Source organism: Sardina pilchardus, chromosome 1 (assembly GCF_963854185.1).
Source record: "Sardina pilchardus chromosome 1, fSarPil1.1, whole genome shotgun sequence".
In the NCBI taxonomy this organism is placed as follows: Eukaryota; Metazoa; Chordata; class Actinopteri; order Clupeiformes; family Clupeidae; genus Sardina; species Sardina pilchardus.
This window is the reverse complement of record NC_084994.1, coordinates 26,265,504-26,337,592: the sequence shown is the minus strand read 5'-3', so window position 1 is coordinate 26,337,592 and position 72,089 is coordinate 26,265,504. Positions and strand designations below refer to the sequence as shown.

At 40.8% G+C, this 72,089-nt stretch overlaps 1 protein-coding gene and 1 pseudogene across 1 annotated transcript; both read right to left on the bottom strand.

Moving 5' to 3' along the window:
* Window positions 1–3,569: 3,569 nt before the first annotated feature.
* On the bottom strand, window positions 3,570–8,016 carry LOC134077632 (uncharacterized protein K02A2.6-like; annotated as a pseudogene).
* Window positions 8,017–42,297: 34,281 nt separating this feature from the next.
* LOC134077621 (beta-1,4-galactosyltransferase 1-like) lies at window positions 42,298–61,598 on the bottom strand. Its single transcript, XM_062533326.1, has 6 exons — window positions 61,325–61,598; window positions 58,748–58,983; window positions 49,360–49,547; window positions 45,468–45,590; window positions 42,907–43,011; window positions 42,298–42,427 (listed from the first exon to the last, which is right to left on the bottom strand). The coding sequence occupies exons 1-6, from the start codon at window positions 61,596–61,598 to the stop codon at window positions 42,298–42,300; spliced, it is 1,056 nt and encodes a 351-aa protein (XP_062389310.1).
* Window positions 61,599–72,089: the final 10,491 nt, after the last annotated feature.

Genomic DNA, 72,089 nt, shown 5'->3' with positions numbered 1-72,089 from the left:
AGTAGGCTGGCGAGTTTGGTCGTTCGGTTATGACTAATAAAACATTCCATGCCATCGTGAATTATTATAGCTCGTCTTGATGCAGCGCATTATTCCACCTTGAAACGCTACGCATAGTCTGTCTGTCAGGTTAACTGTACGTGTAGGCTAACCAGCAAACTGTTGCGTGGGCCTACAACGTGTAGGGAGAGCAGGGTCAATTGAAACACTTTTCAGTTTAACGTCTTTTTCAAAACAGGTGAAAGGGATACAAACTAGATGTACCGCAAAGCGATACACAATATGACCGCCGCTCAGTCCTGCACATTCTCTCCGCAAATATCAATCACGCTTGTGTTTCCATCGCCTACTCCATCCCTACTGCAACTTTTATGTATGTAAATGAGTGTGTGCATGTGTGCGCTTGCTTTTGTGTATGAGTGCTTCTCTGTCTAGTGTGAGTGTGTGTCTGCTTGTGTGTGTGTTTAATGTGTCTCTGAGTATATGTTCACTGTGTTCTCTGCCGTCACTGTCACTCCAATATCAGATAACACACACACACACACACACACACACACACACTCACATGCGAGCGTGTGCACACACACACACACACAAACACACATACACAGGCACACACTCACACACGCACACACACACACACTCGCACACACACACACACACACACACACACACACACACACACACACACACACACACACACACACACACACACACACACACACACACACACACACACACAGGCACACCCAGAGAGAGAGAAAGAGAGAACACACACAGAATACACACAGATAACACAGACATAGAGAGAGAGAGAGAGAGAGAGAGAGAGAGAGAGAAAGAAAGAGAACACACACAGAACATGCACATACACACATATACACACATGCAAACACACAGATGGGCACACAGAAACGCACCCACACACACAGGCTATAGTACATCACACACACACTCACTTCTCAGCTCCGGTGGTCTCACAAAATGTACTCAAAGATGTGTGTGTGCATGTGTGTGTGTGTGTGTGTGTGTGTGTGTGTGTGTAGGTGTGTGTGTGTGTGTGTAAGGGTGTATGTGTGCAGGCGTGTTTGTGCATGTGTTTGTATAATGTTTTATGTACATGTGTGTATGTAGTGGTGCGTGTGTGTGTAGGTATGCGTGTGTGTGTGTGTATTTATGTGTGTGTGTGTGCGTGTGTGTGTGTGTGTGTGTGTGTGTTCCTGCATGTTTGTTGCACCCAGAGCAACCATTCTCTTTTAAAACATATTTGGAAACTAGTTGATTAAAGGTTTCTAATGGTGTCACTTATATGTTTCTAGGACAAAAACTAGCAGAGATTGAGATGTTTGGAACAGTTTTTGAAATCCCCAGGGGGGGATTTAGACTCCAGATAATACCACCATCTACTGGCCGATGGGTATACAGTCCTGAATGTACACATAAATCCATTTATTTTATAGCCCCCCATGGATGAAATTCCACAAAACTTGGCATACTCCCAGAGGGTGTCAGGTTAATCATACACATGAAATTTGGTGCAGTTCATAACATCTCATCTGAAGATAGGGGCAATTAAAGCAATATTACATTGCATTTTCAATTTTTACGATGGGGGGGCAAATCACAAATGACTGGTTATAAGCTAAGTTGATGCAAGCTCTAGAGAACAACATACCATAAACATTTTGTCATCCTCGGTGCCACGGTTCAGGTAGTTATGTAGGAAAAACTGTCATTTTTGGGCTTCGGGCGGGGGCAGTGCGGGGGTGGAGTGACCCCCGGGGACGAAACGAAAATTTTCCATAGAACTCTACTGGGGCTACATGCCCACCAAGTTTCATGCGCTCCGGTGTTACGGTGTCCCGGGAATCGTTGACGAAAAATGACGGGAAAAAAGAAAAAAAAAAAAAAAAAACTTTGACAACAACTATATGACCGCTTCGCTAGCTACGCTAGCGGCGGTCATAATAATGTTGTCATATGATCAACAACTCACATGTGTCCTCTCTTAGTTACCAGTGTAATTTCATATACACCTTGAGTGATCGCGTTGTTTTTTAACTTTGAACGTAAGTTGTCATTTGTTTCAATTGACCCGCCCAGTCGGGTCAATTGAAACACATGTGCGGGACGAATGAAACAGCATATTGTAAACAGAAACCATTCACTTTACTCTAGTTTTTATGAAACATACCTAACAACATACTTCTGTACTTGTCATGGCTAAAATTTCACTTGATTCTTCAAAATATAAGTAGGTCAAAAAATGTATTTTTCCATGTGCGTCAATGTCGAGATACACGTTTCGATTAAACTCACATTTCTTCATTTTATACCATGCTGATGACTACATTTCCATCTAATTTACTTATTTCCCGTTGTAAGCCTTGTTGAGGGATTCACAATTGATCTTCCTCTTTTATTTTGAAACACTTTTTTTTTTTTTTGCATTGATAGTTCGGGACGATTGAAACAACTGTTTCAATCGTCCCGACAGTGCTAACTAACACTTAAACATATTTTGCTTCTAAACCTCAAAATGCTGACATTTAACACTTTCAGACATGTTTAAGTAATGATTAATCTCTCGTATGGTCATGTGATCATTGCATGAAACAATAAACACGAGTTGTGATCACAAAAAAATTACCGCACATCAGTTTTTACTTGCCGGTGTCAAAAACAGGTTTGCGGGGATAACGTTGGAATTCGATGACGTCATGGCACGAGATTTCCTGTGGTCGGCAAGTCTTGTGTGTTGAACAAACTGACGACATATGACATTTCAGATGTGCATGGTTTTCGAGGAAATCGCTGTGTTACTTTCGTCCCGTGTTTCAATTGACCCGGCTCTCCCCTAATTAAATTATAGCATCGCATCGAGGGGAGTGAATCCGTTAAATATGCCGTTTTAATGAGTCATATTTCTCATTCAAAATAACAGCGCAAAGCGAGCAACAGAGAGAAAATAGAAACCGTATGCCAACAACAAAAGTTCTCTCAAAACATCGCGCTGCTCGCGTTGCTTGCTGTCACAATTGACAGCAATGAAATTAAACGAATTGTATCGTTAATGTTTGCTCGCATCGCGGTTAGGACATAGTTTCTATTTTTTTATGACCATCTATCTGCTGACTGCTTGGAGCAGCGCAGCAAAAGCAAAGGCTACGGTCAATATCCTTAGAGCAAGTTGTCACGACAAATACAGCGAGTATTTGGCAAATAGCCTGTATATTATTAATGCTGTTAACACATCATTATTGTAATAAAGTGACTCGTAGTCAACTTCGCAGATTCCACTTTATTGAACACTTGCTGCATCACTCATATACACTGGCAGCATACCTGCTATCTATTTATACTTGACCCCGAGGACCCCTGGTGGGCCTATCTAAATGCCTGAATTAAAACAGTGCAACATCACATTACTACATTCCCTCCCCCCAAAGTCCAAAGTCCCAACAATGTTTGTTGAATTTTTCTACTTCTTTTTTTTTCAAAACAAAACATGAACAAAGACTGAACTACGAGGTAGGGGTAGACTGCCCTCCTCGAGGCACCCACGGGGATTATTGTGCCCCTGGAAGGACGTAGTCCTTGAGATAAGTGGGTGCCTGCCTAAGTCTGACTGGGAAACGTGGTTCCTCCTCAAGAGAAGGTTCAGGCGGCCCTGGGCCACCTGTCTCCAGTGCCAGCGGCTCTGGCTCCGGCTCTGGATCGGACAGTTCGGGAGGAGCCAGGTTTTCTGGTACGCTTTCCTCTTGAAAGGTGGCTTCCACTCTGTCCTGATCGTAACGAGGACGGATCTGGTCCTGATGTCGCCTGGCCACTTTTCCATCTTGTGTTTTCACCCTCCATGAAACTGGCCCTGTCCTCTTGATGAGCGTTGCAGGAATCCACTTCTGACCCGAATATCCTCTCACATAAACTTGGTCTGATTCTGTGAATGCTCTGTCTCGGGCATGCTTGTCATGATATTCTTTCTGCATGGCCTGTTTCTGTCCCACTTTGTCTCCAAGTGCAGGGCAAACTAAATCAAGAACACTCCTGAGTCTCCTATTCATGAGGAGCTCAGCTGGTGTGGCCCCAGTTGTGGTCTGAGGGGTTGATCGATACTTAAACAGCAACCTTGACACTTTTGTCTCCAGACTCCCCTCCCCCATCTTCCTGATTCCTTCCTTGAACACCCGCACTGCACGCTCTGCGCAGCCATTTGAAGATGGATGATAAGGTGCTGTGGTGACATGCTTTATGCCATTCTTGGTAAGGAATAACCCTAGGCCCATTGTCGCTGACCAGGACCGCTGGTATTCCATGAGTGGCGAATATGCTTCGCAACTTTTCTATGGTAGCGGTGGATGTTATAGCCTGCATTGGATGAGCTTCAATCCACTTTGAGTAAGCATCAATGACAATCAGGAAAATTTTTCCTGAAACTGGCCCACAAAAATCCACATGCAGTCTCATCCATGGTTGTGCGGGCCACTCCCACGGATGTAAGGGCGCTGCAGCTGGAGAGGCTTGGTTGATTTGACAAACGTGACATTTACGCACTGCTGCTTCCAGCTCAGCGTCCATGTTCGGCCACCACACATAGCTCCGAGCTAGCATTTTGATCCTTGAGGCTCCTGGATGGGCCTCATGTAGTTCTTCTATCATGGTCTCTCTTCCTTGAGGGGGTATTATCACCCTGCTACCCCACAGTATACACCCATCCTCCATGCTCAGTTCATGCTGCCGTCTTACGTAGGGCTGGAGCTCAGGATCTGTGCAGGTGACGGGCCAAGAACCTTGCCTCAGCCACTGCTGTATTCTTGACAGTATGCGGTCTCTCCGGGTCCAGTCGCGGATCTGCTTGACTTGCACTGGTGTGCCATTCATGTGTTCCATAAGCATCACCACCTCCTCCTCCTGGGGCGTGGCCTTGGGACGGCTCGGCAGAGGAAGTCTGCTCAAGGCATCGGCATTCCCATGTCTGGAGCCCTCCTTATACTCCAAGGTGTATTCATAGGCCGCGAGCATCAATGCCCACCTTTGCATTCTGGCAGCCGCCTGCTGTGGGATGCCCTTAAGCTCTCCAAAGAGACCCAGGAGTGGTTTGTGGTCTGTGACTATGGTACAATGTTTTCCATATAGGTACTGGTGGAATTTTTTTAGGCCAAATATTATAGCCAGAGCCTCCTTTTCCAGCTGAGAGTAACCACGTTCTGCCGATGACAAGGACCGTGACATGTATCCTATGGGTCTATCTGCGCCGTCTTGGAGCCGGTGGGATAACACTGCTCCCACGCCATATGGGGATGCATCACAGGCCAGGTAGAGGGGTTTTTTGTCATCAAAATGCATTAACAGTTGTTCAGACTGGAGGCACTTTTTCGCTGCGTCAAAGGCACCCTCATGACGTTTCTCCCATTTCCATGGCACTCCTTTTCTGAGGAGTTCATGCAGGGGCTCCAGCACAGTGGCTACATTCGGCAAGAAGCGATGATAATAGTTCAGCATCCCCAGGAATGACTTCAGCTGTGTCTGGTTTGTTGGTGCAGCTGCATTTGCAATGGCCTCCACTTTGTCTGCCACTGGTTGAATCCCTGCATGATTTATTCGGTAGCCCAGATACACCACCTCTGGCGCCATGAAAACGCATTTTTCTCGCTTAAGGCGGAGTCCTGCTGCATTCAGTCTGGACAGTACCGTCCCTAAATTCTGTAGATGGCTGGCATCGTCCTTCCCCGTCACAAGTATGTCGTCTACTCGCACCACCACCTGAGGAAGCCCCTGTAGTAAATTGTCCATGGTGCGCTGAAAAATGCCTGGGGCTGAGGACACCCCATAGGGCAGCCTGGTGTACTGATACAGTCCACGATGTGTGTTTATTGTTGTGAATGTCTTGGAATTTTCCTCCAGTGGTAGCTGCTGGTAAGCCTGAGACATGTCCAGTTTAGTGAACTTGTGCCCTCCTCCCAGCACTGCCAGCAAGTCTTCCGTCTTTGGAATTGGGTAGTTATCCAGCTTTGACACTGGATTCACTGTAACTTTGTAGTCACCGCATATCCTTATGCTTTTGTCTGGTTTGACTATGGGGACTATTGGGGCTGCCCACTCAGCAAAACTAACAGGCTCTAAGATCCCTTCTCTCTGTAGCCTGCTCAGCTCAGTTTCAACTTTTTCTTTGAGCGCATATGGCAAGGGCCTAGCCTTAAAGTAGGGGTGGGAATTGGCAAAAGAATGACAATTCGATACTATTGCGATATTTGGGCCAAAATTCAATATTATTGCGATTCTAAACATATTGCGATACAACAAGTATTGCGATTCGATTCTGCGATATATTGCTATTCATGTCTCTCATATTATTCAAAGGCATTACAAAAAATAAGGAAAATAACACTGTTCAACTCACTTTGTCATGGCGTGGTGCATATCAAGGTCCTTACTATTTGCTTTTTGTTGAAAACGAAATACACCCACACTTTCAAAGTGATGGAGGGTCGTCTATGACAGGTTGTGATTGTGAAGCCATTTTTATTTGAAATTGCCGTTGAATGCACAATAAAACGCCACAACAAGCGCCACCTTGTGAGTGTAATATCTTGAAATTCCCCTTGGGGACTCAAATAAAGGTAAAATAGATAATTAAATTCTATAATTAAGTATTGCGATACTTGAGCTACTAGTATCGATATAATTGCATTCACAAAATATCGCGATACTGAACAGAATCGATTTTTTCCCCCACCACTACCTTAAAGTAACGAGGCTTGGCCTCTGGGTCTACATAGATTTTAGCGGTAGCCCCCACTAGTGTGCCTAATTCACCTTTAAACACATCCTGGTGTTGTGACAGCAGAGTCTCTAACTCTTGCTGCTGTCCTTCTTGGAGTTTGAATATGGCTGTCCAGTCTAGTCTCACTGCCTTGAGCCAATCTCTACCCAATAGATTTGGGCCCTCCCCTCTAACCACTAATAAAGGTAGCTGCTTCGTCTGTCCTTTGTAAATGACATTTGCATGCATCTTTCCTAGCACATCCACCCTATCTTTCGTGTAGTTGTACAGTTTTATTTTTGCAGGATGGAGTCTTCCACACCCTATCTGCCTGTATGTTCTCTCATTCACTATCGTCAAGCCTGCCCCCGTGTCAAGTTCAAATGTGACGTCATGCCCATTCACGGAAAGTTGTTCTCTGTATGGCTCGACTTTGTTCTCTCTCAAATTGTGAAGCATGTGTGTGTATTCCGGCTGTTCATCTTCGTTTTCTAACATGTGTGCTGCCCCTCGTGTGCTAAATCTGTTCTGTTTGGGCTGTCTTGCACTGCGGCATTTTCTAGCCAAATGTCCTTTCTTGCGGCAATTATGGCACACTGCCTCTGCAAAACGGCAGTCCGCCGCTGCGTGCGTTCCTCCGCATCTAAAACACATCACATGCATCTTCTGGTCCGAGACCGGTGGCTGCACTTGGTGCACCGCCTCCTCTTGGCCCACTGTTTTCTGCTGCAACTGTGCAATACTTTCATGGCGGTTTCCATGGCTGTCGCTAATTCCAGTGCCCTCTCCCATGTCAGTTTGTCATCTGGTTCTGAAAGCAACCGGCGTTGGATGCGGTCGTCATTTATACCACACACCAGTCTATCTCTTAGCATGTCATTCAAAGATGTCCCGAAAGCACAGTGCTCAGAAAGTCTCCTAAGTTCCGCTACAAACGCAGCGACTGACAGGCCGTGATCTCTAACTTTTGAATGGAACTTAAATCTCTCCACGATAATGCTGCGTTTCGGTGCATAATGGTCAGTCAACAGTTTCAGTAAATCTGTCAGGGATTTATCTCCCGGCTTACCAGGTTGACACAAGTCTCTCAGTGTGGCGTAAGTTTTCCCTCCACATGCACTCAGGAAGATGGCCCGCTTTTGTCCGGCGTCGGTGATTTCATTTGCAGCAAAGTAAAATGCCAGCCGTTCCTCATACTGTTGCCAGTCATCAGCCTCCGGGTCATACTCTCCGAGTTTTCCGTATGTTGCCATTATAACTCTTAAACTGTAGTCATCCTCGTCGCCAATGTAATAAAGTGACTCGTAGTCAACTTCGCAGATTCCACTTTATTGAACACTTGCTGCATCACTCATATACACTGGCAGCATACCTGCTATCTATTTATACTTGACCCCGAGGACCCCTGGTGGGCCTATCTAAATGCCTGAATTAAAACAGTGCAACATCACATTACTTCAATTATCATCTAGCCATGATACATTTCAATAGCATTCAAACATTTCTGTCACATATGCTTTGAACTATTTAAAGTCCTGTTTTACCATTTTGAATGGATCCAGCTCACTCGCGATTCAGAAGATGGGTGCATTTCATTGAACTCCGTCAACTCTCAGTTTTATTTTAAGTTCTTACCAGGGATAGGCCTACTATTGCTATTGCTCTTGGTGCAATACATGCAGGCTTAAATGGTGCATATTAAGTTAGCCTATTCACTTTAGTTTTTGAGACCGACATAACGTTAGCCTACACTAAGACATGACGTCCGATGGCGCACTCCGCTCCTGATGCACATGAAAGTACCGAAATTTAGCACCGTTCAATTTCACGTGAAGCAATACCCGGTAATACCGACGTGATTCAGTCGGTACCGGTAAAAGTACAGGGGTCAGTACCCAACCCTAACGATGATGTCGTCCAGATAGCATTGAACACCTTTTTGATCTGCCAGGATCTGGGACATCATCCGTTGGAAGGCACTAGGTGCTGAAGCCAATCCGTATGGAACTCTTGTAAAACGAAAAAGTCCATCATGCGTTATAAACGCTGTAAGATCTCTGCTGCTTGGATGTAACTGAACTTGATGATAGGCATTTTGCAAATCAATTGTGGAGAACATAGTTGCACCACGGAGCTCAGTAAAGACTTCTTCGATGTGTGGCAAAGGGTGACTGTCTATCACCACCGCTCTATTTGGCTCACGTAAATCCACACAAAGACGAATGCCGCCAGTCTTTTTCTTTACGACCACCAGAGGAGACACCCAGGCAGATGAATCAACTCTCTCTATGATGTCGTCTGCTTCAAGTCTCTTCAACTCCTCTGAAACAGCATCACGAACAGCAAATGGCAGTCTGCGAAGTTTCTGCTGGACTGGGGGCACATCTGAACGCATTTTAACTTTGTGGGTAAATCCAGCAGCAACGCCTACGGCCTCAGTGCTGTTGACAGCTGTGTGACCCGCTGCTGGCGAAGAAGGTGGTTCAATGTGTCCATCTTGAATTTGAAGGCGCAGAGCTGTGAACAGATCCATTCCAAGCAAAGATGTCCCATCACGGACAATGTAGAAGTCTGTTTGTGTGCTATGGTTACAGTATGTAACAGTAAGGTGAAGGCATCCTAGAACAGGGATAGGTTTCTTCATGTAGGTCACTAGGCGTACTGTAGGCTTTTTAAGGGGCATGTGCTGGAACGTCTGGCAATAAACATGCTCTGGAAGAATGGAGACTGCTGAACCAGTGTCTACAAGCAGATCTGTGGTAAGTAACTCTCCATCTTTTACATGAAGAGACACGGTACATAAGACGTTTTGTCTGTGACACATTCGAAATAGGAGTAATATTTAACACTGTAAAATCTGGCAAAGTAACTTCTTGCACATTGCATGTGGGAGCTGAACTGCGACAAACTTTAGCAAAGTGTCCTGTTTTCCCACATTGTTTGCATTTTGCATTTTTAGCAGCACATGTTGGGTTGTTGGCTAAATGTGAATTGGATCCACAACGGTAACAAGTCTTGTTTTGGGCTGTGTTAGTAGCAGAGTAGCTTGGTTTCGTTGTCGTTCTACCACCTCTCGGTTGAACAAGTTTGACTGAAGCTTCAGCCACCGGAGCCATCGCTTTCGCTTCGGCCACTGCAGTTTCAATTTGGGACGCAATTGTAATTGCTTTCAGCAGTGTGAGATCTGTTTCCAAAAGTAGGCGTTCTCTAATGCGATTAGAGGTCGTTTTCTCAATAATCTGATCCCTAATCATGTCATCAGCGAGTGCGCCAAAATCACAGTTCACAAGCAAGTCCCGTAATGCAGCAACATATTGAATAGTAGATTCGCCTTGCCTCTGCGCACGCTGACGAAATTTACTCCTCTCTGCAACCACGTTCACTTTCGGAACAAAAAATGCTTGTAACGCATCACATGCAGACTTGTACCGACTTGTACCGACATGTACCGACATCAGGAAGTGTAAGAAAAATCCGCTGACCTTCTGTGCCCAAACAATGAAGCAGTAACGCGCGCTTTCGTTTGTCTGGCATCTCGTTAGCAGTGAGCGCCAGCAGGTAATTTTCAAACATTTGTATCCAAGACTTATAGAACATTGTCGGCTCACCAGGAGTTTCCAGGAAAGCTGGGGGTTGTGAAATTCCAAGAAAAGCCATTCCTCGTCGCCAATATGTTGTATATGTAGTATATGTAGTAGAATCAAAGCAGTCGCAGGCAGAGATTATCAGTAACTTTCTTTACTCAACTTCTTCACGCATGGATAGTGAAATACTCTCAAAAATGAATATTGACCTACTTTATCTGATCGTTCCTGTGTACCTTTATTTTGACATTTTTCGCCGCCATCTTGCCCGCTATTAGCCCTTTTCACGTGATGTCAGACGAAGCGTTGCTGGGTATCCTCCGGCATGTCCAGCCGCCAAATACTACAGAAGAAGAAGAAGAAGTATTCATGGGTTTCATCAGGTCCCTTTCCACAGGTGTATACAATCAAACACCTTGATTATCAATGCAGACTGCATGGTGCTTGATTGTATACACCTGTGGAAAGGGACCTGATGAAACCCATGAATACTTCTTCTTCTTCTTCTGTAGTATTTGGCGGCTGGACATGCCGGAGGATACCCAGCAACGCTTCATCTGACATCACCGTGAAAAGGGCTGATTGTCGCGTACTGTCGCTTACTGTCGCTTACTGTCGCTAGCTCCACGGAACTCGCATGGATCTCTTTTCTCTCCTTCGTACATACGCATGGTATTGTTTAACATAGGTAGCATAGCGCCACTAACTGGGCAGGAGGAGTATTGCACTATACCACAATAACCTGTCTGTGAATGTCTTCGTACTATGTTGGGAGGTGTGGGAGGAGAGTGGTGGTGGGGGGTATGGGGTTTAGGTAAGCAAAATTGTTTGTGTGTGTTTATATGTAACATGTTATTTCATGTTATTGATGATATTTTTGGCAATAAAAAAATTGAATGAGAAAAAAAAAAAGATTTCTCACAGTACTAACCTGTAAGTGTCAGATAGACCCAATATCCATGCCATGCCCCTTTTGGGTCATTTGTTCTAAACCTGAATTTGTATTGTTCCCCAGTGTCACTGTCTCTCAGATCCTTGATTCGTAGGGTGCAGTTGTTCACTTCATCTCCAAGATATTCCAGACGCCCCTGATATCTGGAGTCCAGACTCAAGTCATCTGTGTCTTTTGTCCCAGTTGTCCATTTGATGAGCCAGAATGCCTGTGTGACTTGTTTACCACTTGGATACGAGTAAGTGCAGGGAATGTCCACAAATGACCCCTTTAAACCACAGATGCTGGTAGAGGAATACATCACGCTGTAGGGGCCCTCAACAAGTACACCTAGACAGTAGACACATGTTAGAGAGAGATTAAAGCATCACTGCTGCAGGACATTTCACAACTTAAGATCCACCTTAGAATTCAGATTTGGCAGCAGTTAGATCACATTAGTCAAGCGGCAGGTGTCCTATTGTTCTCTAAGGCTCGGCAGTGGACCGGTGACAATGCTGGTGTAACACTAGCGTTAAACAAGCTGGGCATTGAACTTGGTTCAACTTTCAACGCTCGCTCGCTCGCAACGCCCGACTCATCAATGTCAGTTTTTGAATGTTGAGGTATTTTGACCAATCAGATTCGTCTAAGAATGCAACGGTGACCGCTAACGTAACTTAGAAACGAGATAGAATGTTTTGCATTGTTATCAATAATAAAAATGATTACATTTTAAATTATCAAAAATAACTTATTATTATTATGGTCTGAACGTTGTATTACGCTTGCCGCTGCCGCTTGCCGCTTGCTGATGTGTTCCCCGCCTTACTGGCTGCAATAGGGTGAAGTGCATTGTGGGAAATGTGTACTACACATTATACTGTAGCTGCTCATAACCTCATACATTACCACTGCGTATACAATAAGTCACACAGGGCCAGATGCTGCTTCAGCACTTTATGAAGAGAGTTCACTGTCTGATTCACATTGATAACAAGAGAAGAGAAGACCCTCAAACCTCAGCTCTAAGATACAAGAGTGTAAACATAGTGCAGGATTACCTGATAAAAGGCAACAGACTGTAGTGAAAATCACGGGGCCTTTTGCGCTTGACATGGCACCATCAACCTCTGAAAAAGACAAACTTTAATGGTAAATGATTTCATATGAATGGAGGCAGGAACTGAAATCAAGTACCTACTTTTGTATTCAACAGGCAGAATAACTACTTGCAAGTTTACCATGAACTAGATGTACCACATAGCACACACACTCTTATACACAAAAGCAAACTCACACATGCACGCACTCTTTTATATACATATGAGCTTCAAGAGTAGGAGACATATACATATAAATTGCACAGGAGATACAGGAAAGTTGACAAGCATAATTTTATGGAGAAAATGCGCAGAACTGAGCGGTGATCATATTGTGTACCGCTATGCGGTGCAACTAGTTGTATATAAAGGGGAGGACAATACTAACACACTGTGTTGGATCCCTCTTGCTATCTTTACACTCTTAGTGGAGAACAGATTAAGAACAGGAGAGTCTAGAGAATCTGTCACTGTCTTATCTTTCAAAACTAGAATGAGGAAAGAATATACTGTACTAGTTTCATTTTGTACATGTACATGTGCTTTTATATAACATTCAACTAAAGAAGTAAAACATTGCACTTACTTGTGTTTGCTGAGAATTGGAGAGAGAGAGAGAGCCATTCCATCTATACGGGAACTTCTTAAGCTAGTGGTAAATGTGTATAAATATGTGTGTGTGTGTGTGTGTGTGTGTGTGTGTGTGTGTGGGGGGGGGGGGGGTAGCCCATGTAGGAGGAGCTGTTAGAACTGATGTGGAGACTGTGCTGTGACTGTACATCTTATTCTTAGCAGTTAACCTGGATGACAAGTGTATTTCTTCAATGATTCCAATTCCAAAATTGTATTCAGCCCATGCTTCCCTTTCTGTTGTATCTGTGATCAGTGTGAACTGAGACCTTTCTACTGATGAGCAGCTGCATGTGTTACTCCACTCACTCACTCACTCTCCAGACTCCCCACTGTACTTACTGTACATCTTGTATATTATTATGACCACTGTGCAGCAAAGCATTTAATCAAAGGTTTTTTTATTCAGGTTATACAGGTTTAGTAAGAGCTTTTGTTTTTCTTTCGGATTTTTGATTTATTGTTTTCTTCATTGATTTTGAGTCAATAATTCCCGGGACACTGGTGCATGGAACTTGGAGGGCATTTAGCCCCACAGGGATGTCACGGAGCCAAATGGTTTTTATTTGGATCGCACATTCAGACTCACGCAAGCACACACTCACACTCACGTACAGTACACACACACAAACACACACAGTCACACACACACACACACACACACACACACACACACACACACACACACACACTCACACACAAGCACGTACACGATCACACACACGTGCAGGCGTGCACATACACATACACTTATTTTTTTCTTTCCTTCCTGTACATCTTATCTTACTAGTTAGACCATTCAACTAGGTGAACAAGTGTATTTTATTTAAAATGATAACATTCCATTTCCAGAAATAGTATTTATCTATTTATTTATTAACATTATGAAGAAGACCATCATGGTGCCAGGCTACAGTACTCTGCTGAACGTGTCCTGAACGTGACTCTGTGGTTGTGTCTGTTCGCTGGTTGTGGTTGGATGGTGATAGGCTAATATGGTTACTTTCTGTTCTCTGCCTGGAAACTGTTAGAATGTGTGATGGCGGCTGGTGAACTGTTCTTCATCTCCTGCAGCTTCTGATCCTCTCACTTTGGAGTCCTCCCCACTCAACCACAAATATAACTCTCAATAAAAATAAATACATATATATTATTCTTATTTACTTTTTTGCCTCTCTCCCCTCTTTCTTTCTCTCTTTCTCAATCTATTTCTCTCTTGATCCCACCTGCATGATCAACAATGCAATATAAAGAATTTTAGATGCATTAGCAATGTCAGATACATTGTTGTCTGTGTTAAAAGTTATTTTTCTTAAAAAAAAAAAGTAGTAAAAAGAGTATAAAAAGTATAAAAAAAATAACACTCAGGCAAGCTGACCTTAGAAGACTACAACGCTTTATTCACAATGCTGGTTACAAACAGACAAGCATCCTAGCAAGCATGAGGGCAACAGGTCTATCTTAGACAAATAACCACTATTTATTGAACTTAAACTGGACAAACATTATATTATTGATGGATTACATGAATAGCCCCAGTTTAAGAACCACTGTGGTAGATCACAGATTCAACTCCTGTTCTGTGGAGAGTGAACATCTCAGTCAGTAGCAGTAGGCATTTCACTCTGAACTGTTTTCCGTGCTGATCTATCAAAGGATCTTACTGTGACAAATGGATTACTAGCTAATGCATGTCTTATAAAGTCAGAGGTTGACCATGAGTTTTGCTGAAACATGAAAGATAACTATTGTGAACATCGCGATCAACTCAACGCATATTGACTCTCAGATTAGAACAAACCATCTCAACATTTCTGCATTAAGTTTGGTAACACTTTACTTGACGGGTTCATTCATAACACATTCATAACAGCTGTCATGAACTGCACATGAAGCATTCATGACTGATTCATGAAACATGACTCAACATTCATACCAACACTTTCATGAATGTGGAAGACAAAACGACGAAAACTTGTCAAAATAAAAGTCAAACAATCGCAAAGAAGCATTGGCGTATTTATTCCAACCCATGTCACATGTAAGTCAATGGGCTAGTCCAGTGCCAGAGAAACAGAATGTGGTCAACAATTATTTTTTGTTTCTTAAAAATGTATTTGTTTTATAATGTAACCTTTGCTAATTTATCATCTTTTCCTACTAGGAAATGTCAAACCGTTCCAGGTTACACAAATAGGCCTATGCTCAGCAGAACTTAACTCAGTGATAACGAATAGGCTACTTCACAACTTGTATAGTAAAGTGACATTTGATTTCATAAGATATTCATGAAATATTTACAAAGGCTGGAATAAATAGGGCAATGCTTCTTTGCGATTGTTGGACTTTTATTTTGACAAATTTTTGTCGTTTTGTCTTCCACATTCATGAAAGTGTTGGTATGAATGTTGAGTCATGTTTCATGAATCAGTTGTTATGAATGTGTTATGAATTAACCTGTCAAGTAAAGTGTTACCGTAAGTTTTCCTTTAGTGAGGTGGAAAGAGAAAGAGTGAGTGAAACAGTTTGTGCATACAGTATCATCACTGAAAATCCTCCTTTTAAATTCTATTTATTTATTTTAAAACAAGCATGAAACCACAGGCAATACAACAGCACAGTATAAAATACCATTTAGAACTACTGTACTGATAAAAATGCTAAACACAATAGAAAAAATCTGCACACATACAGAGATGTCTAAAGTGGTGTCTAAACTGTAAAAACCTTTAAAATGTACAAAGCATATGGCAAAATTCTCATTTAACATGAATCTCTGAAACACAGTCTTACAGAACAAACAAGTTCATAACTAGAAGTAACTACACATAGCCTGTTTCATTAAGATATGATATGAAAACTTACACAAAATATAAAATCAGTAAGCTTGAACTAATTTAAATAGTCTATCTTAAAGGGATTATCCGGAGTAAAATGCACTTTAGATCCATTCACGGATGATTGGGAGTACATACGTTGAGTTGACATCATTACCTTTCCGGAAATGTTGCTGCTGCAGCTGGGGAACGCTTTAGCAACACTTCAACAACATTTCCGGAAAGGTACTGACTCGATTAAATTCATTCTGGACTCTCTATACGACCACATAAAGACCTGGGGATACTTCGGTTTGGTTTTAGAGACCCTCTACTCACTATCACGTAAGTGTAATGTTGTTTGGAACAGTAGAAGAGGTATAAAAATAGCGTTTTGTAGCGGCGAAAGGACATGCCCGGTTCACTTCCAGGCTAACGAGTTTTTGGTTAAAAATGGTAAAATCGAACTTTCTCAAAACACATCCGAATGACATGATTTGATGGCAACTCAACGTATGTACTCCCAATCATCCGTATATTGATCTAAAGTGCATTTTACTCCGGATAATCCCTTTAAGTTGCTATTCTTTACAAAAATATTTATGCAATCACTTCAAACATTCATGCACTTGTACACTGTATCTCAAAAGTTTATTTTTTCAATATAAGACTCATACAGACTTACAAATGGAAAACGTATTACTGCATTATGCTGTAAATTTGTATCAAAATGTCTCTTAGGTAAATATATATATAAATATAAAATGTTGTGACGTTTAACATGATGAGGTATCACACCTCACATACATTTCAAATACTGGACTGACCAGGCTCACTGTCACACCACCTCAGTCAAATCATGTCAAGTCACTCGTACTGAATATTTCAGAAGCTGAATCAAAGCGCTTTCCAGTAGTCAAGATCGAAAACGAAAGACATGAAGGTATTAAACAGCTCATAAATTAAACTCTAAAAGTCACTGCAAACCTCAGTCAGTTGGTGCTTTGATCGGGGCGTCGGTCTCTCATGATTTGGACTTCTTGTTGACGGTGCTGTAGGTTGCAGACTCATCCACAGGCCTGTGAACAGTAGGTGAGCATCTCAGTCAACTCTAACTCTTCACTCAAACATTTATCATTCTGATTAATATATAGAGAATCTCATAGTGAAGAAATGCAACTGTTGTAGATGGGCCAATGGGCGATGGGACATGGGCCAATGTCTGTCTTTTAAGAGTGAGAACCAGAACATGGGCCTTGCTGAACCAAGAAGAAGATTGATGAGTATCCAACTAAAGCCATTCATAGATCATCCTCTTTATTCTACATTTCAGAGAATTTAAAACTGAGACAGGCTATGGTTTGTATTATTGTAAAAGACAGAGAAGCTGCTTATGTCTGAATCAAACTGATTACGGTATTAAGAATGATGCCGTATCTATTCTTTCATACTGCCTGCCAGGATTCGTGCAAATTAGATCTCAGTGAAACATTCTCATAACACACAGTAACAAATTGGCACAGTTTTTCACTGATCACCAATGTTTGTCTCTGCCATGTAAAGGATCCCTGCAATATCAGTAAACACTCACTGGGTGGCAGCACTGGGTCCCGGCAGAGTCAGTAAGGAGTACTGGGTCTCCTCCTGTGACGTGTCAGACAGAGGTGGCTCAGGGATGTTGGACTCTGGTTTGGATTTCCTGAATTGGACACTGGCGTACTGGACATTCTCCTCCTGGCTGGGCACCTCCCGCTGTTTGTTGGGCTTGAACTGGACGCTAGCGTACTGGACATCATCTTCATTGTCTTTGTGATCTGCAGGGACTCCCTGTCCACATCCAGAGGCCAAGGGGAACAACATAGAATAGTTACTTTAACACAGGGGTGCCCACATTTTTGGGGGCCTATGAACCAAACATTGGACACATGGCCTAATGCAGTTTATTTATAATCCTATGTAAAGATACTTTATTAGGAGTAATTATATTATGGTGCTATTTAGATGGGACACATTTGAATAAGTAGAGTTTACCTGCGTGTTGCTGTGTGTGCTCCTTGAGGTTATTGTTGATTGAGTCTCCTGTCTCCTATATTCCAAACACATAAACAAAGTTTAAACTTGTATTGTGTGCAGCTACAGAATATACAGTATATATGTATATATACATAGATATTCGATATATGTTTCAGTAAATTAAGTCTCTGATAATTCACAACAAACTGATAGAAAAGTGTTCTAACTTGCCTCCAGCACACGATAACCACCAGCAGGAGAGCTACAGCTGAGATGCCCCCCAAAACACCAAACAGGACTCCTCTGGATGAGCCAGGATCTAAAGAGAAAGATTTGGTAAAGTATTGTAATGCTGACAAATTGTACATGTGAGAAGTATACCTTTTCAAAATAAATCAATAGAGAAATGCAGAGAAGAGCGAAAGGTTTCACACTGTTGCTAAAATCACCAGCACTATACAGAGACAAATATGGAAGGGAAAGCAAGAAATTAGGAACATGATAATCGGATCAACAACCTTTTCAGTTCTCTTTTACCTTATATGTGTTAGTCTAAATTACTGTGTGATGTCTTGAATGACTTGATGTTTTCAGAAATCGCTACGCGGCAGTCATAATTAAGTGTGATATTTACTTAAACATATAACATACCCAAAACATCATAGAAATAATGACCATTCTGCAATTTAATATCTGATTTAAAGCTACACTTACAGGTTACATTTATGTGTACTGCTGAAGAATTGCATTTCCCAATCTCATTCTCAGCCACACAGTAGTAGAGTCCACTCTGCTGAGAGATGATGTTGACAAGGCTGTGATTCTGACTCCATCCAACTTGTGAAGAGTGATCTTCGAGCATCTTGTACCAGGTGTAGGTGTGCACTGGTGGGTTGGCATCACTGCTGCAGGTCAGAGTCACTGAACTGCCCTCATCTATGTCACTAGAGGGACTCCCTGATACTGAGGTGTTCCTTGGAGCATCTATATATAAACACAGAAATCGGCATTGATCACAGCAGGGAAGTTTTGATCAGTGTTGATTTGTGTTAGCACCATGAGATATTTGACAAAATGTAATTTAAATTTTACAAAACAATTGTAAGACCAGCTTTTTACATTCTTTGAAGCAGATAAGGCCGAATGCCTTTTGTTGTTTCTTTACATCTGTGTGAGCTTTTGATTGGCCACTATTGTCTTAGCTGGCCATGGCCAAGCACCCTAGCCTGACTCTCGCCAGACCCTTGTAGTTCCGCCATGCTCCACCAGGCCTTGTGTGAAGCACAAGGATCTGGCGAGAGTCAGGTTACAAGCACCACACTGAGGGCCAGATGTACTAACGTTTTGCGCCCATTTCAGGCGTATAGCGTGCGCGTAAAAACATGGGGGGGATATGTATTAACAGGCCGCAATGAGAGAAACGCGCAGACTGCCTGCCGTGGGAGCTGAGAATGGCTATTTGCGCTTTTCCGTGTCATGCATATTAATTCCTGGGCGGATCAGCTGAAAATGGGTGTAACGCACAAATACAGGGGAGGAGAGGTGCTAATAGCGATTGATTAAGTATTCCGCCATATGTATGAAAACGTCTATTTTGCGTTGAAAAACTTCCGCCTGCTAAAAGCAGGTGTAATCCAAATTGCGGTTGACTGCTTCTTTAAGAAAAACGTTTAGAGACAGCTGAATCAGTATTCAGAGCATCAGTTTTCTTCATTGTACTATGTCAAAAGCAATCTTAACTTTCGTTTGCCTCTGTAATATCGTATTGTCTCTTTCACGACATAGCCCTTCTCAATCTGTTAGACTAAGTATTAAGTAGCCCTGCATAGTCTACGTGTAGTAAATAGTTAAAGTATTTTTTTTTAAGTGGATTAGTAGAACTACTAGGCCTACTCTGTCTGTCGCTGCTCGTTGACATCTCTTTGTATCATGTATGATCGCTAATCTTTGATTCTTTTTAATGTTGCAATATTCAACTGCGCATGTGGTTCAGCTCTGAACAGCGCAATTGGCGTTGTACAGGGGGTGGGAACGGGCGCTGTGGCGCAACAGGCTCAAGCTCATACCACATGTGGGTCTGAGTGCCCATGGAGACCCAGGTTCAAGTCCAGCATGTGGTCATTTTCCATCTCTCTCCCACTTACTTCCTGTCTCACCCTTCACTGTACAAATAAAGGCAAAAAAGCCCAAAAAATATACTTAAAAAAGTAAAAAAAATGTTTCTCACCTCGGCCTCTTCTATTCGCTCCGTCTTCTTTTCTCTGCTCTTGGCCTCTTCTCTCTCTCTCTTTCTTTATGGTTTGTTATTTTCTTTATTTGATACATTGTTTCATCTAGTGTAATTGGCATTGTAACTTGGCAACTTGTTGAAGCTTAGGTTCGAGTTGTCTGTTTGAGGTTAAGTTTACTTTCTTCTTCGTTCCTTTGTTGAAGGATAATTACTGATATTACTTTACATTTACATTCAAAGGCTGAATGCTTATTAAATGGTTAATTTACCCACCAGCTGCATATCTCTAAATCTAATGTGGTATGCCATACTCTGCTAGCCTGACAACGTCATACTCAATTCTTGTCAAGTTCCCTGCAGAAAAAGGATGCAGGCGGGGCTAAACTTCGGTCTGGCATCCAGGCTAATACTCTGCCATAGGTAACAAACTAGTTGTTTGGTAATTTATTAGAGGTAGAAGTTATTAATCTTATGGAGTCAGATAAATCATGGTTTTTATTGTAATTAATTAACTCCACATGTCTATTGATTCATTGTTCTTCACGCATTTAATGGGATAAAGCCCAACGTGTTTCAGTGGCACATTTGGGATATTTTTTCCCCCTTTACACAATTACCAAATATGTAAGGGATATTATAACACCGGTCATTATTGGGAAAATAAAACCGGTCTTACTTCGATCTGAAGGAACTTGTAATCTGAATGTCCGAACATTGAGAAGGCCTATTCAAGTGAATGGAGCATTCTGCAGCATTATGAAGAGCCGTGTAATAAATGGTTATAACACATGGGTAACACATAGGCAGGTTTAAATGTCGATATGTTGTCTTAGAATAAGGCTGTGTATTTCAAGTTTACACTTACAGGTTACATTTATCTGCACCTCTGGAGATCTGTCTTTCCCAATCCCATTCCCAGCCTCACAGTAATAGAGTCTTCTCTCTTTAGAGCTGATGGTTGCAATGCTATAGGTCTGACTTGATCCTACTTGTACAAATCCATTTCCAGTCTTCCTGTACCAGGTGTAGGTGTGTGCTAGTGGGTTGGCATCACTGCTGCAGGTCAGAGTCACTGAATTGCCCTCCACTGGTTCACCAGAAGGATGGACTGATGCCAATATGTCTCTTGGAGCATCTGAAAGAAACATTTCTGTCATGTATTTCCACATTCGATGCAGTTGTAACAGGTATGGGGAGATAAGGTTTAAAATGTTTATACTTTATGTCGAAACGAGTCTGTGTATTTCAGGTTCAGCACTGCTCTGACCAATGTCATTCCCAGCCTCACAGTGAAAGTCCACTCTCTTTAGAGCTGATGGTTGCAATGCTGTAAGTCTGTCTTGATTCTACTAATCAATTGCCAGCGTTCTTGTACCAGGTGTAGATGTGCACTGGTGTGTTGGCATCACTGCTGCAGGTAAGAGTCACTGAACTACCCTCCAGATGGATCTACTTATGGCAAAATGTTTCTTGGTGCAGCATTTAAATTTACTTCAGCAAATAATTTATTTTAATATTTCAATACACACGCAGAGGAGCTATAGACCAGTAGCTCTTACTCTCATTATCATGAAATATTTTGAAAATTGTTTATGAAAAGTGAGTGAGCAATCAAGTGATTATTTATTTATTTATTATTTTATTTTCTTACTATTTCTTACTGTCTTTTACATGCAGTGTATGAGTGGACCTGTGTGTTTGATTATGGCAGAGCACATCAAATTCCATTGTATTTTATGTACAATAACAATACAAGCTATTCTATTGAAACCCAACCAACCCAACATTCAGTTCTTGGAGAATCTGATAGAAACATTTAATTTGTTTCTTTTGTTTTTATTTCACATTCCATGGATGTGTTTTTAGTGTCTTCACAGATGCCATACAGTGTAGGTATATAAAATCATAATAAAGAATGACATGAATCACACTTACATGTGACATTGAGAGTCATTTCAGGTGAACTGTGGTTCTCATGTTCCTGAACAGTACAGGAGTATTTGCCTGCATCTTCAGGGCTGACTGAGTCTATAACCAGCCTGTTGTCTGCTGTGTATTTATGAGGCTGGGAATTCTTGTACCAGATGTAGGTGGGGTTGTTACTCAGACTGCAGGTGGTGCGGCAGGTCATTATCACTGTGTCTCCCTCCTTCACTGATTCTGGACTCACTGTTACATGAAGGTCTTTGTGCAAAAGGACTCAAGTCATTATTGTCATATAGGGGAATTACGTTTTTATTTTACTGCAACAAACTAAATTATTTTATATTTAAAAAATATTTTCCACAGTGCTAACCTGTAAGTGTCATAGAGACCCCAACTCCATGCCATTTCCCTTCTGGGTCATTAGTTATAAACCTGAATTTGTATTTTTCCTCAGCGTCACTGTCTCTCAGATCCTTGATTCGTAGGGTACAGTTGTTCACTTCATCACCAAGATATTCCACATGACCTTGATATCTGGAATCCAGACTCAAGTCATCTGTTTCATTTGTACCAGTCACCCATTTGATGAACCAGTATGCCTCTCTGACTTGATTACCACTTGGATATGAGTAAGTGCAGGGAATGTCCACAAATGACCCCTTTAAACCACAGATGTTGGTAGAGGAATATGTCACACTGTATTTGTCCTCACCAAGGACACCTAGACAGTAGACACATGTTAGAGAGATTAAAGCATCACTGCCGCAGGACATTTCACAACTGAAGATCTGTCTTAGAATTCAGATTTGGCTGCTGTTAGGCCGAGATCACAATAGCCAAGCGGCATGTTCTCTATGGTTCGGCAACGGACCGGTGATGCTGGCGTAATGCTAGCGTTAAACAAGCTGGACGTCGAACTTTCAACATTCAACGTCTTTCAGCAATCGGCTCATCAATGTCAGTTTTAGAATGTTGAGGTTTTTTGACCAATCAGATTAGTCTAAGAATGCAACGTTGACCGCTAACGTAACTTAGAAACGAGATAGAATGTTTTGGATTGTTACTATTATCAGAGACGGTTCTTTGTTATTATTAAGGTCAGAGCGTTGCGTTAAGCTTGCCGCTGCTGGCTGATGTGTTCCCCGCCTTACTGGCTGCAATGGGGTGAAGTGCATGGTGGGAAATGTGTACTACACATTATAGCCGGTCATAACCTCATACACAGTAACACCAGAGAGGGTTAAAGCAGAGTAATGAAGGATCTTTGGTAACACTGTGTATAGCCTACAATAAGTCACAAAGGGCCAGATGCTGCTTCAGGTCTTTATGAAGAGAGTTCACTGTCTGATGCACATTGATAACTAGAGGCCCTCAAATCTCAGCTCTAACTGTGTGTTCATACCGCCAGCGACTTGAGCTTCCAAAGATTCCTTTGGAATCATTTTCATTAATTTTCAATGGAAGCCGGCTTCTCTCAGCTGCCAGCAGCGACCAATCCGTCGGCGTCGCGTTTTGGGCGTCTTGAGCAACTAGAGAAAGTTGAAAGTGGTTTAACTTTATGGTAATGAGCTATGACGCGGTTCAGCGACCAAACGACTTTCAACGAACATAGAATGCTACTACGTCAGAGCGGCCAGGAGCGGCCAAAGCTTCCAAGCTTCCCACGGCGTCCTTTACAGGGCGTCCAGAGCGATTTTGGAAGCTCAAGTCGCTCTTGGTCTGAACACACAGTAAGAGTGTAAACATATGGCAGGATTACCTGATAAAAGGCAACAGACTGTAGTGAGAATCACAGGGAATGACATGGCACCATCAACCTTTAAAAAAGACAAACTTTAATGGGAAATGATTTCATATCAATGGAGGCAGGAACTGAAATCAAGTACCTACTTTTGTATTCAACAGGCAGAATAATTACTTGCAAGTTTACCACGAACTAGATGTACCGCATAGCACACACACTCTTATACACAAAAGCAAACTCACACATGCACGCACTCATTTATGTACATATGAGCTTCAAGAGTAGGAGACATGTACATACAGTATAAATTGCACAAATAGGAGACACAGGGAAGTTGACAAGCATAATTTATTTTTATGGAGAGAATGTGCAGAACTGAGCGGTGGTCATATTGTGTACCGCTATGTGGTGCATCTAGTTGTATATTATATAAAGGGGAGGACAATACTAACACACTGTGTTGGATCCATCTTACTATCTTTACACTCTTAGTGGGGTACAGATTAAGAACAGGAGAGTCTCTAGAGAATCTGTCACCTTCCTATCTTTCAAAACTAGAACCAGGAAAGAATATACTGGTTTCATTTTGTATGTTGTTGCTGTTGCTTTTATATAACAGTCGACTAAAGAAGTAAAATATTGCACTTACTTGTGTTTGCTGAGAGGGAGAGAGAGAAAGCTGTTCCTTCTATACGGGAACTTCTTAAGCTAGTGATAAATGTGTCTGTGTGGGGTGGGGGGGTAGCCCATGTGGGTAGCCCTCGTAGGAGGAGCTGTTAGAACTGATGTGGAGACTGTTCTGCGACTGTACATGTTAGTCTTAGCATTCAACTTGGATAACAAGTGCATTTTTTCAATGATTCCAAAAGTTGTATTTAGCCCATGCTTCTCTTTTAGTCGTATCTGTGATCAGTGTGAACGGAGGCTTGTGAAGACCAACTGCATGTGTTGCTCCACTACTCACTCACTCACTCTCCAGACTTCCCACTGTACTTACTGTGCATCTAATATCTTATTACGACCACTGTGCAGCAAAGCACTTAGTCAAAGGGTTTTTTTTTTTTTAGGTCGTATAGATTTAGTAAGAGTTTTTTTTCTTTCAGATTTTTAATTGATTTCTTTCAATCATTTTGTGTCAATGAATCCAGGAACACTGAAAGACCAGGGTGCATGGAACTTGGAGGGCATGCAGCCCCACAAGGATAACACAGAGCCAAATGTTTTTTATATTAGTCTGATGCACAGACTCGCACGCACAGACTCACACGCACGTACACACACGTACACACACACAGGCACGTACACAAGCACACGCACGTTCAGGCACACACACACACACACAAAAACACATACACTTCTCTTTTTGTTTCTCTATGGTACATCGATCTTACATTTAACTAGTTGGACCATCCAACTATAGGTTAGCAAGTGTATTTTATTTAAATTGATTACATTCCAATTCCAAAAACTGTATTCATTTATTTATTTACATTATGAAATAGAACATCATCGTGCCAGGCTACTGTGCTGACGCTGGTCTGACATCATCTCCTTGTCCTGAACGTGAGACTGTGGTCATCTCAGTTGGCTGGTTGTTATGGTGATGGGCTGATGTGGTTACTTTCTGTTCTCTGCCTGGAAACTGTTAGAATGTGTGATGGCAGTTGGTGAACTGTTCTCCATCTCTCTGCAGCTTCTGGTCCTCTCACTTTGGAGTCCTCCTCATCCTACTCTCTCCAAACATTACTATGATTCTAAATAGTTTAGAAAAAAAATATTCTAATACTTTTTGCCTCTCTCCCCTCTTTCTTTCCCTCTATCTCAATCTCTCTCTCTCTCTTGATCCGACCTGCATGATCAACACTGCAAAATCAAGAATTTCAGGTATGCATTAGCAATGTCAGATACATTATTCTTTGTATTGTAAGTTATTGTAGTGTTTTTTTTTTTTTTTTTTTAAGTATTAATCTACAGGAGAAGTAAAAAGCGGTAAAAAGTAACACTCACTCAGGCAGGCCGATCTTATCTACAACACTTCATTGTCAACGCTGGTTACAAACACACAAGCATCCTAGCAAGCAGTAGAGCAACAAGTCTGTCGTAGACAAATAGCCTACCACTATTGATAGATCTAAAACAGGATAAACGTGATATTATTGATGGATTACATAAAATTAAAATAAAAAGGGCTGTTAAGATAAGGAAAGCTGTTATTACCCCAGACTCCCTAAGGGAGGTTGACCTCAGAGGTCATGGACAAAAGTCATTATTTTATTGCAAAACAAAAAAAGTGTAGACAATAATCCACCCACAACTCAAGTAGACATTTAAGTGTTGTCTAATTACTAGTAACATCAGAATGAGTCCATAGCCTTATTTTAAAGGAAAAATAAATTAAAATGTGTTAAGTGTGACAAATGTATTACTAGCTAATGTGTGTCTTACAAAGTCAGAGGTTGACCATGAGTTTTGCTGAAACATGAAAGATGACTTTTTTGAACATCGCCATCAACTCAACGCATATTGACACTCAGATTAAATAAACCATCTCAACATTTCTGCCTGTGAGATGGAAAGAGAAAGAATGATTGAAAGAGTTTATATATCACATAAAACCCTCCTTTTAAATTATATTTATTCATCTTAAAACAAACAAGAGAACACCGGCAATACAACAGCACAGTATAAAACACCATATAGAACTACTGATTAAAATGCTAAACACAATAGAACAATTTTACACACATACAGATATCTAAAGTGGTGTCTAACAACCTTTGACACGTACAAAGCATAAGGCAAAATTCTAATTAATTATAAACATGAATCTCTGAAACACAGTCTGACAGAACAAACAAGGTCACAACTAGAAGTAACAACAGATACAGTAGCCTCTTTCATTAAGATATGAGATAAAAACAATCAGTAAGCTTTTATATGAGCTAATTTAAACTGTTTTAAACTACTATAATTTACAAAAAACATGCTCATGTAATCACTGCAAAGATTCATACGCTAACATAATAATACTAATGCAACTTATAAACTGTACTGTATGTCAAAAGTGTGTTTTTCCAATACGAAACTCAGAGTCACACACACACACACACACACACACACACAAAATATTGTGACTTTTAATGTGATTAAGTCTCACACATGCACATACATTTCAAAGAGTGGACTGATCAGCCTCACTGCCATACTGTATCATTTCAGTCAAGACACTTGTATTGAATATTTCGAAGTGCTTTCCAGTAGTCAAAGTTTAAAAAAAGGACATGTATCAAAAAGCTTATCAATTAAACTCTAAAAATCACTGCTAACCTCAATCAGTCGGTGCTTTGATCGGAGCATCAGATTTGGGCTTCTTGTTAACTTTGCTGTAGGTCGCAGACTCATCCACAGCTCTGTGAACAGAAAGTGAGCATCTCAGTCAACTTCAACTCTTCACTCAAACATGTATCATTCTGATTAATATATCAGAGAATCTCACTGTGAAGAAACACAACTGACATGGGCCAATGTTTGTCTTTTACAGTAAGACTAACAACCTTACCATGGGCCTTTCTGAACAAATAAGCAGATTGATGAGTATCCAACTAAAGCCATTCATGGATCATCCTCTTTATTATACTTTTTGGAGAATATAATTGGCTAAAGATTGAGGCCAAGGTTTGTATTAAACGACAGGTAAGCTGCTCATAACGGAATGACATATTTAGAATAATGTCATATACATTTTTTCATATTGCCTGCCAGGATTTGTGCAAATAAAATCTCTTGTAAAGCGCAATATTCAGTGAAACATTCTCATAACACACGATAACAAATTTGCAATTTTTCACCGATCACCAATGTTTATCTTACTGTGCAAAAATCCCTACAATATCAGTAAATGCTCTCACTCACTTGGTGGCAGTACTGAGCCCCTGCAGATCCACTGAGGCGTTCTGGGTCTCCTCCAGTGATGCGTCAGACGGAGGTGGCTCAGGGACGTTGGGCTCTGATTCGGAGTTCCTGAACTGGACGCTGGCGTACTGGACATTCTCCTCCTGACTGGGCACCTCCCGCTGTTTGTTGGGCTTGAACTGGACATTGACATACTGGACATCTTCTTCATCATCTTTGTGATCTGCAGGGACTCTCTGTCCACAGCCAGAAACCATGGGGATTGTGGAGATGTTTCCATAGACAGGACCAGAGACTCCCTGTGAAAGACCAGACAATAACTAACGAAACATACTTTAACACAGTGTGCCCACTTTTTTGGGGGGCCAATGAACTGAACATTGGACAAATGCTCTAATGCAGTTTATTTTTGATAATCTGTAAAGATATTACATTGGAGTTATAGTTGGGACTAAATAGGCAGTGTTTACCTGTGTGTTGCTGTGTGTGCCCGACGTTACTGTTGATTGAGTCTCCTGTCTTCTATATTCCAAGACACTGAAAAAAAGTTTAAACTTGTATTGTGTGCAGATACAGAATAGCTACATATAGATATTCAATATGTTTTATTCTGTAAAATAAGTTTGTAATTATTCACAATAAATCAATATAAAAGTGTTATGGTACTTGCCTCAAGCACACAACAACCATCATCAGAAGAACTACAGCTGAAATGCCCCCCAAAAGACTAAACAAGATTCCTCTGGGCAAGCCGGGATCTAAAGAGAAACATTTAGAAAAACATTGTTTTGCTGGCAAATGTGAGAAGTCTACCTCTTTAAAATAAATCAATAGAGAAATGCAGAGAAGAAGACAAGATTTTTCCAAAATCACCAACACTCTATTGAGACAAATACAAAGGGAAGGAAGAAACTGGACCTGATAAGAAGACCCTGACTCCGGATGAGTTTTCTGAGCCAACATTATTTTGTGCCACACAGTAATAAAGCCCTTCTACACCAGAGTTAAGAGTGAGGTTCAGCATCCTCCCTGTGCCATGAAGAACTGTTTCATTTCCGGTCTTCCTGTACCAGGTGTAGTTGAGTGCTGGTGGGCTGGCATCACTGCTGCAGGTCAGAGTCACTGAGTCGCCCTCATGAAGATCACCAGAGGGACTGAGTGATGCTGAGGTGTTCCTAGGGGAGTCTATGGATGGGCAACATGATAATTGGATCAGCAACCTCTCTCTTTTACCTCAAACTATACATGTTACTCTAAATAATTGTGTGATTTCATGAATGACTTAATGTTTTCAGAGTTATAGGGAAGTATATGAGTTGAAGTCTTCAACGTTGATCCCCACATGATCTCATGAGCTGCATTATGAGGTACGTGAACATAAACTCAGGAGGTGACGCTAACTCTCTGATAGTTGTAATCTCTAACTTATTGTAGTAATGTCTTATTGTAGCAGCACCTAATAGTCACATCCAACAGTACTCACAGTGCACATCCAGAACTGTGGCATTTGGTTTGCTTGCTGGTAAATAAGCAGAGAGGAAAATCAGCATTAGAGCAGATAAATCAACATTATTAGAAGATTATTATTTACTTGATCTCAATGACATTATATTATGCATGGTATAGTGAGGTTATAGTTTTTTACCTAGAATATTCTACTAAAGAAATAAGAAGAACGTATAATAAAGTGTGATATTTACTTAAATATAATACAACACACAACATACCAAACAATCTATATAAATAATGACCATTACTTTAGGAAACACATGATACTTAAACTGAAATCATAACACAAATGGGCAGTGTAAATTATGCAATTTAATATCTGATTTCAAGTTCCTCACTTACAGTACATGTTACATTTATCTGCACTGTTGAAGAATTGAAAGAAACTGGACCTGGCAATGAGACCCTGACTCCGGTTGAGTTCTCTGAGCCTGAGGGGCTGAGTGATGCTGAGGTGGTTCTTGGGGAGTCTAGTGGATGGGCAACATGATCCAATCAGCAACCTCTTCATTTCTTTGTTACCTTGTTTACATTACTGTAAAATACTGTGTGATTTCATGAATGACCCCCAAATTTCCCCTATATACAGTATATATGCAATACAACATACCCAAAACATCATAGAGATAATGACCATTACATACATTAAATACATGATACTTAAATCCAAATCATAGTGTAAATTCAGCAGTTTAATATCTGATTTCAAGTTCCACACTTACAGGTTATATTCATGTGTACTGCTGAAGAATTGTGTTTCCCAATCTCATTCTCAGCCACACAGTAGTAGAGTCCACTTTGCTCAGAGATGATGTTGACAAGGCTGTGATTCGATCCAACTTGTAAAGAGCGATATTCAAGCATCTTGTACCAGGTGTAGGTGTGCACTGGTGGGTTGGCATCACTGCTGCAGGTCAGAGTCACTGAACTGCCCTCTTCTATGTCACCAGAGGGGTGGACTGATACTGAGGTGTGTTTTGGAGCATCTACAGATTTGAAAGGGAAGACACAAAGAGAAACAGAAATCAACATTAACTACAGCAAATACATCAGCATGGGTTATATCATAAATAATGGTATGAATCACACACTGTACTTACATCTGACATTGAGAATCAACTCAGGTGAACTGTGGATCTCATGCACAGCACAGGAGTATTTGCCTGCATCTTCAGGGCTGACTGAGTCTATTGCCAGCCTGTTGTCTGCTGTGTGTTTATCAAACATTGAGTTATTCAGAGGCTGTGAGTTCCTGTACCAGATGTAGGTGGGGTTGGTACTCAGACTGCAGGTGGTGTTGCAGGTCAGTGTCACATTGTCTCCCTCCTTCACTGTTGCATTATTAACCAGCACTTGCAGTTCTAAAAGAAATTGCATATTAGCCTATTAATGGACAATTTATTACACAATATTAATTTACATGTCTCTGAACATTTGCATGTCTGTAGTAATGAAAAGTACCTGTAACTGTGAGTTCAACATTTCCACCAGAATACGTTCCTCCCTCTTTGTCAGTTACAAAACTAAAGGCGTACTTTTTTGCATCAGCAAGGGTCAGGTTTCTTATGCTCAGAGTGTGGCTATTGTTGTTATTTTCAGTATAATTCACACGACCCTGATAGCGTTCATCCCCACTCAGATCCTCCTTTCCTGTGCCATCCCCAGATGTGGAAAACCAGAATGTCTTGTTGACTGTATGATCACAAGGGTATGTGTAATAGCTGTGGAGCTCCACTGAGGAGCCCTTCAATGCACAGACGCTCTGTGGGGAGTAGGTTACACTCAAGAAACTCACACCTAAAACACAGATAAACACAAACAGACACCACTGGGTTTATTCAGTGTGTCTGCTGAAAAAAAATACAGTGACAATTAAACGGCAATAAGTAAGCTGTACTTACACACAGATGATGATGATTGATTCTCATGTCCTTCTATAGCACAGGAGTAATTGCCATTATCCTCTCTGCTAAATGAGGTTATGGACAGGGTGTTGCTGCTGGTTGTGTGTGTGTTACTCAGAGGCTGTGAGTTCCTGTACCAGATGTAGGTGGGGTTGGTACTCAGACTGCAGGTGGTGCTGCAGGTCATCGTTACATTGTCTCCCTCCTTCACTATTGCAGGATCCACCTTCACCTGCAGTTCTGAAAGAATTTGCACTGTATTAGGGAACAACTGAACACACAACATTAATTTACATGTCTCTGAACATTTGCAAGTTATGAAAAGTACCTGTAACTAAGAGTTCAAGATTTCCACCAGAAAAGTTTACTTCTTTATCAGTTACTAATATGAGGGTGTACTGTTTTGCATCATCAAGGGTCAGATGTCTTATGGTCAGAGTGTGGCTATTCTTGTTATTTTCCGTATAATTCACACGACCCTGATAATGTGCATCCCCACTCAGATCCTCCTTTCCTGTGCCATCCACCCTTTTGATAAACCAGAAGGCCTTTGTGACTGTATGATCACAAGGGTATGTGTAATAGCTGTGGAGTTCAACTGAGGAGCCCTTCAAGGCACAGATGCTCTGTGGGGTGTAGGTCACACTCCAGCCACTCACACCTAAAACATGGATAAACACAAACAAATACACACCACTGGGTTTAGTCTCTTAATGAAATTATCATCCATGTTTAATTATCCTACAGTACTATTGTCATAACCAGGAACAGACATAGGGAAACTACAGTTAGTACCTCCTCCAAGGAGATTATGTTTTCATCGGGGTTTGTTTGTATGTTTGTCTATCTGTTTCTTAGCAAGTTAACTCAAAAATGTTGTGGATGGAGTTCAATGACATTTTCAGGAAAGGTCTGAAATGACCCAAGGAAGAAATTATTAAATTTTGGGAGTGATCTGTATCACCATCTTTATCCAGGAGGTGGTTATGTTTTCGCTTGGTGGGGAGGTCTGCACTCTCGGAGTGCTTTTCTAGTTTTTTTTCTTTCTTTCTTTTTAATATAACCGACATATTGCAACTGCATGACATAAAAATTATGGGCTAAAAATTGCTTGTGTTCTTTCTCAGTGTGTCTGCAGAAAAAATGCAATGTCAACAAAACTAAAACAAAAAACTGCAACAAGTATTCTGTACTCACACACAGATGGTGATGGGTGATCCTCATGTCCTTTTACAGCACAGGAGTAATTGCCATTATCCTCTATGCTAAATGAGGCTATGGACAGGATGTTACCAGTATCTGCTGAGGCTTTGGACAGGGTGTTACCAGTATCTGCTGAGGCTATGGACAGGGTGTTACCAGTATCTGCTGAGGCTATGGACAGGGTTCTATCAGTATCTGCTGAGGCTATGGACAAGGTGTTGCTGTTGGTTGTGTGTGTGTTACTCAGAGGCTCTGAGTTCCTGTACCAGATGTAGGTGGGGTTGTTACTCAGACTGCAGGTGGTGCTGCAGGTCAGTGTTACATTGTCTCCCTCCTCCACTATTGCAGGATCCACTAGAACCTGTAGCTCTGAATGAAATGAGATTGTATTAATGAACAATGTAATAGGCTACACATTATCACTTCACATGTCTCTGAACATCTGCATGTATAGTAATGAAAATTACCTGTAACTGTGAGTTCAACATTTTCACCAGTACATTTTTCTCTCTCTTTATCAGTGATGAATCTGAAGCGATAATTGCCTGTGTCTCTAGTGGTCAGATGTCTTATGGTTAGAGTGTGGCTATTCTCGTTTTTATCAGTATAAACTACACGACCCTGATAGTGTTCATCCTCGTTCAGATCCTCCTTTCCTGTGCCATCCCCAGATGTGGTAAACCAGAAGGCCTTTGTGACTTTAGAATCTTCAGGGTATGTGTAATAGCTTTGGAGTTCCACTAAAGTGCCATTCAAGGCACAGATATTCTGTGGGGTTAAGGTCCCACTCAAGAAACTCACACCTGAAACATGGATAAAAACACAAATAAACACCACTGGTGTTTCCTACGCACTATTGTCATAACTAGGAACAGACATACTGTAGGGAAACTGCAGTTGTTTTCAAAATATATACTGACATATTGCAACTGCACGCCATTACAATCATATAGTGTGAACTTTGTTTGTGTTCTTCTTTCTCAGTGTGTCTGCAGAAAAATACAACAACGCAGTGACAACAAAACTAAAACAAAGAACTGCAATAAGTATTCTGTACTTACACACAGACGGTGATGGGTGAGCCGTATGTCCTCTTACAACACAGTAGTAATAACCAGCATCCACTCTGCTAAATGAGGCTATGGACAGGGTGTTGCTGCTGGTTGTGTGTGAGTTACTCAGAGGCTGTGAGTTCTTGTACCAGATGTAGGTGGGGTCGTTACTCAGACTGCAGGTGGTGTTGCAGGTCAGTGTTACTGTGTCTCCCTCCTTCACTGATTCTGAACTCATTGTTACATGAAGATCTGTGTTCAAAAGGACTTGAAGGAATGAAAATTACCTGTAACTGTGAGTTCAACATTTTCACCAGTACATTTTTCTCTCTCTTTATCAGTGATGAATCTGAAGCGATAATTGCCTGTGTCTCTAGTGGTCAGATGTCTTATGGTTAGAGTGTGGCTATTCTCGTTTTTATCAGTATAAACTACACGACCCTGATAGTGTTCATCCTCGTTCAGATCCTCCTTTCCTGTGCCATCCCCAGATGTGGTAAACCAGAAGGCCTTTGTGACTTTAGAATCTTCAGGGTATGTGTAATAGCTTTGGAGTTCCACTAAAGTGCCATTCAAGGCACAGATATTCTGTGGGGTTAAGGTCCCACTCAAGAAACTCACACCTGAAACATGGATAAAAACACAAATAAACACCACTGGTGTTTCCTACGCACTATTGTCATAACTAGGAACAGACATACTGTAGGGAAACTGCAGTTGTTTTCAAAATATATACTGACATATTGCAACTGCACGCCATTACAATCATATAGTGTGAACTTTGTTTGTGTTCTTCTTTCTCAGTGTGTCTGCAGAAAAATACAACAACGCAGTGACAACAAAACTAAAACAAAGAACTGCAATAAGTATTCTGTACTTACACACAGACGGTGATGGGTGAGCCGTATGTCCTCTTACAACACAGTAGTAATAACCAGCATCCACTCTGCTAAATGAGGCTATGGACAGGGTGTTGCTGCTGGTTGTGTGTGAGTTACTCAGAGGCTGTGAGTTCTTGTACCAGATGTAGGTGGGGTCGTTACTCAGACTGCAGGTGGTGTTGCAGGTCAGTGTTACTGTGTCTCCCTCCTTCACTGATTCTGAACTCATTGTTACATGAAGATCTGTGTTCAAAAGGACTTACGCAATCACTGTCATATCGGAAAATCAGGTCATTATTTTAATGCAACAAATATAATCATTTTATATTTAAAATTCATTTTCCAGAACACTAACCTGTGAGTGTCAGAGTAACCTCATCATCTATACTATATTTCTCATTTGGGTCATCACTTATAAACCTGAATTTGTACTTTTCCTTGGCGTCACTGTCTCTCAGATCCTTGATTAGTAGACTACAGTTGTTCACTTCATCACCAAGATATTCCACACGCCCCTGATATTTGGAGTCCAGAGTCAAGTTTGTTTCTTTTGTCCCAGTCTCCCTTTTCACGTACCAGAATGCCTCTCCGATTTTTAGATTCTTTGGATGTGTATAAGTGCAGGGAATGTCCACAAATGACCCATTTAAACCACAGATGCTGGAGGGATACGTCACACTGTAGCCACCCAGGACGCCTGGTCACATGATAGAGAGGTTAAAGTATCACTGCTACTGGACGTTTCACAACTGAAGATCTGCCTTAGAATCCAGATGTGGCAGCAGTTACTGGCTGCAAAGGGGTGAAGTGCATTGTGGGAAATGCCTACAGCAAATTAAAGCTGCCCATAAACTTGTACAGTAACACACTGTTGGTATACTGTATGACCATCACTTTGAGTCACAGAGACAGATGCTGCTTCACTGAGAATTCACTGTCTGAACTACTTGACATTTTAATTTTAATGCACATCGGAGACTACACATTAAAGCTGCTCATAACCTTGTACACAGTAACACTGTGGATATATGATCACTTTGAGATTAGTTATACTGGGCCAGATGCTGCTTGAAATCGTTGACATTTTAGCTTTGATGCACATCGGTAAACTAACTTAGACAAGAGAAGGTCCTCAAAGCTCAGCCCCAATATATAATAATGTAAACATATGGCAGTATTACCTGATAAAAGGCAACAGACTGTGGTGAGAATCACAGGGCCTTTTGTGCTTGACATGGCTCCATCAACCTTTAACAAAATCAATTCTTTGGAGACAGTAATGGAAATGATTTCATGATAATGGAGGCAGGAACTGAAACTGAACAAGGTAATATTACCACACTGTACTTTATATAAATCTGCATGGAAAATGGGCAGCAAGCAAAAGAGATGTGTCAAGAACTTGACAATATACCTCTCTACTGCTTGTTACAGTTTTTCTCAAATGCTAAAACACAAAACCCAATCCTCTAAACCAAATGGCCAGTTGTCTAAACACATTTACTAAATCTAGCCTCAATTTTTCAATACCATAAACACATTTCACATTAAGACACAATTCACAAAACACAATCCTCCGTTCTCATAAATCTAAGCACATTTTTCCTTGCTAAAACACATGTTGCAAAACATATTCTCAAATGAAAGCTCATGTGATGCAAAATGCTTGCCACAGTCAGCAATAACTGAACACAATGAACACACCTGGCGTCATTCATTACACACAACGACTCAAAAATGAAGACACTTGTTGCTAATGCGCACAGTGACTGTGGTGTGTGTGTGTGTGTGTGGTGTGAATTAAGAAAATAAAAGATCTTCACACCCTGATCACGTTTTCTGTTGTGTAATTGTGTGCAATAGATTCTGTTTTTTGCATTGAGTTGTGTTACAGTAGTGTACTTGGGGAATTTTCTGTACTCTTCATATGAAACTCACAACTCTAAATGAAGAGCTCTTGTCCAAAACGCTATAAATCCATTTTATAGACATTACTGTACTGTACTGTAACGAATCATGTTACTGTATTTACAGTAATTGTGTGTTTCAGGTAATAAAAATGCAGTTGTTTTGTTTTTATTGAGTAAAGATAAATTACTGTAACTAAACATAACCCAATACAGTTTCACTGAGATTACTTGAAAAACAACATTTAAAAAATATATTTATGAAAATTCATTGGTAAAATGGTGGATATAGCGTTTTGGAAAAGAACTCTTCAAATGCCTAATCCCCTGCAGCGATCTAAGAAGATCCGTTACTCTAAAGTTTTTTAAAAATATGCATTGGCAGTTATGAAACAAAGAACCTTCTCACAAATTGAGCATTGTGTTTTCAATTGTTTTGCTGTAGTGTGTAATGATGTTTATAGTGTTTAGATTTTTTAAAGCTTCGAGCTGCTCTTTTGGTGTGAAAGTTTGAGTTTTGAAGTGAGAAGAGTTGTAAGGTTGTGCTTATGTAGCTTTAGAAAAGGGTATTGTGTTTAGACATTGGGGAACATGGAGGAAACGTTTGTGAAATGTGTTTTAGCATTTGAGAAAAACTGTAAATAAGAACGTAGTTCTTTTAAATCATGATTCTCAATACCATGAAATATGCCATTTGCCACTCACTCAAACATTCTCACTAACATCTGCTATTGGCTAACGTACTTTCAGTGTTATGAACACGGTGACTGAATCCAACATGAGCAGAAACAAACTTACTTCCCCTTATGTGAACAGTACGGGCTGAGGAGTGCATTAGCACATTTCAAACACATCAAACTTTTCATATTTTAACAGTCTAGTGCTATTTTTCTGATTTGTTTATATTTTTCACGTGGTAGGCTATACAGGTTTGCATAACCATGACGATGATCTTGTTATTTCAGCCAATGGCAAACATAAAGTAAGTAAAGAAACAAATATGGCAACATAATGTCATACTTTGTTCACCAAAACAGACATGCAAATCCAGTTATCTTGCATGATGTTTATGGTACAGGCAGAGGAATGCATTAGCACAAGGCTAACCAAGACTGTTTCAAAGTCTAATGTTTTGGGTCTAATGTCTAGTCTTTACTGATTTGTTTGCACTTTTTACATGGTGGGCTATATGCGTTTGCTATATGCGTTTGCATAACCGTAAATAAAAATCCAGCATCTTGCATGATGTTAATGTCCGTACCACAAAGAAGATTTACCAAAGTAGCAGAACACCAGTCATGCATTTCCCACATGCAAACAATTACTGAATGGGAGACTCAACATCATCAACTCCAGTGACAGCAGTGCAGTGAAGTGTAGCAGTGTGGTCAAATGGTCATGCAAGTCCGGCTGTGTCTGAGTAGGGTGAGACGACTATACCCTCATCATTATGAAATGTTACGCTCTTCTACACACACTCTCTCATATACATAGGCCTGCAGTACTATACTGCGAAAGAACACAGTGGTGGTGCTTTCAAAATCGCATGAAGGAGACAATACAAACACTGTCATTGGTCAACTCAGCTAAAGTTTAGCTTGTTTTCTTTCAATGGTCAGCATTACAATGCACTCGTCTGTATGCAAATCATTCTATATACTGTATATTATAGAAAAGGGAGGATAATACTAACACACTGGATCTTGCTATCTTTACACTCTTAGTGGGGTACAGATTAAGAACAGGAGAGTCTGGAGAAGCTGTCACCTTCCTATCTTTCAAAGCTAGAACGAGGACAGGGTGTCATTTGTTGTTGTTGTTGTTGTTGCTTTTAAGTAACTATTGACTAAAAATATATATATATTTCACTTACTTGTGTTTGCTGAGAGGGAGAGAGAGAGAGAGCCGTTATACGAGAGCTGTCTATATGGGTTAAGCTATAGTGGTAAAAGTATTGAAATACATCTCTGTGTATGTGTGTTTGTGGTTTGTGTGTGTGTGTGTGTGTGTGTGTGTGTGTGTGTGTGTGTGTGTGTGTGTGTGTGTGTGTGTGTGTGTGTGTGTGTGTGTGTGTGTGTGTGTTTGTGTGTGTGTGTGGTGGGGTAGTCCATGTAGGAGGAGCTGTTAGAACTAATGTGGAGACTGTGCTGTGACTGTACATCTTACTAGTTGGACCATTCTACTTGGATAACAAGTGGATTTTCTTTAAAATGATTAATTAATTCCAAACATTGTATTAGCTTGTGCTTCTCTTTTTGTCTGTCTTGCATCTTATATAATTGTTTTTCGTTTTGATTTGTCGCCCCCCTGCCAGACTGGACCCCCGAATGCAGGGTAGGGCGAATACAGTTATCTGTGAAAATCTAGAGAACTGTATAGGGCCTGGGAAGATGTTCTTTGTATGCTGGTCTTAATTAAGGAGCCACGTCAACCCATCTCATAAATTTGGTGTATGCAAACGCATGCATACACACACAGGCACGCACGCAAAAACTGGCATGCACACACTCACATGCACAACCACACGTACGTGCAGGCGCACACACACACACACTTTTCTTTTTCTTTCCCTACGGTACATCTTACATCTTACTAGTTGGACCATTCAACTAGGTTAGCAAGTGTATTTTATTTAAAATGATTACATTTCAATTCCAAAAATGGTTATATTCATTATGAAAAACATCATCATCATCACCATCATGGTGCCAGGCTACTCTGCTGACACTGATCTGACATCATGTCCTTGTCCTGAGCGTGTGACTGTGTGGTTGTGTCAGTTCGCTGGTTGTTATGGTGATGGGCTGATGTGGTTACCTCTTCTCTGCCTGGAAACTGTTAGAATGTGTGATGGCGGTTGGTGAACTCATCTCCTGCAGCTTCTGATCCTCTCACTTTGGAGTCCTCCCCACTCAAACACAAGTATAACTCTCATAAAAATATAAATTATTCTTAGTTGACTCCCATCATCACCTGGTATGGGAACTCCACTGTCAGAGATTGTAGTACTCTGCAGAAAGTAGTATGTTTGGCTGAACGCATCAGAACTCAACTCCCTGCCCTCAATCAGATCAAAATATTTTTGTCATCTAAATTATCCTAATGCTCTCAAACAATATGTCTGAATAAGATCCATATATTGGAAGAGGGTTTTTACAGATGGGTTTTGAATTTATGGTGTTGGTGTGTATAAGATGGAGACAGTGTAGAATCATTGAAAGAATGTAAGTGATATGAGAACAGTATAAGGTTTTTTTTTTTATCAATTTGTTTATTGTTTTGACTGAAATATTCCATTTTGCTAACAACCTGTTGTGTTCTGCTAGTTTGGTGTGGTGTTTGGTTAATTGTGTGAGGTGTTTAGACAAAAAGAGCCCTGTTTTCAAAATTGTGTGTAAAAGATTGGAAAAAATTGTAACCCCCACACACACAGCAACACTGCATTTTATTTATTTCCTGATATACATAATTTAATAACATGATTTATTACAGTTTTTTTACAACTGTTTACACACATTTTCAAAACTGTCTATTTTTCAAAAATCTACACACAAAATGCAAAATGCCTTTTGCATTCGAAATGTCATAAGCACATCTTTAAAGCAAACATTCACCTCACATTATGAACACTTGTGTCATAATATGACATTTTGGATACACACTGTTGCTCAAAATCTAAAGCTCATAGCTTCATATGTTTCTTTACATATAAGAGTGAAGGTAATCTAAAAATGCAAGCAATATTGAAACCAAAAATAGTGTGTATTCTTGGGCCAGTAGACCCTTTCAACTGCAGAAACAAACATTGCTTAGCGTTTCCAAGGTATTTGGAGACACAGAAAAAGCAATCATTTAGCTAATGGTAACTTGGGGACAAATACAAAAATACAACGTTTTACATAAAGTCAACCTTTTGGAGAACATTAGATAGATAGATAGATAGATAGATAGATAGATAGATAGATAGATAGATAGATAGATACTTTATTGATCCCCAAGGGGATATTCAAGAAATGTAGGCCATACACTTAAAAAGAAATTCATTTCAAAGTATCTGCATTGGTTCTGATCATTTCAACTGGAAATATTCCAGGAGCAAACTGAAAGGGTCTATACCTCTACTGTATATAAAGCATATCTATTCATAGGCCTATTAGAGGCAATGATGGGATGGTGTTCAGTAAAGTAATGATGAGGAGAGAGAAGCACTGGTGAATAAGTGAGGCATTTAGGTTGTGTTTGTGAAATTATATCAAGTTACTTCTTGTTAGATTTTTGTGTGTTTGGTAGAAAATTGAGTGTGGTATTTTGCACAATGCATATTAGGCAATTAAAACTCTGTCAAACACTGAATATTAGTGTATGGTTTTGCAGATTTGCTGTGGGGTTATGGTGAAAATGTACCTTATTTTCCGCACTATAGGGCGCACTGGATTATAAGGCGCACTGTCAATGAATGGTCTATTTTCAAACTTTTTTCATATATAAAGCGCACCGGACTATAAGGCGCATTACAGTCTTTTTCAATCGCTAACAAGCGTTTGACACATTTTCAAAACTCTAAACACAGACTCTCACCTACAAAACACAACTGGCCAAATTGATCATTTTCCTCTCAAAAGCACATTCCATGTTGTTACACCACATTTTGTTACATATACACTAACTCGTCATTTCTCTGCACACACTAACTTTACCAAAACACTGGAAACCTGACTCAAAATGAAGTTATTTTGTCAAAGAATGAAGCTTGTTTTCACTTCACAAGATACATGCAGTCAATCAGAGTTTCAAAATATTGGCTACTGTTGACATTACAAAAACTGCATAGACTTTTATGTTTCAGTTTTACAGGTATTTGCATGCAAAACATGCAATCCAGCATTTTTACACAACATTTCATGGTTGGGAATGTAATGTTCACATTCAAATGCATTCCAGTAAAAAGCAATCTTTTTTTTTTTCACTAGGCCTACAGGAGGTGCAGTATAAATACTGTTTACAGTAGACTATGATAGAACAGAAAAAGTTTTACAGCATTGCAGTGAACAAAATATCCATGAAACACAAGAGCATTCTGAACAAAAAACAACAGCAAAAAGCCCAGATAAAAAGGGGGTGAACAAAAAAAAAGCACAATATTACTGTGTCTAATCTCTGTACCTGCTCCTCTCAGTGCTCCTGCACCTCTCACTGCATCTCTCACTGGGACTGCTCTTCTCCCTGGGCCCCTTACTCTTACTCGTCCTCGTCCAGACATTACAGTATTTGTCTTTTTCTGTTTCTGCTTCCAAAAACATCACCTCCTCTTTTTACTGTGTAAGTGTCAATGTAATAGAGAGAAATAACCCCTGCCACTGAGTCTTAGATAGACTGGAATCAGCTGTGGTTGGCCCAATTTACCCAACATAAATCATCTGTGTGTCAATTATTCGATTGTTTGTTTATTATCAGCTGAGATATATTGCTTTTGAATTGATAACATTGCAGAAGCAGAGGTTTTTATACTGTATCTAAGGTTTGGAATATTGTTTTAACTATTGTGGGATGTTGTGTGTTAGCATTCGAAAATAATACAAAAACGATCCATTATTTTGTTGGGAGGTACAGTATAGTTTGTCTGTTAAGAAAATGTAAGCATTATGAAAATGTATTCACTGACTGCATACTGTGTGAAAACAACATGAAATGCGTGAATGGTATGGCCACAAAAGACCGATGCTGTGCTAACTGTGTTTAGAGTTTTGAAAATGTGTCAACTGAATGGACAAACGCTAGTTAGCGATTGAAAAAAAACTGTAAGCGAAACAAAACCGATAAGTCAGTCAGTCTAACTTTATCAAACGCGTTCACAATAACATTTTGACAGAGCGCCGTGTATCACACAAAATCAATTCGAGGTCCTGAATTATTCCATAAGGCGCTCTGGATTGTAAGGCGCACTGTCTTTTTTCGAGAAAATGAAAGGCTTTTAAGTGCGCCTTATAGTCCGGAAAATACGGTATGTGACAAGCAAAGATTTAGTGTAAACAGTTGAAAAAAAACTTTAAGATTTTCAAAAATGGATTTGTAACATTTTGTGAAAGAGCTCATAATTTGTACCACCCAATACGTTGTTTACAGGTATTATGATGAATTGATAAAGATGACTTATTGCAACAGCATCATGCCGTTTGACAGAAGCACTGTTCATGGCCTGCCGATGTCCACTGTCACGTTTGTGTAGAGCGGGTTCTTCTCGACACTCACAATGCGGTACTGCAGGGAATTGAGACCGTCACTGTTGATGGTTTGTCTAGTGTGTCTTAAGTTGTCTAACCTGCACCAGAAGCAAAGACGACACATCAGGGAACAGTGTGCTTGTGTGTTTTTGTGTGTGTGTGTGTGTGTGTGTGTGTGTGTGTGTGTGTGTGTGTGTGTGTGTGTGTGTGTGTGTGTGTGTGGTGTGATTGCAGTTTGTGCGCACATGTGAATGTGCGTGTGTGTGTGTGTGTGTGTGTGTGTGTGTGTGATTGCAGTTTGTGCGCACATGTGAATGTGTGTGTGTGTGTGTGGTGTGATTGCAGTTTGTGCGCACATGTGAATGTGTGTGTGTGTGTGTGTGGTGTGATTGCAGTTTGTGCGCACATGTGAATGTGTGTGTGTGTGTGTGTGTGTGTGGTGTGATTGCAGTTTGTGCGCACATGTGAATGTGTGTGTGTGTGTGTGTGTGTGTGTGTGTGTGTGTGTGTGTGTGTGTGTGTGTGTGTGTGTGTGTGTGTGTGTGTGTGTGTGGTGTGGTGTGACTGCAGGACTCACCTCTTTGGGTTGAGTTCGTTGTGAGTGTCCCTCTGGTGTTTGATCATACGGCATCTTCCTGTTTGGCTATCAGGCCTGGAGATGGACATGCCCCTCATGGAGAGCCTACAGTGGTGACAAACGGCATGCTTTATTCTGTATTTGTGTGTGTGTGTGTGCTTTGTCTGTTTTGTTAGAAATGTTATTGATGAATGATATTATATATACAGTATATTAGTATTCAAGTGTGTGTTGCAGTTGTGAATATCATGAATGTATTGTGTGTGTATTACAGTTTTTTTCAATTGCTTAAACACATTTTCAAAGCTCTATCTGTTTTTTTCAAAGCTCTACACACAAAGGCAATAATTGCTCAAACAAAATGCAAAAAGTGCCCCAATCTTGCGAAATCAAACGCAGCGTTCAAAATATTTTAAACATATCTCAAAATCAAGCATTTGTCTCACATCATAAACACATTTTCCATAGTATTATAAACTTGTGTCTATCATTCACACTGTTAAATCTAAAGGTCTTTCGTTTTTATTGATTTTTTTAAAAAAAATATATATATATTGCCATATAAGAGTGAAAGTAATATGCAAAAAGAACTCAATCCAATCGATATTGGAACCAATTTCTTTTTTTCTGAATAAATCAGTTGCTGTTGTGAATTCAGTTTTGTACAGCACATACAGGTCCTTCTCAAAAAATTAGCATATTGTGATAAAGTTCATTATTTTCTGTAATGTACTGATAAACATTAGACTTTCATGTATTTTAGATTCATTACACACAACTGAAGTAAGTTCAAGCCTTTTATTGTTTTAATATGGATGATTTTGGCAAAAAAGTATGAAAAACAAACAAAAAAATCTCAAAAAATTAGCATATTTCATCCGACCAATAAAAGAAAAGTATTTTTAATACAAAAAAAGTCAACCTTCAAATAATTATGTTCAGTTATGCACTCAATACTTGGTCGTATGCACTCAATACTTGGTCGGGAATCCTTTTGCAGAAATGACTGATTCAATGCGGTGTGGCATGGAGGCAATCAGCCTGTGGCACTGCTGAGGGCTTATGGAGGCCCAGGATGCTTCGATAGCAGCCTTGAGCTCATCCAGAGTGTTGGGTCTTGCGTCTCTCAACTTTCTCTTCACAATATCCCACAGATTCTCTATGGGGTTCAGGTCAGGAGAGTTGGCAGGCGAATTGAGCACAGTAATACCATGGTCAGTAAACTATTTACCAGTGGTTTTGGCACTGTGAGCAGGTGCCAGGTCGTGCTGAATAATTAAATCTTCATCTCCATAAAGCTTTTCAGCAGATGGAAGCATGAAGTGCTCCAAAATCTCCTGATAGCTAGCTGCATTGACCCTGCCCTTGATAAAACACAGTGGACCAACACCAACAGCTGACATGGCACACCAGACCATCACTGACTGTGGGTACTTGACACTGGACTTCAGGCATTTTGGCATTTCCTTCTCCACAGTCTTCCTCCAGACTCTGGCACCTTGATTTCCGAATGACAAACAAAATTTGCTTTCATCCGAAAAAAGTACTTTGGACTACTGGGCAACAGTCCAGTGCTGCTTCTCTGTAGCCCAGGTCAGGCGCTTCTGCCGCTGTTTCTGGTTCAAAAGTGGCTTGACCTGGGGAATGCGGCACCTGTAGCCCATTTCCTGCACACGCCTGTGCACGGTGGCTCTGGATGTTTGTACTCCAGACTCAGTCCACTGCTTCCGCAGGTCCCCCAAGGTCTGGAATCTGCCCTTCTCCACAATCTTCCTCAGGGTCTGGTCACCTCTTCTCGTTGTCCACCGTTTTCTGCCACACTTTTTCCTTCCCACAGACTTCCCACTGAGGTGCCTTGATACAGCACTCTGGGAACAGCCTATTCGTTCAGAAATGTCTTTCTGTGTCTTACCCTCTTGCTTGAGGGTGTCAATGCCTTCTGGACAGGTCGGCAGTTTTACCCATGATTGCGGTTTTGAGTAATGAACCAGGTTGGGAGTTTTTAAAAGCCTCAGGAATCTTTTGCAGGTGTTTAGAGTTAATTCGTTGATTCAGATGATTAGGTTAATAGCTTGTTTAGAGAACCTTTTCATGATATGCAATTTTTTTTTAGATAGGAATTTTGGGTTTTCATGAGCTGTATACCAAAATCATCAGTATTAAAACAATAAAAGACCTGAAATATTTCAGTTGGTGTGCAATGAATCTAAAATATATGAAAGTTTAATTTTTCTCATTACATTATGGAAAAGAATGAACTTTATCACAATATGCTATTTTTTGTGTGTGTGTGTTAGGTAGGGAATTGTGTGTATTGAATTGCAAAAAGTTAAACGCTACATTAAATTGAAAACTGTGTCAAGGCTCCGTTTTAGTGTATGGTTTTGCTGAATTGATGTAGAGTTGTGAAGTTTGCGTCAAAGGTTTTAGAAATTGTGTGCTACATACAGGATTTGTGTGTAAGCAATAGAAAAAAAGTATTGCAGGAATACACACAGTTCTCAGTGTGTGTGTGTGTGTGTGTGTGTGTGTGTATTCGTGTTCGACTCTGTCTTGTCTACCTTTGGTAGACATCATCGTCTTCTCCTCCCCAGCCCCAGTAGTTGTTGGGGTAGCCGTTGATCTTCGTGAACTGCTCCAGGCTCATTGCCGTCACACCGCCGAAGATCTGAGCGTATGGCAGCCTTGCAAGAGCAAATTCAAGAACAACATATTCAATAGCATATTTTTTTATATTGTTTGACATTTTTAGATGAAATGACCCTCGTTAGTGAAGTGGTAATCTCAAATTTGAAGAGTTCAGATGCAAACACAGTTAATTCCATCTTCAAAAATGTGCAAACTGGGCGTGTGTTTTATTGTCATTTCCAGCTAATTTGAATCAAATTGCCATTTAGTTGTTTTTTTCTTTAAATAAATCAAATCAACATGTCAAGTGATGTCAACTGATATCAACTTAAAAAATAATATACACATATAGCCTATCTATCTACAGTATCTATCTATTAATGCAAGTCTGTCTGTCTGTCTGTGCTACGCATAAGTCTCAAACCACTCATCCGACTGACCTAAAATTTGACTAAAGTCTTACTAATGGCATTCGTGAGTGCAGTGCAAAGTTCGGTGGGTTTTGGACAAAAAATGACAAATACATCGTTAAATTAAGCAAAATACAATTCTACCACTCTCACTCTAACTCTAGCCACTTCCCTTCTCACTCTCACTTACTCCAGCATAGAAAAAAAGGCAAACTCAAGTGTTGCCATTCGTGGAAATGACGTTATTCCCCTAATTAAGACGAGTTGATACATACTTCTCACGTTTCAATGCGTTTACTCACTTACTCAATGGCTCTGGTGCGCGGCACAACTTTTATAGCACTTCGCTAGCCCAATGCATTAATTAGGATCCAAACAGAGATGAAGTTAGAAGCGACCAAACACCTCCATGTATTAAAATACAGTTACACGAGTAGTCACACGACCAAGTATGGTGAGACAAAATAAAACGTGGTGCATTTCTAAGCAGGTAAGAGGGATAACTATATTGTGTGGCGCAGTAATATCCTCACTCTTGCACTTTCAGTTTCACTTTGGAGTGAGGATATTACTGCGCAAAGTCTAATTGCTTCCAATATTATTCCGCCACACAATATAGTTATCCCTTTTGCCTGCTTAGAAATGCACCACAATTTATTTTGTCTCACCATACTTGGTTGTGTGACTACTCATGTAACTGTACTTTAATAGGGAAAACATGGAGGTGTTTGGTCGCTTCTAACTTCATCTCAGTTTGGATCCTAATGACTGCATTAGCTAAGTGCTATCAAAGTTGCGCCGCGCGCCAGAGCCAGTGAGTGCATGAATTGAAACGTGAGAGGTATGTATCAACTTGTCTTAATTAAGCGAATAATGTAGTTTAATATGAAAAAACAGTGAAGTGTTCCTTTAAACAACGGACCGTTTCAAGATTGTTCATCTTGGCTAAACATGCTGAGTCCGACACACATGCACCCATGTTGGTCAGCAGGCTGTTAAAGTAATGTAACGTTGCAGCCACTCTACATCAACAACCGCGGTTGCCTACCGCCCTAGCGGTTCTGTTGCCTGATCAGGTTGCTGATCTTGGAGCAATATGCCGACACACACACATCGGTAGCATTCTGTTAAAATTTGCTGTTAAAACAGCCGCTCTTGACTCTATCTGGACATCGGCTATGGGCATAATAACATTCATTCAAACATCACTTAGTTTCTAAAAATTCATCATGAAATCATTTGCATCTGAACCCTTCAATTTATAATTTTATGATAAAAGCATCAAATTTGATTGAGAAACCGCCAAAGAGGATTTGATCAGGTTGAGAATCATAGGTTCTCCTGGGCTGACAAATGAATTTTATTGGGTGCAAAAGGACAGACTAGCAAAATGACAAACTGTGGAGTGATTTCCTCTGGCTATAGTGCCCATACCACATCTAGGTTCAAGTCTGACTCAGTGATTTCCCAACTCCACCTGTCTCTCCCACTTCCTGTCAATTTCTCCTATCAAATGGAAGGCATACATATAAACGGCCTGCATATACACACACACACAGCCATAAATATTGTATGGGCAATATAATATGGTGTGTGTGTGTGTGTGTGTGTGTATATATATATATATATATATATATGTAAGGGATAATGTATAGAACACCGGTCATTATCGGAAAATAATTCCCGACAGGATGAACTGAACCCTGACGCGCAGCGGAGGGGTTTTGCTTCGTCCTGAAGGGAATTATTTTACGATAATGACCGGCGTTCTATACATTATCGCGCTTATTATACAGCTACTTGCCAAAACGAGAAAAGAAACTTATCTCAATGTGTCTTTAGCAATGACATGGCTACAGTTTCGTGGCTTCCGCAACAACTAGCGGAGTGAACCCGTTGCCATTGGCAGCGGTCATTATACTGTACCTTCGGAGCGTGTTTATGCAAAAATAACTGACCGTAGAGCGTTGGGGAGGCCCATTCATAGTGAATGGGAGCTCCCTCAACATTCTAGAGAGCCATATAATATATATATATATATATATATATATATATATATATATATATGCATGCACACACACACACACACACACACACACTATATTGCCAAAAGTATGGGTCACTTGCCTTGACCTCCCTAGTGACTTAAGTGACATCCCATTCTTAATCCATGATGTAGGTCCACCCTTTGTAGCTACAACAGCTTCAACTTTTCTGGAAAGGCTTTCCAAGGTTTAGGAGTGTGTTTATGGGAATTTTTGGCCATTCTTCCATAAGCGCATTTGTGAGGTCACACACTGATGTTGGACGAGGAGACAAGTCAAGTTCATCCATTCCACACCAAACTCTGAGATCCATGTCTTTATAGACCTTGCTTCGTGCACTGGTGCACAGTCATGTTGGAACAGGAAGTGGCCATCCAAACTGTTCCCACAAAGTTGGGAGCATGGAATTGTCCAAAATCTCTTGGGTAATGCTGTAGCATTCAGAGTTCCTTTCACTGGAACTAAGGATCCAAGCCCAGTTCGGGGATGGCCCCTTCCTGTTCCAACATGACTGTGCACCAGTGCACAAATCGGTCCATAAAAACATGGATGACAGAGTTTTGTGTGGATGACCTTGACTGGCCTGCACAGAGTCCTGACCTCAACCCAATAGAACACCTTTGGGATGAATTGGAGTGGAAAATGAGAGCCAGTCACCTCGTGCAACATCAGTGTGTGACCTCACAAATGCGCTTGGAAGAACGGCCAGAACATCCCATAAACACACACCTAAATAACCCTAAACCTAAACCTATGTGAGTCAAGGCAAGTGACCCAATACTTTTAGCAATATAGTGTATATATGTATGGTGTGTGTGTATGTACTGTATGTATGTATAACTGAATGTGTATATATATACACATATGTACACATATACACACACACACACACACACGAACAATATATATACAGTATATATATATATATATATATATATACAGTATATATATATATATATATATATATATTTCTATACAGTATACTATATATACTGTATATAAATATACTGTATATACGTAAAGGCATTCTGAAAACAAATAGTAGATGCCACACACAAAAAAAAGGAATAATTAGGCAGCAATGGTTCACACTAATCACAATCAGCTAAGGTGAGAACAGCCGTGTTCAGTGAAGTGCAGAGTATTTCAGTAACAGCTATTGCTGAAGCGTCAGCCCTGGTGTGAAGCCCTCCTTGTGTGGAGGAGTACGCAGGTAAAGATGAGCAAGTTTAAAGTTCCTTTTTTGATTTATTATTTCTCTTTCAGTATAGGATGCTCGATTCAATCCTCTCAGAATAGCCTTGAGTATTCCTGATGGACCCAAACAGACAATAGATGTAAGTACAGTTCGCCAAACTGACTCTACATACTGAAACTCAAACTTGTCCAAGGCCACAGAAAGGTGCCTGGGTTGACTGTAGCACTTGTAGAAGTTTCGGTCGTCCATGGGGACGATGTCCACGTCACTGAAGACGAAGCACTCATAGTCAAACTGTTTCTTGGCTTCCACAAAGCCCACGTTCGACAGCTTGCCCCGGTTGAATGTTGTTTCTCCATACTAAAATGACACACACACACACACACACACACACACACACACAGGCATCACACACATACTGTACATGCACAAGACCAAACAAACAAACTGTACATACACACAAATGACTCACTTTGAGGAAGATTTAATACAATGATTCCCAACCAATGTGGCAAAGCAAAGTATTATCAGCAGTTTTTTCTCAATTTGTAATTAATTACTTGATCATCTTCACCTTCTTTGCACACCAGAAGTCATCGCTTACAACACTCTCTAATCTCTCCAATTATTGGTTTCACATTTTTTACAAACTTTTTTAAAAAAATCAAATAGCTCTCTAAGAAAGACTCCAAACTCCATTGGATTAATTGTGGTGAACAAATGGAAAACATTCACAGTTATCTTGCATAATTACTGTATGTCTGTGTGTGAAACACAATTAACAGCAAATCACTCCTTAAACATAAAAGCTACCACCTCTGTGTTGTCATTTCCAAGCATGGGCAAATCCATTATGGACATTTACGCCTGCAAATGTAAAGTCATGCATACCTGATTTTATCAATTTGGCCATTATTTTGGCCATTATTTTGAGTTCTTGGTCTGTTTGGCATGTTAAATGACCCATTTGTTTTTGAAAAGCAGAGACCAGCAACCCATTGACTACAGATGCAATCTACTACCATAGATAAACAAAGGCAACTGGAGCCAACAAAAAAGTGTCAGTTTCACACAAAGATAGAACATCTCAATTGAGAGTGGGTCGGGGTTCACAAGGTTCACTGACTTATGACTTCCAGGGGCGTAACTAGCAGTGAAATTAAACTTAAATAATGTATTAGGAGTTTTTCCACATACAGTCCCTTTCAAAAGAACCAAACTCAGTCCACTAAAATGGGACCAGAGAGTGGATCAAAACAAAAGGGAATCAGTTCATGATGTATTTGCATAATTTGAAAGAGGACTCAGATCTCCTTCTGGTGTGCTTAAACTCTGATGGGGCCACAGTGTTCTTCATGTTCACACTAACTATAGCTTCTCTGTTGGTCTCAGACCAGCTTTGAATTATGGGTTATGTAGCTGCTCTGGGTTAGTTATGTATTTGCATCATCATTCATATTATAAAGTTGAAATAATTATCATAATCCATAATTGGTGGGGTGATTTTGTTTCATAAATAGGTCCACAGATAATGTGAACCGTGCCGTGGACTTCAAAAGGGAACCGAGGTGAGACTACCACCCAAGAACGGCATCAAGTGTGAAAACACCCTTAAACCACCCTTCAATCCAGTGCAGAACTGAACTGAAGAGAATCATATTGCTATGTATCTCAAAGTTCCAGTATGTGAGAAACTTGATGTGCAAAGAATGGCATGGAATGACTTGCTTTATACTTGATGTAGGCCTATTGACACCTTTTTTTATTCAGGGTGTATAGTCCACAGTCTTATAACAACACAACTAGCAAAAGCCTGAACAAGATATAGATCATAACCACTTTGTTAGTCTACTCTTTTTTCTTAATTTCTCTCTGGAAAAACTTGTTTCAGTCAAAGTTGAACATAGGCCTACTAACAGAAGCATCCACCTGTGCACACACCACACACACACACACACACACACACACACACACACACACACACACACACACACACACACACACACACACACACACACACACACACACACACACACCCACACCCACACACACCACCAATGTTGTCTCTATGGCTACAGCTGTGGTGTATTGCACACTAATAAAATATTCTAGAATAGATAACGAGAATAGCACACGGCAGGGTATGAAATAAAGAGTAGGCCTATGCCTTATTTACAGTCACTCAATCGTCTTTTTGGAAGGGGGGAGGGGGAGAGGATTTTTCAGGAGTGAGGATATTACTGCACCAAGTCAAAGTGCTCCCAAGTGCTATTCTGCCATACATTATAGTTCTCCCTTTTACACGCTTAGAAAAGTGTCCCGTTTTATTTTGTGTCACCATACTTGGTCGTGTAACAACTAGCTGTATTCAAATAGGAAAAACGTGGTGGTGTTTGGTTGCTTCTAACTTTAGTTGCTAGGATACGGGGACGTTGGCGAGTCACGCCGCTCCGTCCAGCTTCTCGTTTATGTTTGAATTTTTGTCATAAAATTCATTTATGTCATGTTTTGTTCCGTCTTCGTGTCAAATCTTTTGAGTTCAACGCCACCGACATTTAGCTCGGTTTGTTGCTGGCCTATCGCTTTTTTGAGCCTAAAAAAGTCCGTCCCACAACATCGATGCCAACTGAACGGTAGATGGACTGCCTACCTGTGTCGATAACGGCATTCTGAGTGCACTACGACGAGGGCGGCCTTCTCAGCTTCTGGCCCTAAGGCTTCAATCGGGACAGCTCTAAACTCGTGAAACATGTTGACCTTGATGACCACCTTGATGACTGTAATTCTCTGTTAGCTGGCCTACCTGTTTGCGTATTAAGACCACTACAGTTGATTCAGAATGCTGCAGCACGACTGGTCTTCAATCAGCCAAAGAGGACACATGTAACCCCTCTCCTAGTTACTCTCCACTGGCTCCCATAGTAGCCAGAATTAAATTTAAATCTCTCACTCTGGCCTATAGGACACTGACTGGATCTGCTCCTAGCTACTTCAGTTCTTTGATCAAGATGTACATTCCCAACCGGCCATTGCGATCTTCTGAGGAGCGTCTGTTATGTCGACAAACCATACATGCTAGGTCAAACTGTAGATCCTATTCTTCAGTGGTTCCGTGTTGGTGGAATGAGTTGCCCAGTGCTCTCCGTTCCAGCAACAGTTTTGGATCTTTTAAGAGGGGTCTTAAGGCATATTTGTTTAATATGCACTTAGTCTTTTGAGCGTTTGTTATGTGTTATGGTTTGTATAATAGTATTGTTTTGTTATAATTTGTCCATTGTTAGAATTTGACATTTATTCTGCTATTGTCCTTAAATTGAGCCATACCATGCTATAGTCATTGTTATTATATAATTAACTGAGTGACTTATTTGATTGCTATTCTCATTTCATTGTTTTATTTCTCATTAGGTTAGTGCTTAAATGATTGTTTTATTGATAATATTGATATTCTCCCTATTTTGTAATTGTTCACTGTTATTCAATTTGTATTGTTATTTATTTGTATGTCGCTTTGGACAAAGGCGTCTGCTAAATAACCATAACCATAACCATAACCATAACCACCACCAGCGTTCTGGATGAGGATGTGTGCAGTGGTACTGACATGCTAGCAGGTTGGACTGCTGCTTGGACTTGCATTGGCCAAGATAGGAGAGGCTGCTCGGGTCAAATGATCTGTTTCGGAGCTCTCTTTGGGTCTAGCAGCCTAGGTGGGACTGGTGAAGGATTCAATAGGCGTGTTTCCACTATCGGAACCAGGGTGGGAATTTCGTCATTTTAGGGGCAAGGCCATTTGGCCTTCCCCTTCTTTTTTTTTTTAGGGGCACCAAGGCCACATCATAGGGCACAAAGGCCACTGAGTAAAATTCGATGGTTTTACATTTCAGGGTTATCTCGACACAAATACATAGACCCGCTAGCCGCTGTAGGCTTTGAGAAACACTAATACAGCCTCAAACTTCTTTAAGTTGAGGCCCAATCATGGCAGACTTTTTCAGAGATACTTCTGAAAACAACAGCAAATAGTGTACCATAGAGTGCCATTGTTTTGGGATGTTTCCCTCATGGAAGCATCATAAGCCGTTTTCAGACAGGTTTCTGCACATTCTGTGATAATTACCTGCCACAAATCAAATACGGGACGATTCCATATCATACTGAATGGTTGGCAACCCTAAGTCAGGGGCATAAAGGCCACTGTGGCCTTATGATGGGTTTTTTTTCAGGGGGCATCAAGGCCAAAGTGTAGGGCAACGGCGGCCATGGCCTCATGGCCTTGGTATAATTCCCACCCTGATCGGAACTATCGGGCCGTTTTTCAGGGACTTCGCCGTGTGCGCGTCTCCACTGACCGGGCCGTTCCGACAGGGCCGTCTTCAGGGCCATTTACAGGAACTAAAGAAGTACCTGATGGAGGGTAGGTACTAAAAACGGCCCGGTAGAGTCGCTGGGCGGTACTAGTGGCTACCTCGCGCAGATTGGTTGTCGCAGTGACATCAGCAGATCATGACAAACCTTGAAATTTAAGTGAGGACTGAGGAGTTGCTAGAGGATTTTTTTCACAACATGAGAAGCAGAAGACGATCTACTTGACTCTACTCGTCAAAAGAACTCTTCTAGTCCATCCAGTCTCCTAGTCAAAAGAGAGCTTTTCGCTGTTGTCCTTGCTTGTGTGATGCCAATAAAACTCACTTTCCAACACGTAATACTTTTACACTTTGCCTGTAAACTGAGCTAGCTAGCACAGTACATATAGAAAGTTAATGGCAAGGGCTAGTTTGCTAGCTAGAAAGCTAGGACTGTGGTTAAACGTGTATGTTGTTACAAACTAACCTCATTGCTTGTGTGTGATACCAATAAGACACACTTTCAGACACAATAAACCATTTAATTTAGCCTGTTAACCGACCTGGCTAGCTAACTTTTGCACCGTAGCCTAATGAGAGATGTTTGCTAGCTAGATAGCTAGCGGTTTCGTACACGCAACCTAAGCCTACAAGCTGTTTACAGCTCCTCTAGTCACGGTAAAATTTCATGTTTGGTATATAGTTAATCTAGATACACTTATGATGTGGGTGCTTGCGTTTCTTTACGAATCTGCAGTCTTAGTTGGTATAGAAATGACTTGGTCATGTGACAGCTATATCAAAACGAGTAAACGGACGTGATTTGATGACGGTGTCGCGAGGTCCATAGAGGGCCATCACCGTAATGGAGACACAACGTCTGAGAGGACCAGGCCAGTCGCGGCCCGGTCAAAAGTACCTTCCCCCAAAATAGTCCCAGAGCCAGGGTAAAGGAAACACGCCTATTGTTGCGTTCATGTTAGGCAAAGCGCCAAACATGGCCTTTTGGAGTGTTTTGTTGTCTATGTGAAGCGTTTGTTCATCTGTATGTTTCCTAAATGTTTGTGTACGGGTACGCTGGCGAATACGCCACTCCGTCCAGCATTTGGTTTTTGTTTGTCTGCAGCGCTTTGGGTGTGCACTTTGTGCACAAAAAATGAGATTTATAAATAAAACTAGAAATGCAACTCCAAGGAATTACCAGTGCATGAAAATGCAAAAAAATGTATAGATAGATCATGTAGATATGGTTACTAAGGTGTAGCTAGGGTAAACATGGTGGTTGCATAGTTTAAAGAGATTTGATAGTGTCAAGGTAGACATTTTAAAGCTTAAACATTCCTGTTCTAACTTAACTAATGATTTCTAATAGGTATTCTAAAATGTGAACTATGCTAACAATGATAACCAGGTTGATTGGTTTACTTGGCTAATGATTTCTAACAGTTATTGTAAAAATGTTAGCTACGTTAACAATGCTAACCAGGTTGATAAGCTAATTTAGGTGATGATTTCTAACAGTAATGCTAAAAATGCTAATTATGCTAGCAATGCTAACTATGCTAATCATGCTAACCAAGTTGATTAGCTAACTTAGCTCATCAGTTTTAACAGTTATGCTAAAAATGCTAACTATGCCAACAATGCTAACTATGCTAACAATGCAATCCAGGTTGATTAGCTAACTTAGCTAATCATTTTTAACAGTTATGCTAAAAATGCTAACTATGCCAACAATGGTAACTATGCTAACAATGCAATCCAGGTTGATTAGCTAACTTAGCTAATCATTTTTAGCAGTTATGTTAAAAATGCTAACTATGCTAACAATGCTAACAATGCTAACTATGCTAACTAGCTAACTTGCTACTGAGGACTTTTATTTTGAAACATTTGTTGATAGGGTATCCATGGCTGCCACTATCAGGAATAAAGAAGTTACTGTAGTAAAATCATGTTGGTTGCTATGGAAACGGTCATAAACGCTTAATTTTGATGGTTGCTATGTTGGTTGCCAGGTACATGGAGGTCTCATGTAGTTGACTGGAGGCATAGTTGATGATAACTGACAGTTGGAATGGTTGAACAGTTAAATAGTTGAGTAGTTTCAATGGTTAAATGATTTAATAGTGTATTATTGCAGTGAGGACTTTTATTTTGAAACAGTTGTGGACAGAGGAAACAGTTAACAGGATATGTAGTCTTCTGAGAGACTGCATGCTTAAAGCCAGAGAAACTGACAGTTGGCTGCAGGTGGCTGACCAGCTGGCGTAAGATTCTAATTGCTGCCGTGATGTCATAATGAGCAATGTTAAGTCTATGGGGGAAATTGTAATAGTTTTTAATTTATAGTTTAAAAAGTATAAAAGTTACAAAGTTGAAAAATACAAAGCCCACATCGTGTAAGTAAGACCTACGCAACAAAGTTTGAATGAAGTTTCTACGTTAAACGGTTCAAGCTGCATTAAGTGCGTTAGAAGAAGAACTAGAAATGCAATTCCAAGGAATTACCAGTGCATGAAAATGCAAAAAAAGATAGATAATGTAGATATGGTTACTAAGGTGTAGCTAGGGTAAACATGGTGGTTGCGTAGTTTACAGAGAGTTGATAGTGTGCAGGTAGACAGTTTAAAGCTGAAACATTCCAGTTCTAACTTAACTAATGATTTCTATTCATGTTAAAATGTTGATTAGCTAACTTAGCTAATGATTTCTAGCAGTTGTGCTAAAAATGCTAATTATGCTAGCAATGCTAACTTTACTAACAATGCTAACCAGGTTGATTAGCTAACTTAACCGATGATTTCTAGCAGTAATGCTAAAAATGCTAACTATGCTAACAATGCTAGATTTGCTAACTATGCTAACCAGGTTGATTAGCTAACTTAGTTGATGATTTTTTGCAGTTATACTAAAAATACTAACAATGCTAACCATGCTAACTAGATAACTTGCTAGTGAGGACTTTAATTTTGAAATATTTGTTGCTAGGGTATCCATGGTGGGCACTATCAGGAAACAAGAAGTTACTGCAGTATAATCATGTTGGTTGCTATGGAAACGGTCATAAACGCTTAATTTTAATGGTTGCTATGTTGGTTGCTAGGTACATGGAGGTTTCATGTAGTTGACTGGAGGCATAGTTGATGATAACTGACAGTTGGAATGGTTGAACAGTTAAATACTTGAGTAGTTTCAATGGTTAAATGATTTAATAGTGTATTATTGCAGTGAGGACTTTTATTTTGAAACAGTTGTGGACAGAGGAAACAGTTAACAGGATATGTAGTCTTCAGAGAGATTGTATGCTTAAAGCCAGAGAAACTGACAGTTGATACAGGTGTAATCAATTTAACTGGCTAGTCTTAAGAGAGCCAGAGTGTATCCTTAAAGCCTGATACAGAGTAAATAATTTAAAAGTTGAATGTAGATAGTCTAATTAATGTTGATAGACAGAGAGTTTAATGGATGTTGATAGACAGTTTAATGGGTGGATGAGTGAATGGTCTGAAGAAGATGAATGGATAGAAAGTTGGATGGAATGTGCCTTATATTCTTGTAGAATGGAGAGACACAGCTCTCTACTGAGAGTAGTGGATACAGATACAGGTGTAATCAATTTAACTGGCTAGTCTTAAGAGAGCCAGAGTGTAGAGATACCTGAGCCTGAGACAGAGTAGATTGTTTAAAAGTTGAATGTAGATCGTCTAATTGATGTTGATAGGCAGATTGTTTAGAATGGGTGGATGAGTGAATGGTTTGAAGAAGATGAATGGATAGAAAGTTGGATGGAATTAGGAAGACTTATGTTGATACAGTTGATACAGGGAACAGAAAATGTAGTCTCAAGAGCCTGAGAGAGAGAGAGAGAGAGCTGCTGCACCTGGACTGGCCACCTGGCGTAACATTCTAATTGCTGCCGTGATGTCATAATGAGCAATGTTAAGTCTATGGGGACATTTTTAATAGTTTTTAATTTATAGTTTAAAAAGTATAAAAGTTACAAAGTTGAAAAATACATTGCACAGGTCTCCTTAGTAAGACCTACGTAGCAAAGTTTGAATCAAGTTTCTACGTTAAACGGTTCAAGCTGAATTGCGAGCGTTAGAAGAAGTTGGAATAATAAGAAACCTAGGAAGAACAATATAGTGCATTTTCATGCACTATAATAATAAAATGCCTAGGAAGAACAGTACAGTGCATTTTCATGCACTGTAATGACTTGACTTGACTAACTTCATCTCTGTTTGGATCCTAATGAATGAACTGGGCTAAGCTAGTGATAACAAAGTGCCACTGCACCAGGAAGATTGAGTGCACGCATTGAGTGCTACAGGTACGAGTCAACTCGTCATAATTAAGCAAATAACACAGTTTAATATGAAAAAACGGTGGAGTGTTCCTTTTTAATGCCCTGTACAGACTACACAACCTTTTTGTCTTTCATGATTATCTTTTACGATTGACCATGTCAGACTAGGCGATCAGAGAACCACAAAATCGTGCAGCGTCGTGGCCGCAAGAGTGGCCACATTACAAGATCATCTATCGTAGCCTTCTCGTTGTGTATCATCACAGTGTCAGTGTCAACACGGGAGTCGTAGGAGATTCCCCCAAAATTCTGACTTTTGGTCGTAACGTTGTAGAATATCGCAGACAATAAATCGCAGGTCGTTGAACATTACATTGCAGATTACAAGACACTTCCTCCTTCGAACGTCGTTCCCGACTTGGAATCTTCGGACCCGACAATGGAAATTTGTCGGCCATGACACAATCGTGGCAAAATCAGGCTGAAATCGTGTAGTCTGCACAGGCCATAACACTGCTACATTAGCCAACATCACAGAACCAAGAGAGCGCCCCAGAGGCGGATAGGCTACTCATATATAGAATGGCAAAACGAGAAAACTAATATACTGTATCTGTGTTCAAACCACCACAACAGCCATACACAGTAGTTTTGTATAACAGTGGTGTCCAGTTGGTAGAGCTGTGCAGCATGACATTACATATATAAGTGTATATACTTTTTTGATCCCGTGAGGGAAATTCGGTCTCTGTATTAATCCCAATTCGTGAATTAGTGAACACACACAGCACGCAGTGAATACACAGTATGTTGAAGCACACATTAACCCAGAGCAGTGAGCTGCCTCCCCGACAGTGGCAGTTAAACATAATGCAGGTTACATAAAACGCCAAGCTCTTTACCTGGTTGATGACGTAGACGCCGTATTCCTGCTGCTGTCTCTGCAGGATGGGGTGGAGGTAGTGGAGCCAGTACCTGAGGTGGGACTCACGGTCTCTGAAGGGGATGATGATGGCCACCTTCTGCCGGGCGATGCAGTCTCTGGGCCTCCAGTGACCCCCTTCCTCGACATCAGGATTGTTTTTCTGCACCGCCTCTAAACTTATTGGGTGTGTGAAATTTATGCTCAACGGACCAACTAGCAGAGAGATAGAGAGAGAGAAATATCCTACTTTAGTTAATTTTATAATTACAAAGTATTTTCCACTGACAAACATATCCAAATAGGCCATTTTGATTAAATTATTACATTTGAGTTATTCATTTTTTTACCAAGGGGTTTGTTTTTCTTATCCAACAGAGATTGTGTTTTGTTTTCGGCACCCACAGGTTGTTTTGTTGTGTTGGTCCTTTGGTTGGGCATTCAGGCGTACTTCCAGCACATGTGGTACCCTGGAGGAGGGCTGGTACAATCTTGAGTACAACATCTGGTACCCTGAAGGATGGCTGTTACAATCTTGGGTACAACATGCCGCACCCAGAAGGAGGGCTTCTACGATCTTTGGGACAACATGCAACACCCTGAAGGAGGGCTGTTACGATCTTGGGTACAACATGCAACACCCTGAAGGAGGGCTGTTACGATCTTGGGTACAACATGCGATACCCTGAAGGAGGGCTTTTACGGTCTTGGGTACAACATGCGATACCCTGACAGAGGGCTTTTACGGTCTTGGGTACAACATGCGATACCCTGACAGAGGGCTTTTACGGTCTTGGGTACGACATGCGGCACATTTTGTTACAGTCACCAGCCAACTGTGCTGTGTTGTGTCCTGCGTTATATTGTGTAATGTTGCACGGGATTGGTAGGTTAGTTATTGGCCACTGTGGGGAAATCTCCTGCCTAGAGATGGCTAGTAAACATCTAACAAAAAATAAAATAAAATCTAGAACCTGTAATGTGTACCTCAGAGCATGGTAAACAAACCGGATATATCTGGAGGTAAAAGCCATGGTTAGAACCAAATCCATTTTTTTTCAAATCTTATGGCCACTGAAAAATCCAAGGTCTATTATTACCTCCGCCAAGGAGGTTTCATCTGGGTTTGTTTGTCTGTCTGTTTGTTCTCAAGATAACTAAAAAAGTTATGGATGGATTTCGATGAAATTTTCAGGTAAGGTCTGAAATGACCCAAGGAAGAAACATTTTGGGAGTGATCCCTATCACCATCTGGATGCAGGAGCAGTTAGACTATGTGTTCGCTTGGCGGAGTTTTGCGCTCTCTGAGTGCTTTTCCAGTTACCACATTTACATTATCAAATGTTATTTTGAGGTATTAAAAAAAACATTGTTGTTTTAGAATTTCTAAGGGGCGATTTGGTGTTTTTAGGCTAGGCGTATAGTTGCTTGCTGAATATAAGAAAAAATATAAAATCCACAACGACATTATTCATCTTACATTATGTATTTGAGCTATAGTTTTATAGATTAAATACAAATTTACGTTTACTTTTCTAAAATAACCTCATTATTACTTGATAAGGTTGTGTATTCATGATATGTTTACATTTATGAAGCATGCATCTACCTATAGATTGTGAATCGTGAATCTGTTGCAATATACCATTTCACCGCTGATGGGATCATTTCTCTAAAAAATTAACCTAAGAAATCCACAGTGTAGCTTTAATGTATTTACAGTTTTTGCCCATTGCTTGAACACTATAGACCCATGCTTAAACTAAAGTATCACAACTTGAAGTTTTGTTGCAATATCTCAAACACATGTACCTATACCTTAAACAAAAGTGCTGCTTTGCACTCTAGTTTCAATTCTGCAACACACTTACTCCTTTATGCAACACACTTGGTCCAGCATACTACTCTCTATGTCATACATAGACACTTCGTTCAAAAATGAAATCTCAGAGTACCATTTGTTAAACACATATATCCAAAATACAAAACACATCGGGTAATTGCAACCTCTCAAATACACACCTGAACACACTTACTTGCAAAACTGAACACCAATCAGCCATCTACAAAAAGCCCTCAGTTTTGCCATTGGAAATGGTGATGTGAATGGTATATTTCCCAGTGTTGTGTCATGTTTACATGTGTTTAGAGTTTTGGCACAATGAGCGAAGTTTTGCAACAGGTATTCAAGCAAATATGTTTTATATAAAGTAGACTAGTGTGTTCCTCCTGATCTGAAAATGTATGCATATGATGAAAGTGTGTTTCATTTTGTCACCAGAGTTATATTTTGACAAGGGATTGTTAGGTTTTGATAGCAGAGTTTAGGTACTGATAGTAGAGTTTCAATTTTGCATAGATGTGAAAGGTATATTTCCTAGTGTTGTGTTATGTTTACTTGTGTGTAGAGTTTTGGCACAGTGAGTGAAGTTTTGCCAAATGTGTTCAAGCAACGGGCAAAAACTGTAATGTATTGATTCGACTCTTCTGAAGTACGGGGAGGAGGAAGAGGAGGAAGGAGGCATGGTCCCTATAAAGTTGACTTTTGAACACTTACCCAAATGTGGAGGAGTTTCCGGACAAATCAAGCTCTTCTCCATTGACGCGCTGGGTGTGTATGTAACTGTTTCTGACGGCATGTTGTCCATGCTCCTGTTTTCTGGCAGCCTGGTGATGTTTAACAGTGCCATGTTGATAAATGGCATAAACGACAAGGTCTCCTTGGTGTACAGGATGTAGACTAAGGCCAAGAGCAGTTGGACGGCCCCGAGCACCGTGACAAGGGCACAGAGCCGCCTGAAGCAACCTGCCGAAAAAGTCACACCTGCCATATCTAGTTAAGCCGCGGAGTAACCAAATAAGGAGGTAAATTAGCCTACATAAACATGAACGTGTCGTTGTTCCTTGGACTCAAGTCCCAGTCACTGTCGACTTTCTCGACTTCTGCACTTGTGGGAAACACTTGTGGGGCTCTCTGTTCCTGTGTGTGAGAGAGAGAGAGAGGGAGGGAGAGAGAGAGATTGAATGTATTCACCTGCATTTTAGGGGTAAAGGCAGGTGGGGCTTGCCACAAGCATACATGTCACATGCATAGACATACACGTCAAAAGTACACACAGGTATACAGACACACACACACACACACATGCACATATGCTCTCACACACACACTCTCTCCATCTCTGTCAATTCATCATAATGCCTGGAAACAACTTACGGGGTGCTATTTTTCTAATTTGTTTGCATTTATAGCATGACATACAAATTTGCAGAACCATAAAGAGTACTTGTTATTTCAGCAAACATTAAATACATTTTTAAAGAATGAAATAAGTAAATAAATAAACATCATGGCAGTCACCAAAATAGAATCCAACCATCCATGCTGCTAATGTCAGTATCACAAACAACACGAAGAATTAAGGTCTACACACTTCCTTTCATTTGCTTAATTTATAATATTATATACTATATTATTATATAGCTCAAGTTACGTTTCAAGCCCTGCGACTCTTCCCCAGACTTATGAGACATGACGCAAACGGAGAGCAAGTGTGCAGACCCTCTTCTTCATGTTGGAGCTTTTCGCTCCTGCACCTTCATTTGTGTGCGCGCATGTTCCCAAACTAAATATCACAAACAACATTTTTTTTAAAGGTTTGCAAAGTAGGAGAACACCAGTCTTGCATTTCCTACTGTATATGCAAACAATTACTGAATTACTTGTGATATTTCAGCATCACCAGCTCCAGTGGCAGCAGTGCAGTGAAGTGTAGCAAGTGGTAAAATGTTCATGTAAGTAATGGTTGTGTCTGATTATGATGAGACTACACCCTCATCATTATGAAATGTTGCGTTCTTATACAACAAACTCCCTCACATAGGCTTCCAGTACTATACTGTGCCACAATTTTAACCATGTTGAAATTGGTCAGCATTACAACTCATCTGTATGCAAATCAGTTTATAATTTTATACAGTATGATTATATATAAAGGGGAGGATAATACTAACACACTGTGTTGAATCCATCTTTCTCTTTTTAGACTCTTAGTGGGTACAATCTTTCAAAACTAGAAAGAGGAAAGAATTCTAGTTTCAGTATAATAACTATCGACTTAAGAAGTAAAATATTCCACTTACTCTGAGGAAAGAGAGCTGAGAGCCGTCAGGAGAGAGACGTCCTGTCTATACGGGAACTCCTGGTAAATGTATATGAGTCTGAAGGCCTATGTGTGTGTGTGTGGGCGGGGGTTGCGTTGTTAGAACTTTATTTTATAGAGACTTTATTTCTCTTTCTGTTTCCCCACTACTGGATATCTTACAGTAGGCTACATCTTAGGCTACTAGTTGGACCTTTCAACTAGGTTCACACATGTATTTTATTTAAAATGATACATTCCAATTCTATTTATTTATTTATTTTCATTATGAAAAGCATCATTGTGCTACTCTGCTGATGCTGATCTGACATCATCTCCTAAAGATTAGCCTTGTTCTCTTTCATTGGTCAGCATTACAAAGCACTCATCTGTATGCAAATCAGTTTATCATTTTATATGATATATAAAGGGGAAGATTATACTAACACCCTGTTGGATCCATCTTTCTCTTTTTACACTCTTAGTGGGGTACAGATTAAGAACAGGAGAGCCTAGAGAATCTGTCACCTGTCTATCCTTCAAAAGTAGAACGAGGAAAGAATATACTGGTTTCATTTTGTACATGCTGTTGTTGTTGCTTTTAAATAATAATACAAAAAAATAAAGTAAAATATCGCACTTACTTGTGTTTGCTGAGAGGGAGAGACCGAGAGGTTCTGTCCTTAGGGGAACTTCTTAAGCTAAAAGTGTGTGTGTGTGTGTGTGGGGGGGGGGGGGGTTAGGCTAGTCCTTGTAGGAGGATAGGAGGGGCTATTAGAAGTGATGCTAAGACTGTGGTGTGACTGTACATCTTACTAGTTGGACCATTAAACTAGGATAACAAATGCATTTTCTTTAAAATGATTACATTCCAGTTCAGCACAGACACACACGCACATTAACACACATATATGCATAAACACTAAAACACACATAGACACATGCACAGATATACAAACACAGTAGACATGCATGCATGCACACTTGCACAGGCACACACACACACACACACACACACACACACACACACACACAGGTACGCACAGACTCACACGCACGCACGCACACACACACACACGCAGGCACGTACACACACACAAATACAAACACTTCTTGTCCTGAGCGTGTGAATGTGGTCGTCACAGTTCGCTGATTGTTATGGAGACAGGCTGTGGTTGTCTGGCTGAAAACTTTTAGAGTGAGTGAAGGCGGTTGGTGAACGGTTCTCCGTCTCAGCTGCAGCCTCTGTTCCTTTCACTTTAAAGTCCTCTCCACATCAGTGTCTCTCCAATCGTATAACGAAATGAAAAACAATAAATAAATGACTCTTTACTTTTTATTTCGCTCTCTCTCTCTTTTTCTATCTCTGTCTCTCTCCCTCTCTTTTTTTCTCTCTATCTCAGCCAGCCCCCCTCTCTCCATCTAAAGTAAGCCTAGCCTATAATGTCTCGTAACAGGGGTATGCACAGGGGGGTTTCTCAACTGCCCGTATGCACTTCTCGACTCACGTTGCCCTTCCGAGTGAATTAATTAAATAAATAAATCGTAAAACGGATGCAGGATAAAAAAAAAAAAAGAAAAAAAAAAGAAATTTCAAAGTAAACGAAGCCTCATTCATTTCCATTCGGTCACCGAGAGTGGAAGTCAGTAGGGGGAGGACAAACCAAACCACTGATCTATACTTGGTCAGAGGGGCAAATTCTGTTTAGCTGCAGCGCTGCTCGCGCGACCCGAGCTGAACCTGCATGACATCCTATTGCGGTCTTAGACCACAGGGGGTGTGGAGGTTGTCTGGTGAGAGAGAGACGCCTCCTCCACGTTGCCGAAAAGGTGAGTTTGTAGCTAATGAACAATTATCATCAAATTGTATTAAATTAATTGAAATCGTCATAAAATCCAGGCTGAGTTTGCCTCGTATAATCAGACAAGCAGCCCGTTATCACATAGCCTATGAGGCTATATTCTTTAAGCAAACTACATCCTGCTCATGTGGTTGGCGATTGATTGAATTGATAATGAGCGACATCTGTAGAGGAAGGAGTTTTTAAAAAATCTGGGTACAAGAATCGACGTGGGACGCTACCTATATGAAGCTATACTATTGTAAAGATTTTGATATGAAGCGGCTCATTGTTGACATTAATGCTGTTTAGGCCTACTGTTTGTTGTTATGTTGTGTGTGTACGTGTGAGTTTGTTAAGTGGGTGTATGCGTGCAGTTTCGACATGCCCTATAGCATGTATATGTATGTATTTATATGCATATCTTGACATTTGTGACTGTATGCATTTGGACCTCACTGTTTGTTTGTAAACTTGAAAAATCAATAAACAGAAGTTAAAAAAAAAAAAAAAAAGAATCGACGTGGGACGCATGTTGTGGGGTATCCGTGCCTGCTGACTGATGTGCAACGATACGGGGATCTCGAAGGCTGCCGGACGGAGGGAAGTGCCGATTCAAGTGTGTACGTGTGTGTGTGTGTGTGTGTGTGTGTGTGTGTGTGTGTGTGTGTGTGTGTGTGTGTGTGTTGGGAACTCTGGTGAGGGACAACTAGGCCTACTGAGAGTGTACTGACAACTACAGAGTGTAGGAAACTGTGGTTGGTTCTTAGGGGAAATTTTAGAATGTGTTGATGAATTCATTGATTAGGCTACGATGATAACACTTGAAATGTTTTTATTAAGTAGTGCAGCTTCTAGCTATTTCTGCGTGTGTGCTTCTTCCCTGTTGGGCCTTTGGGTGTGTACAATAATTGACCTAGGCTATGGTGTGAGTGCAATAATTCTATAATTCTATAAATCTATGTGAGCAATATATTGTGAGTGGTTTGTAGTGCCATTAAGTGGCTTAGTGCAATATATCTGATAACAGACCTTCTACCCCTGTCTGACTTAAATCTAGTTTTTTTATATAAATTACTTAATAAACACATTTGCTTATACTAACTGTTGTCTGTGTGGGACTTGGGATGACAACCGGACCATTCAGGGGGAAAAAAGGTGGTGGGAGCTAATCAATAACCTTGCTGTTACATTACAGTATGTATTTCTAATTCAATGTGTAGCCTGGTGCTCCCGGGGCAAAATGTGTTGTGTTCTGTCATTGGTAAGCTCACACAGCATATTGGAACTAGTCATTGCAAGAGGGGCAGGAGGCCTAAAGATTTGCATAAGGTCATCGACTCTCAGAGGAACAGTATTGAAACTGTGAATTTTAAACCTAGTTCTAGGACTATGAATATCCCAGTTCTTAACATGTTTGTCTAAAAACTTTTACCCCTCCCACAATTTTGGCAAGCCCCAGTTTAAGAACTGCAGACAGTAGATCAGATTCAGATAAGAGAAAGAACATCTCAGCCAGTGACCGTATAGGCTATCAGGTCCGTGTAACGCTTTGCAGTTCTTTGTTCTATTTGCAGATTTCACATGAAAATAATGAAAAAAAAAATTTAAAATGTCAATTATTCATTTTTCAGACTACTCGGTAAATTGATGACTGTTGCGTGTTTTATTTTTTTGCATTGAGTACACTTGGGATTTTCTCCTCAGAAGTTCGAAAGTCAAACATTGACTCATATTCTAACTTTGTGTTTTTGCGCTTGGGGTTGGACTGAACCATGAGCGCTGGGGGTTAACGGAGAGTTGCGTTGTGGCCCAGAGGTTTCACTTCACCCGATGTCTGCTTGGGTTAAGAATGGGATGTTATTAATGGGCTTAGCCTACTCTTGTCAACTTGTTGTTTAACAGATTCTGTAGGCATGTTGGTGGAGAGGTTTTTGTTCATGGGTAGGGTTGCTCACATTTATTCAAACCGTCAACAACAACCGTGAACAAATGCTATCGTAGGCTTACATAGGCGGCATGAAAGCGTCACCGACTCCGCACCATAGACCCCCCAACACACACACACACACACACACACACACACACACACACACACACACACACACACACACACACACACACACACACACACACACAGACACAGACCAGCACACACACACACACACACACAGACCAGCACCATCAGCAGAGATTGCAACAAGTGCATGTGACAAGTTAGCCTACTGTAGCTATCTGAAGGTCTGTGAAGTCTAACCATCGAGGGCGCAGGTGAGGGAATGAGGAGTTGAGCGGTCCTCTATCGCCTCTGGTAGATAGGCCTACGTCTCGAGCTCACTTGGCATGAATTTGACTTGATAACTCGATCTGTGAGCCTATCTCTACAACTGGCCAGAGGCGGCCTACATCCCTTGGCGCGTTTGGTTCAGTCCAACCACGATACAGAAATGGAAAATTGGAAAATGGACTCAATTTTAGTTTTGTTTCAAATTCATTATTTACCGTTTCAAAAACCACACTCGAAAGTTAAACATAGCATCAATTGTCCATTTGCTGAGTAGTCTGACAAATAGATAATGAAAGTTTTGAACCCATTTTCCATTTTTTCATGTGAATTCTGAAACAGGAAGCGTGACTGTCTTTTTAAACATGATTTATTGAATTGTTGAATTGTTGATAAATGTACTCTGTTGCAGATTGAGGTTTATTAAATGACAGATATGCTGCTGCTAAGTTTTTACCATATAAAACACTATTAAGAATGTTGAACTTCCAGCCATATTCATTCTGTCACATTCTGCCAGACCTTCTGACTGGGCATCTCCCACTGTTTGTTGTATTGAACTGGATGCTGGAGTACTAGACATCATCACCATCTTCAAAATCTGGTGATCTGTAGCCACTTTGGTGAGAAGCTGTAAACCTGGGAAGGAGTATTGACTGATGTCATTCCTGTTATGTTCCTATGATTCAGGTGCAGTTAAAATAGGTGATTTAAAGCAACACTAAAGCACTTTTCCTCTGTCACACACATGCTATTTGTTTTTCCTTGAATTTCTCCTTGGGGATCAATAAAGTATCTATCTATCTATCTATCTATCTATCTACTGTATCTATCTATCTATCTATCTATCTATCTGTTTATCCAGCAAATAACAGACAAGGTAGAATATGTTGCATGATTTTATTAAAGTATGATGTATTATCAAATTTGTTCTGATGTCTCATTTCATCGAACTACCATATCTACCCCACCTCGTAAAGTTACATAGTGCGGTTATAGCCGATAGAGGGCCGCAAGAAGTGCCGTTCACCCTGTTACAAGTTGATGAACCGCTGAAATGATTTTGGAAACTTATTATTTTTTTTTATTTTTTTTAAAGTATATTTTTTGGGCTTTTGTGCCTTTAATGTTGACAGGACAGTAGAGAGAGACAGGAAGCGAATGGGTGAGAGAGTTGGGGTGGGATCCGGAAAGGACCACGGGGCGGGAATCGAACCCGGGTCGCCGGCGTGTGGTGCAGGTGCCCCAGCCAGTTGCGCCACGGCTGGGGCCTGGAAACTTATTTTAAGGTACGAAAAACTCTTTAGTGAGACAGAGCTGCCTTGTCACTGTTGATAAAAATATGTATCCTTTTGGATATAAGGAACTTGTTTAGAAGAGGAGATTTTGGAGTTATCCGGTTCCCACTACTGACCGTTAAGAAACTGCGAACGTGGCGATATCGTTTAATTGACTAGTCAAACTAGCTGAGGAGACAATTGTTGTTGCCTGAACGTACCGTCAGATTTCAAGTAGCGCAGCTGCAGTCACATAGTCGTGTCTACCACAGAGGCCTCAGACATTTTCATTTAATTTATTAGAGAGCATTATCCTTGCCAGAACGCATCGTCAGGTGACATGTCAAAACGAACGAGAAAACTAATGGTTAAAGAAGCAATAGTGCTAATACTGGCGCTTTAATTTCATGAAGGTTTTTTTTTAAATCTAAGTATGGCCCAAACATTGTCAACTAATATCAGCTATCGGTTAGGCGTGTTTTCTAATAAAAGTCATAATTTATTATTCATAAAATATTGTTTGAAAATATAAATACATGTTGACTTTTATTATGATGAGGTCTCACACTTCACATGCACATACATTTCAAATAGTGGACTGATCAGTCAAATCATGTTACGTAAAGCATCTCAGTCGATTTCAACTCTTCACTCAAACATTATCGTTCTGACTAATATCAGATATGTGTATATGATATAAAAACTCAGTAAATGAGGATATGATATAAAAAAAAAACAGTAAGCTTTTATGTATATTTTTAATGATTATTCTTTAAAAAACATGTTAGCAATAACTGCAAAACATCATACGCAAACATAATAATAATACTAATGCAACTTACACTGTATCTCAAAAGTTTACAGTATCATCTCAATACAATACTCTCACACACACACACTCACACACACACACACACACACACACACACACACACAATGTCTCTCCAGTAAATATATAAATATAGAATATTCTTTGAAAATATAAATAAAATGGCCCCAGCCGTGGCGCAACTGGCTGGGGCACCTGCACCGCACGCCGGCGACCCGGGTTCGATTCCCACCCCGTGGTCCTTTCCGGATCCCACCCCAGCTCTCTCTCCCACTCGCTTCCTGTCATTCGCTCTACTGTCCTGTCCAATTAAAGGCATAAAAAGCCCAAAAAATAACCTTTAAAAAAAAAGAAAATATAAATAAAATATGATGAGGTCTCACACTTCACATGCACATTTAACAATACTGGACTGATCAGCTTCACTGTCATACCACTTCAGTCAACTCATGTCAAGTCACTTGTTTTAAAGCAACACTAAAGCACGTTTTCTCTGTCGCACACACGCTATTTGTTTATCCAGCAAATAGCAATGTCCACTGACAAGGTAGAGTATGTTGCATGATTTTAGGAAAGTATGATGTACGCTATTGCGACATCAAAGCAAGTCAAATTTGTGTTTTCTTAAGTCTGATTTCATCGAACTACAGGCACGCTACCCAAACTGGTAAAGTTACATAGTGGTTATAGCCGATAGAGGCCTGCAAAGTGAATGCAGAAGTGCCATCCACCCTGTTACGAGTTGATGAACCACTGAAATGATTTTGGAAACATTATTTTAAGGTACAAAAAAACCTCTTTAGTGTTGTTACACTTAAAGCTGTATGTTATGCATTAGTAATCGAATTAAATCACGCACACACTGAGAGGTAAGTTTCACTCAACTTTACTTCATGGCGTCTCCGTTCAGAACCTGCATTACAACGTCGGCCACTGACGTCATCAGTACATGACATTCCCCCCTTACTTGAATTAAAACTCTAATGTCCCCTTTACATAAACCATCAGTTAGGCTACTTGAACAATAACCATAATGGATCAAATCATCATCAACATTCTCTGTCAGAATAAAACATTCTTTTCAAATAAAACATTTATGCCTCCTAACACTGTGCATACATCTTTTAGACCATACACATGAACATATGCATTCCTATTAATTTCATTCATTTCATAACAAAGCTTGTGAATCTCTGGGGCATTTTCACTTCTCTGCGAGGTCGCTCTGCCTGTACTGTAAGAGGTCGACATGGGGATGACCCCTTGGTGAGCGTCTCTGGTGTGGACCTCACAGCATGATCGGCGTGTGTGTTTTCTGTGTCATTCACCGTCTGTGTTTCATTTTCACCGGGTGGTGGTGTCTGCTCGGCTGGTGTGTACACTTTGACCTGTGTGGTGTTTCTGGAGTACTGAGCTCCTGTGGATGACTTGACTACCACATTGTTACCGTTCTTACTGATTACCATGTGAGGTGTCTGGTTAAATGTTGTTGTGAACTTGTCTGTCTTGTCTTGTCTCAAGAGCACCTCGTCTCCCACCTGCACTGGGGATTCTTTAGCTCCGCGCCGCTCGTCAGCATACACTTTGGACTTGCCCTTGCGTTCAGCATCAGTGTCCCGGGCCTCGAGGTCACTCCTCGGTGTACTGATGTCTGGCAGCTTTCCTCTGAGCTTTCTATTGAACAAGAGCTCGGCGGGGCTCCTGCCCGTGGTGGAGTGGTCAATGGATCTGTAGATGGTGATGTATTTCCGCAGCTCCTTCTGCCAGTCCAGTCCCTCCGCCTGTGCGATGCGAATCCGTTTCATGATCGACGCGTTTTGCCTCTCGACCTCTCCATTCGCTTGTGCCCATCTAGGTGTTGTCTTCACGTGTTGTATGCCGTTCTCTTGACAGAAATCCTGGAACTGTGATGACAAGAACTGTGGCCCACAGTCAGACCTGATAGAGACAGGCAGACCGTGGCGACTGAAGACGTTCTCTAAGCAGTCTATCACTTTATCTGTCGTCGTGGATCGCATGATCTCATACTCATAATAACGGCTGTAATAGTCTACAACTACCAGGATAGAATGTCCTGTTGGTAGTGGACCTAACAAGTCTGTGGCAATGTCCTGCCACGGTCCATCAGGGAGAGCTGTGGGTCGCAATGGCTCTGGTACGTCGGGCCGCGCCACTAGTTGGCACCCGTGACATGACTTAACATATTTTTCTGTCGCCCCGTACATTCCCGGCCACCACACCTTTCCCCTCAAATGTTGTTTTGTCCCTACAATGCCTAAATGTCCTTCATGAGCTAAGGCTAAAGCTCTGTTCTGTAGGGCATGGGGTAGGACAATCCGTGTCCCTCTCAACACTAACTGCCCGATGGTACACAGTTCATTTGCGATATGGCCATAAGCTGAACACTTTTCAAATCGGCCCGACTGTATCGCTCTTCTCACCTCAGACAGTTCTTCATCCTCTGCGGAGGCTCTCTCTACCTCCCTCGTAGTCAGTGCTCTGGGCGTCGCCTGCACCGCCACGAATCGCACGTATTCCTCTGCTCCGTGTTTGTGTGTCGTCTTCCTAGCAGTGTCCCCCAGGAGACGAGACAGAGGATCAGCAATGTTGTACTTTCCGGCTATGTGTATTACTTGAAAGTCATAAGGTTGGAGGCGGAGCACCCAACGCTCAATCCGGGCGCATGGCTTTGATCTGGGGCTATAGATCACCTCCAGGGCCTTATGATCTGTTACGAGGTCGAACCTCTTGCCATATATGTATGGGTGTAGGCGTTCGCATGCCCAAACCAGTGCCAGGGCCTCACGCTCCGTTTGCGAATATCTCCTTTCACAGTCTGTCAGGCTCCGGCTCACGTAACATATAGGCACCATAGCTCCCTGCTGTTCCTGTATCAGAACTGCGCCTATGCCCACTGGCCCTGCATCAGCTATCACTTTGGTGGGGGCA

What these genes read in the sequence shown, in the direction of transcription:
- LOC134077621 (XM_062533326.1), bottom strand. Translation starts at nt 61,598, where the DNA reads ATGGCAGGTGTGACTTTTTCGGCAGGTTGCTTCAGGCGGCTCTGTGCC. An exon ending in TTGGACAAGTTTGAGTTTCA is followed by an intron (nt 45,591 to 49,359) that starts GTATGTAGAGTC and finishes TGCTCTTGCAAG; the next exon opens with GCTGCCATACGCTCAGATCT. An exon ending in AACGAACTCAACCCAAAGAG is followed by an intron (nt 42,428 to 42,906) that starts GTGAGTCCTGCA and finishes CTTCTGGTGCAG; the next exon opens with GTTAGACAACTTAAGACACA.